This window comes from Rhamphochromis longiceps, linkage group LG6 (assembly GCF_057381845.1).
Source record: "Rhamphochromis longiceps isolate RC_006_pf linkage group LG6, R_longiceps_female_GT1.1, whole genome shotgun sequence".
Taxonomy (NCBI): Eukaryota; Metazoa; Chordata; class Actinopteri; order Cichliformes; family Cichlidae; genus Rhamphochromis; species Rhamphochromis longiceps.
This window is the reverse complement of record NC_140562.1, coordinates 15,769,642-15,840,906: the sequence shown is the minus strand read 5'-3', so window position 1 is coordinate 15,840,906 and position 71,265 is coordinate 15,769,642. Positions and strand designations below refer to the sequence as shown.

General features: G+C 41.2%; 4 protein-coding genes across 7 annotated transcripts in view; 2 read left to right on the top strand and 2 right to left on the bottom strand.

Annotated features, from left to right (window-relative positions):
- The window catches only part of LOC146667721 (uncharacterized), a 3,239-nt gene extending 937 nt beyond the window's left edge, over positions 1–2,302 (top strand). The window contains exon 2 of one of the 2 annotated variants that reach the window (XR_014912091.1): positions 1–2,302. This exon is cut by the window's left edge and continues 306 nt beyond it. Coding sequence is in view for 1 of the 2 variants with exons in the window: in XM_085409394.1 (XP_085265520.1) it covers positions 1–86 (86 nt within the window). In the remaining variant the exon portion in view is untranslated. The other variant, XM_085409394.1, reaches the window with a different exon arrangement.
- Positions 2,303–14,434: 12,132 nt separating this feature from the next.
- On the top strand, positions 14,435–32,231 carry sh2d3a (SH2 domain containing 3A). Of its 2 annotated transcripts, XM_085409389.1 has the most exons (20): positions 14,437–14,641; positions 14,854–14,945; positions 15,068–15,185; positions 16,388–16,417; positions 16,507–16,568; positions 16,687–16,835; positions 23,393–23,432; positions 23,579–23,695; positions 24,320–24,463; positions 24,846–25,135; positions 25,224–25,309; positions 26,004–26,123; positions 26,201–26,358; positions 26,492–26,692; positions 27,586–27,747; positions 27,909–28,024; positions 28,357–28,528; positions 28,642–28,753; positions 31,294–31,479; positions 31,987–32,231. In XM_085409389.1, exons 2-20 carry the CDS (start codon positions 14,856–14,858, stop codon positions 32,160–32,162), a joined length of 2,529 nt encoding a protein of 842 aa, XP_085265515.1. In that variant the 5' UTR covers positions 14,437–14,641; positions 14,854–14,855; the 3' UTR covers positions 32,163–32,231. The 2 variants fall into 2 exon arrangements, with proteins under 2 accessions (XP_085265517.1, XP_085265515.1); XM_085409391.1 differs by lacking the exons at positions 31,294–31,479; positions 31,987–32,231 and adding an exon at positions 30,613–30,964 and having other exon boundaries at positions 14,435–14,641.
- Positions 32,232–32,720: 489 nt separating this feature from the next.
- On the bottom strand, positions 32,721–53,023 carry trip10b (thyroid hormone receptor interactor 10b). Of its 2 annotated transcripts, XM_085409392.1 has the most exons (15): positions 52,734–53,023; positions 46,473–46,588; positions 46,299–46,352; positions 45,283–45,430; positions 45,056–45,118; positions 44,593–44,697; positions 44,189–44,317; positions 43,864–44,010; positions 42,950–43,111; positions 41,573–41,596; positions 36,263–36,372; positions 35,662–35,794; positions 35,499–35,566; positions 34,867–34,988; positions 32,721–34,778 (listed from the first exon to the last, which is right to left on the bottom strand). In XM_085409392.1, exons 1-15 carry the CDS (start codon positions 52,755–52,757, stop codon positions 34,633–34,635), a joined length of 1,551 nt encoding a protein of 516 aa, XP_085265518.1. In that variant the 5' UTR covers positions 52,758–53,023; the 3' UTR covers positions 32,721–34,632. The 2 variants fall into 2 exon arrangements, with proteins under 2 accessions (XP_085265518.1, XP_085265519.1); XM_085409393.1 differs by lacking the exon at positions 41,573–41,596.
- Positions 53,024–55,896: 2,873 nt separating this feature from the next.
- Positions 55,897–60,555, bottom strand: LOC146667718 (microfibril-associated glycoprotein 4-like). The gene is made up of 5 exons (XM_085409388.1): positions 58,908–60,555; positions 57,913–58,110; positions 57,483–57,579; positions 57,145–57,312; positions 55,897–56,670 (listed from the first exon to the last, which is right to left on the bottom strand). Exons 1-5 carry the CDS (start codon positions 58,914–58,916, stop codon positions 56,399–56,401), a joined length of 744 nt encoding a protein of 247 aa, XP_085265514.1. The 5' UTR covers positions 58,917–60,555; the 3' UTR covers positions 55,897–56,398.
- Between the last annotated feature and the right edge of the window lie 10,710 nt (positions 60,556–71,265).

The following is a 71,265-nucleotide window of genomic DNA, read 5'->3' as shown; positions in this document are numbered from 1 at the left end:
GCTCCCGTGCTGTCATCGCCGTGGACCGGCTCTACGTGGACGGACAGCTTTACCGCGACCTCGGCACCACACCGTGGTTATATTAACTGCACTCCAGATAAGAACCCGCTACACTCTTCTCTTATTCATTCACACTCTCTCCTTTAACATGAGTTTAAGCTAGTAATATCAATATGATGTCATAGCAGATATAACACCGTCACCCTCCGTCATTGCTTTAATTGGAATGTTTCCGTTTCGTTTCTTTTTTTTTTTTGTTGTCGCTCACAGTTCATGTGGTTTCTTTCTTTCTCTTGTCTTTCACTGCTGTGGTCACCTACTTCCCCACTCACCTACAAACAACACCCTCTATTTCTCCATATTTTCACAACACGATCACGCAAACACATCAGCTCAACGGCAGCACATTCACAACAGCCTCACAGCACGCACAGACTTGCAGGACACATAAGCAAGCCACGCTTGTTCATATTAGTGAATATTCACACACATAGTCAGACTTATGGAGTCTCTCACCACACTTCTTTTTCTCTTTCTATTTACAAACAAGGGATGTTTCCATATTCTCTCCACCTGTCTAAACGAAACACCCAGCATACATCATTAGACATACACGCACAATTAAGGGCATGCTGAGGTTTGTCACATGGAATGTAAATGGAGCTGGCACCAGAGGAAAGAGGTTAAAAATATTTAACCAGCTTAAAAAACTACAGGCAGATCTTGTTTTATTACAAGAAACTCACAAACCTGTCACAGGTTTAAATGAACTTAAAACACCTGAGTTTCCTAACGTGTTTGCAGCCTGTTATAATTCTAGACAACGGGGAGTAGCAATTTTAATACATAAAAATGTTAATTTTACAGTACTCGATACAGTTATAGATCCAGAGGGTAGATTTCTAATTATTAAACTATCAATACTGAACAAAAAACTATGTATTGTTAGTATATATGGTCCAAATGTTGATGAACCCTCATTCTTCCACGGTTTTTTTAGTGCACTCTCTGAACACCTTGATTGCACACTCATTCTTGGCGGTGACCTCAACCTTGGACTAAATGAAGAAATGGATAGGCTCAACACAACAGGAACTCAGCGTAATTGGCAGTCCACAAATATAATCAAACAGTATATGAACGACTTTGGTCTTTGCGATGCATGGCGCTCTCTTCACCCCACCAGTAAGGAATATACTTTTTTCTCGCATGTTCATCACTCTTACTCTCGTCTGGATTATTTTTTGGTCAGCAGCTCACTGCTGTGTGACATTTCAGGCACTGAGATTCATCCTATAGCTGTCAGCGATCATGCTCCTGTATCTTTAACACTAATGCACAAGAATAATACTACGCCAAGTAAAAACTGGAGATTTAATATATCACTACTTAAAGATGAAGACTTTATTAAATACTTTAAAAAGGAATGGACTTCATATTTAGACTTTAATGACACTCCCGGAATATCTGCTTCTGTTCTATGGGAAGCAGGGAAAGCTGTGATGAGAGGTAAAATAATTTCTTTCTCATCACACAAAAAGAAAGAAGAAAACAAAAATATTCAGGAATTAGAAAAAAACATCAAATCACTAGAAGAAGCCTACGCGTCCCACCAAGATCAGGAAACATTGAACAAAATATGCAAAACAAAACTAGAATTAAATGAAACTATTAATAAAAAAACACAATTCCTTATACAAAGACTTCGCTTGCAGAATTTTGAACACAGTAACAAATCAGGTCGATTTCTAGCTAACCAGCTAAAAATAAATAAAGAAAAAATAACTATATGTGCTGCTAAAGATTTATCGGGGAACACAATATATGATCCTGGAAGAATAAACAACATTTTTAGGGATTTCTATGAAACTTTATACTCACCACAAATAAACCCATCTAAAAATGAAATTGATCTGTTTCTTGACAACGTAACTCTTCCAAAATTACTAGACAGTCAAGCAATGGAACTGGATTCGCCACTGACGCCAAGTGAACTCCAGGAAGCCCTGATAAGTATGCCCAATAATAAGGCTCCAGGTCCAGACGGCTTCCCTGCAGAATTCTACAAAGAATTCTGGACAATTTTGGCACCAGTATTCCACAGCATGTTGCAGGAAATCGAGGAAAAGGGCAGACTACCACCAAATATGAATTCTGCCAACATTAGTCTCCTGCTAAAACCAGGCAAAGACCCTTTATTTCCCTCAAGCTATCGTCCAATTTCTCTTTTAAATGTAGACCTTAAAATAATCTGCAAAGCTCTCTCAAAGAGATTAGAGAAAATGACCCCCCTCTTAATTCATCCTGACCAAACTGGTTTCATAAAAGGTCGGCACTCCTCAACAAACACTCGTAGATTACTTAATTTAATAGACTACTCATACGATAAAAACATCGAAACCATAATATTATCTCTAGATGCAGAAAAAGCATTTGACAGTGTTAACTGGAAATTTTTATTCGCAACTTTACACAAATTTGGTTTTGGAAACTCTTTCATAAACTGGATAAGAATATTATACAATTCCCCAACGGCTCGTATCAGAACAAATGACCAGACATCCTCCAGCTTCTGTCTCCTGAGGGGCACCAGACAGGGATGCCCACTCTCCCCTTCACTTTTTGCAATTTTTATCGAACCTCTAGCAGCAGCATTTAGACAGGCTACAACAATTAAGGGCATAAAATGTAAGAACATAGAACATAAAATCAGTCTCTATGCGGATGATGTGTTGCTTTTTCTGCAAAACACACAAACCAACCTCTCTGAGGTAATTACTTTAATAAACTGGTTTTCAAGAGTTTCAGATTATTCAATTAACTGGCCAAAATCTACAGTTCTCCCCATTAACTGCTCCTTCCATAATTCTTCCTCTGCCCCACTGCAATCCGGAAATATTAAATATTTAGGTATTAATGTCTCTCCTAAGCTTTCAGACTTAACTAAACTAAACCACATCCCACTTCTAAAGAAAGTAGAAGGCGATCAGACTAGATGGAAATCTTTACCCATATCACTCATGGGAAGGGTCGCCACTATAAAAATGATGATCTTGCCAAAAATAAATTACTTATTTTTGATGATCCCTAACAAACCATCACAAGATTGGTTCAGATCTCTGGATTCATATATTTCCAAATTCCTTTGGAAAGATAAACCCCCGTGTATTAGCTTAAAAACGCTACAAAGAACCAAGGATAGAGGAGGATTAGATCTGCCTAATTTTCACCAATACTTCTTAGCCAACAGGCTTCAGTTCATCTCAGAATGGTTAAAACATACCTTCTTAGTTGAGCCCTGGCTAGATGTTGAACAGGCACTATGCAAGGATCTAGAGATTTCAGACCTACCATTTATTAGCTCAAACATCAAAAGACATGAATGCTTTAAAAGTATCAACATCAGCTTTTCTCTAACAGCATGGTGGGAGTTTCTAAAAATAACGGAGTCTTCATTAATCCCATGCAAACGTACACCTATCTGGAATAACCCTGACATATTACAAAATAATAATATGATTAATTTTCCAGAATGGAGTTGTAAAGGAATTAAATACTTAGAACATATATTAGAGGGAACAGAATTTATTCCATTTGACAGACTAGTTGAACAATATGGGATCAACAAGACAAGGTTTTTAGAATATCAACAAATTAAATCCATAGTAAAAAAGAAATTTAACCTCAGTCAAGTTGAATTACAAACACCACTAAGTGCGGCACATTTTCTTACTCTTAAATCCCCCAAATTATTATCTAAAATATACAGAACACTTTCTAAATTAGATGAATCAATATCCCTTCCTACTGCAAAGTGGGAAGCAGATTTATCAGTCAACCTAGACCAAAACTTCTGGTCTCAGATTTGCTTAAAAACTTTTAAATTAATTAAAAATCCCAGTCTGCAATTAATACAATACAAAATACTTCATAGAGTGCACTATACAGGTCATCGGATGTTCAAGATGGGCTTTACATCTTCCAACAACTGCTCACACTGTCAAGGCAATACACCAGACAATTACATCCACGCTCTTTGGTTCTGTCCACCAGTGCAAAAGTTTTGGCGCGAGATATGTGAAGATTTATCAAAGTGTCTGAAATGTAACATTCCAACTTCCCCCTTAGTGTGTCTACTGGGCAGCTTAGATAATGTCACTTCAGAAAAGAATATAGCCCATATGATCTTCACTGCCCTATGCATAGCCAAGAAAACAGTCCTCATGAACTGGAAAAATAAAAATAATCTTAATTCTAACCAATATAGAAATTATCTATTAGATTACATTAGTCTTGACACAGCCTCTGCCACCACATTAGATCAATTGCTCTGGGCCCCTTTTATCAGCTCCATCACCTAGTGGGGGTGGGGGGTCATAGTTTGGTCCCGCCTTCACTGTTGTGATTGGTGAGGGGGTAGGGACAGGCTTAGGGCGTCGGGGGGGTTCCCCGGAGGCATCTTCCTTGGGGGGCTCAACCCGGGGTAGCGGTCACGTCCGGTTGGGGGCTCTGTTGGCTCTCAGGTGACTGTTTCCTCGCGGCTGCGTGCAGCGGGGCTAGGGGAGGGTCTGTGCTGACGGACGTGGGTTACTGACCTGGAAACCTGGCTGCCCCTGGGTGGGTCCGGGATGGGCGTGGGGTTCTGGGGGCGCTCCGTCTCTGGGCTGGGGCCCGGGCCGGGCCTCGGGGGCCTGGGTCCTGGTTGGTGTGTTGCCGGGGTTGTGGGCGGGTGGGTGCATGGGGGCCCGGCCCTGGAGCAGGGTGCCGCCGGTGCGTCGAGCCGCCTGGGGGGCTCTTCAACTGGTGGGGGGGATGGTCACATCTTGCAGGAGCTTTCTTCTCTTCAGGAACTCTCTGCAGGAGGGGGAGATACAGGAGAGGTGGAGGAAGATCTCAGCCTGGGCGTTTACCGTCTTATGTAGTCTGGAAGATGTGTGGATGGTGGGGTGGGTGCAGTTTTCTCTGTGGTGGGGTTGGGTGGACTGTCCAGGGCTCTGTGGAGCCGGGGGGCGCTACTGCACTGGGCCCCGGTCTGATGGGCCTGGGCCCCCCTTCCCTGGCGGGTCGCGGAGGGTGGGGGTGCCTACTGGGGTCAGCGGGGGAGCTGGCCCCAGGGAGGGGTTACCTGCCCCTCCCTTCCTTCCCTCCCCATCTCCAGCTGCCTCCCTCTTCCCACTCCTCCACAACCACCCACACATGCAGGGCCTTGGAGTGGGGGTATGTCACCAGGGTGCAGAGGAGGCTACCCCCCCCCCCCCGTCCCCTTCTGGCTGCCTCTGCCTCAATTTTATCCCACAACTTAGACATTCACATTATTCACACTCTCATTACACATACATATAGGATCTTGGGGGTGGGCACAATCACGGAGTCCAAATCACCATCAGGGTGTATACCTCACCCCTGACGTCGTTGCCCACCTCTCAATTTTAAATACACTTAGTCATTGAGGGCTAGCAGGAGGTACTATGCGCTTACCTGCTGCTCCTTGGCAGGTAGCTCCATGCCCTCCTGGGTTTTAATTGCACCTTAGAACACATATGCATCAACACTACAATGAGCGGGTGGAGGGAGGTTTGGAGTCTTCTCCCACCCCCATTCTCTGCGGCCTGCTGGAGCGGGAGGGCTAGTAGGAGGAGTTGGCCGTCCGACTGCGGTCTGGGGTGTGGGGCCTCCCTGCTGCTGCGGAGTCGGGGTGGTCTGCCTCTCCCCACCGCAGGGAAAAGGGTAACACCACCTGGGTCTGGGTGCAATTCCCCCCTCCAGGGGCAAGGGTACCTAGACCCGGTTTGTAGAGTACGCTTGGGGAGTGTGATTGTGTGTACAGCGTCTCTTTATGTCTGTCTCCACGTTGGTTGAGTGTGGAGTGAGTGCATATGAGAGCATGAGGGTGGGAATGGATGTTTGTGTCTGTGTGTGCCTGTATGTCTGTGTCTATATGTCAGGTTGGGTATCAGACGCCACCTCTCTGGGGACACCTCAGGCCCTCCAAGGTTTGGAGGCCTATTTCCACCCACCACCACTTCCCCTGCCGGTGGCGGACTCCCTCAGGTGTCGGTGTGTTGGTGGTTCTTTGTGTCTGGGGGTGGGCGTCCGGGTACACACCGGCTCACTCCTTGGCGGCCGCTTGTCGGGGCCTGGGGCCTGGGGCTCGCTCGGGCCCCTTTGGAGGTGGGGTGCCCCCGGCCTCTCGGCCTGGGGCTCGGTCACTCAGGCACAGCTGGGGGCCGGCGGAGCTCACGGGCGCGTCACTGCAACTCCCCCTGACTTCTGCTCCGCGGCTGCTGGGCGAGCCCTCATCTGGGACTCTCCTCAGCTCTTACTGGAACAGTGGCGCGGCTGCCCCTCTGTTGGTCTTCCATGGTCTCTTGTGTTCTGGGGGCCTCTGGATGTCTGGAGTTTTGATCTCCTCCATACCCACTTCACACCCTGGAGGACGGGGCTGTGGCCCCCCCACACTCCCTAGCAGATCATTACATGGAGAAACCTTTGGAATGCAAGCATGCTGATCCACACAGGTATGCACACATGGGTATTCACAGACGCGGACTAAAGCTTTCTTGGCTACTGCCTCAAAGCACACTGTGCGCTGTCTATCTTGCGTGCTGCACAATATCGTTTATTATTTAGTAAATATTGATATCTATGACTAGCTAGTTTATTGTGATGGTGCTTTGTTTTCTCTATTATTATGTTGCTCTTTGTTGTTTGCTGTCTCCTCTGTTTGTTTTTTTTGGTTTGTTTTTTTTTTTTTTCTCCATACAGGTGACCCAGGAGTTCTTTTTTTTTTTTTTTCCCTCTCTCTTCCCCCCCCTTCTCACCGTCTCTTCTCCCCTTTGGTTTTCTTTCTTTCTCTCCCCCTCTTTCTCTCATTCATTCCCCCTGTCCTATTTATTAAAAAAAACAAAAAAAACAAAAAAAAAAAACAGAATATAAGATCATGTCTGTAACAGAGCAGGAAAAGTGAGCTTACAGTGCCACCATCTGGACAGACAGGCTCATTTCAGCTCTAACTGTAGCTGAGTGTTGATGTTCAAACTGCAGCATTTCTGTGAGATTCTTTGAATGTTACTTTGTACATTAGGTGAAGCTGTTGCTGCTGTGATGCTCCTCCTCTATAACACTCATAAATCAGCATATTACTGTGATATATACACTGTTTGTACCTGTTCTATTTATTTCCTGTATTTAACTTATTTAAATCTGTTCTGAGGTCAGATAACCGGTGGAAAACAGATGTGACGACAGAGCTCATATAAGATGCTAAAATACAACAGAAACATTCATGCCACTGTTTTACATCTCAGATGAGTAGACTAGGACATAGATGAGTCAGTAAAAATATAAAATACAAATAAAAGGTTCAGTTCTCTTACAAAGAAATGAACTGGAAGTGATTTTCAAAACTGATAAAGAAGTGCTGCCATGTTTCGCAACAATAACTAACGTTACCTGTCATAATGTTTTTAACCAGCTGTTGTTGTTGACTCAGCTGTCTGGAGACACCAGGGTCACATGTTTAATCTGCTTATTGCCACAATAAATAATTGTGATAATACTGAAACCTTTGTTAGAGAACTTACACTCACACATTTCTAAAAAAAAAAAAAAAAAAAAAAAAAAAATTAAACCTCTCAACAAGTCCATCAGTTTGTGGATGATAAGGGCTCGTTTTGATTCCGGTAATTCCCAGAAGTTTGTAGACTTCTTTCAACAGGTTGGAAGTGAAGTTTGAGCCTTGGTCTGTCAAGATTTCTTTGGGAATACCCACCCTTGAAAACATCTGTATCAGACAATTAGCTATTTGGCGGGCTTTGACCCTTCTCAATGGGAAAGCTTCAGGATACCTTGTTGCATAGTCACAAATCACTAGAATGTACCTATGCCCTGAACCACTTCTCTCCAATGGGCCGACAATATCCATGGCAACACGAGAAAAGGGGACGTCTATTACAGGCATAGGAATGAGTGGGGCTCTGTCTCCTTTCCTACTTGGGGCTGTCAACTGACACTGTGGACATGATTTGCAAAACTGGGCAGTGTCTGAAAATTGCTGTGGCCAAAAAAAACGAGTTACCATTCTGGAAAAGGTTTTAAGATGTCCTAAGTGGCCTGCCCAAGGAACTGAATGAGCCAACTGCAAGACTACAGGCCTTAAGCTTTTGGGAACAACCAACTGGTCACCAACTTTGCTACGACGATATAGTCGTTCATTCTTAACAATGAATACTTCCCGTACTCTGTCTGTAATCTGTGCTGATTCTTGGGTGCTCTTAGCAAACAGAGGTGCTAAAGAGGGGTCCTCCCTTTGGAGTTGGACAATATTGCTCGGGACAACCAGGAGCTCATCGATCTCTGGTTCAGGAAGTGACTCAGCAATTTCTGTCCCCCTCACTTTTTCCTGTCTTCTCTGCATTTTACTTTTCTTTATATGCGGCCTACTTGGTCTGTCAATATCTGGAATTTCACTGTCTGCATAGGGCAACTCACTCAAACCTGGCTCTGACTGAGAAGCTTTATTACCAGACCTAGTGACTACTAGCAGACCTTCACATGCAACATGCAGATTCTTCTCTTCTCTGTCCTTCTCTGTCTTTGCTAATAACTCCCCAAGAATTGGCATGTCCCGGCCCAACACAATCTGGTAGGGAAGTTTATCCATTACTCCAACTGTAAGTACGTACTCCTTTTCATTAACTTGAAGGCAAACCTTGGCAATAGGCTAATCAACATTATCACCATGAACACACCAGACTTTAACTTTACCACAAAATGTGGTGTCGCTAGGGAGGCAATCTTGCCTGACAAGTGTGCGGCTACTGCCTGAATCCAAGAGGGCAACACACGGTTTTCCCTCAATGAAAACACAGATGGTGTGCTCCTGATCACTGGAGGGTACTAGAGACTGTTTCTTCCTCTAGCAAGTCAAAACACTGTGGTGAAAGACACATGTAAGTCTTACTGACTTGCTGACCTGGGCAATCTGCCTTAAAGTGACCTGCTTGACCACAGGCATGACACACCAACGGGCCTCTCTGCTTTACTTCTCTAGCGCGGCTACTGCTAGTGATTGGGGAACTTTGTTTAGGGCTTTTAGCTTTGTACCCATTCCCACCCCCGGACCTACCCACAAAAACATTGGCTGAACTGGGTTTTCCTACCATGTACCCTTTTTGTGGGCGTCGGGCTGCAAGAAAAGCCTCTGCCATCTCTGCAGCTTCTTTTGAAGTGGTGGGGTTGCGCTCTTTCACCCAGGTCCTCAGCTCTGGGTTAAGAACTCTGAGAAACTGTTCCATCACTATGACATCTCCTATTTGGTCCTTTGTCTTCTCCTTTGGAAGCATCCACTTTTCATATAGGTCTTTAAGGCGGGTTCGCAGCTCTTTGGGTGTCTCATCGTCCTTCACCGTCATGTTGCGAAATCTGGTTCGGTAAGTCTCAGCACTTATTTCAAATTTTTCAAGAACGGCGGTTTTTACCTTATCATAGTCCATTGTTTCTTCAGTGTCCATAGCAACATATGCCGCACGTGCTTTACCACTAAGAAGTGGAGCCAGATGCAGTGCCCATTCTTCTTGTGGCCACTGACATCCTGTTGCAATCCTCTCAAAAGTGGTTAAATAATGTTCAATATCTTCATCCTCACCATAGGGCTGCATCTTCGGGCCTTTCCAACCGCTTACTCTGCCCAGATTGGATGAATGTGGTGCTGCGGAAGATTCAGGGGGGTTTCCTCGCTGTTGAACAGGTTGCTGCACCTTTTGCCGCACTGAGGAACTCAGAGGCACTCCGGAATCAGCTACTGCACCTTCCCACAGCATCTGATGCTCCCGGCGCTCCGACTGGACCTCCTGCTGCAGTTGGCTGAACTGGTGTTGCATTCTATGCCACCGTTCATCCTGGCGTTGTCTGTCCTGCTCCCATTTTGCCTCACGGTCAGCCTGCTGTTGCATCAGGCCTTTTAATAAAGTTGAGAGCTCTGAGAGACTTTGTGCTTCCGTGCTGTGCTCACCCGTAGCTTCTGGCAGGTTGCCATCATCTTAGGCCTCCTCTGGGGGAAAATCTGTTGGCCCTTGAGGTTTCCTTGACTTGGCTGATTTCTGCATTGCTATAACCTATTGGCCTGGAGCCACTGCTGCCACCATTTGTGATGTAGCATAACTTAAGCAGCAAGGAAGGTGATAAGTAAATAGCATTAGCAGACAATTGAAGTTCTTTTTAAGCATACTTTATTGCTAGCATCTCCCTTTTACCATAAAACAATCAATCAGGCATGCAAAAATCCCACTGGCTTTATACAAGACTTTGCCCACACCTGACCTCGTTAGTCCCTACCATTGAACAAAATAGGTCAAACCAAATAATACAATTCTAAACAAAGAACAGGAATAAAGTCATGCATGAAACTGACAAACTCATTTACTCAACTAAATGGTTTGTAAAGTAAAACACTGCATACAATATAACTCAAAAGGCTACTTTAAAGAAAACAAACAATACTATACAAAATGAAAACCCTCCATTTGGTTACACCCAGTGATCCAATCATTGACCTCATGACCCTATATAAACAGGAAGTAGTGGGCGGCCCTTCCCATACACCCGTCTCACATACAGGACCTGAATGCACAACATGGACACCATGGTAAGTATAACCAAAGCAACATAAAGAAACATAATTTACTAGACATGTGCCTGTAAACAGAAGAAAATTCAGATGATCTGATGGTTAGTAGTGTTTGCTTTAAAACACATGCATGGATGTAAAGAATGTAACTACTGCTACCACAAACAAAACCCGGGATATTGTGTGTTAAGAGAAGTTACACCAGCACTGTCTAAATTAAAGCATTATGGCTGACTGTAAAATAACAGAACACAGAATAACAATATACGCAAGTGACAAATGGCAAATGAATTCTGTCCTAGCCACTTTGTCACAGGTATGACGCACCTCCCTCATGTTTTAGTCAAGGCTATTACATATCTTAAATTTCAAACGGGTGCTAATGATGTGATTATGATGGAACCCTAAAGCCCTGGGTTGAGAGCTAGATAAAAAAAAAGGCAGCAGATCTTCTGGAGGTTTGTAAGGCTGTTTCACAGCTCGTCCAAGAGGCTTCTTCAGCTCTAAAAAGCAATATGGAGAGTCCCAGGTATTTAACCCCTAGTGGGCGTTGTCCCCTTTGGAGGTGAACCAGGTCGTTGAGCCACTATTGATCATGTTAGTCATAACATGAGCTAAGGTGTGGAAAAAAAAGACATGGGCCATTACCATCACTAGTGGTTAAGGGCGAACCTACTGTGAGACCTTGTCCCCAAGCCATCATGAGACTTATTGAGGTCACCTGACACAAGGTGTGAGTGGGGGTGAAGCATCTGGGAAGACTGCATCATCGGGGGCTGATAGCTGGTGTCATAAATTACCACCTGTATTCAACGCTGGTTGTTCACAGTGGACATAGATCAGGGGTGTCAAACATAAGGCCCGATCCAGCCCACTGGATAGCTCTGGAAAATGTGAAGGACAGCATAAATTTTGGATTTTTAACTCTACTTTTTTAATGTTTTACAGTTTTTCCTACAGGTAAAGACTCTCCCATGGCCATTCATACTGCACCAAAGTAATCAAGTAACAGATAAACAGTTAAATTCAGAAATTTAAATGACAGAAAAGGTCTCGTTGTACAATAATTTTTGCTTGTTTTTTGTCAGTTAACAAAGACTTTCTCTTTTATAACTAAATGAATTGAGTGCATTGAGCTACCAGAGCTTTTTCTCTAGTTTTACACATTTATTTTATACAGCTGACAGATTTATTTCATTCACTGCAGCAGCATTTCTTTGTTGTGTAGAAAGACTGATGTGCATTCTTGAAATTGCTCTTCTTTATTTTTAATCTCACTGATTTAATGTATATTTAAAATTCTTTACACTGACAGAAAATAGACTACCACTGGTCCGGCTAACTTAAGTGGGCTGTATGTGGCATCCTCAAAAGTATCCTTTGTCCTTTAGGTGCGTTTGTACAGCGGAGTCCTCTCCTGTTGATGAGGCTATTCTATGTTGAACCTTGTGTTTATAGAGCAGGTGTTTCATCTGCATAGAGGTCCGAGCACTCCTCACTGCCCTGCACAGCAAACACTATGTTGTTTAGCTTGTGTTTTACCCTCGGGACAAACCAGTTTGTATCTGGTTGTGATGTCATTTTTGGAGAAAATACTTCATTCATTCAGGGCTTCTTCAGTCCTCAAAACAAAAAGTGGATTTCTCATCACCCACTGGAACTCAAAGTAGCTGTGATCAGGACCTCTACACCATGGGAGAAGAACATTATCTCTAAGGGAGGACAAAAAGAAGAGGAGTACACACATGTTGGCCTAAATCAAATCAGCAAAGATGCACAGGAAAAAATGTCAGAAACCAAAATGAATACCAAATGGAACAACTGTCGTCCTTTATGTAGCAAGTTTGTCAGAGAAACTACAGTTGCCTTTTTTAAGCTCTCAAGACTACTATGACCTGGATGACTGAAACTATGGTAAATGATAACCTTTACTCCACTGAAGATTAGGAAGTTTACCACCTAAACAGAATTTAATGCTGTCGAGTCACAAGACTACAACTTTTTCCTGATCCCTGGGGTGTAACCGTATCAGTAATACAATATCGTTAAAACTGAGTTTTTCCTTCCTACTGTCACCATGTGCTTGCTCAAAGGGGCTCATCTGATTGTGGAGGTTTTCTCTGTATTATTGTAGGGTGTTTACCTTAAAATCTCAAAAAGCACTTTGAGATAAATAATTGAACTAAATTCTCACAGGATGTTAAAAGTAAAAAACAACTCACAATCCACATTCAATCAAAACGGACATCAAACTCATATCTTGCTGGAGAGACTGGTCCAAATGTGGAGTGAAGCCTTGAAACCAGACTATGCAAATAAATGATGGCACCCAAAATGTAAGCAGCAGCGTCTGACTATTCACACTCTGTCCACAGACCTGCTGCTGCTTCTCATAATGTTAAATTCATTATGCTTTTATCATGCTTCATAGCATCCTCTGTGCTCCACTCCCCCCCAAAATTAAGATTCATGTTAATTATATAGCACTAGGTTGTAAAACAAGACGCAAGATAATGTTGGAATAAATAATTCATCCAGAAGAAAAAAGCTTTTATTCATGGTGAAACACGCAGGATGATTTCAGCCTGAGGAAATGAACTACTGTGAAGTCTGGTGGTACAGTGGCAGATTGTGGCTCTTGGTATTCTTTGGGCTCACCTCACTAAAAGTCATCCATACTTAAAAGACAGATGTGTTCAATGTAACCCTTTCAGTCTTGGTTCGTACACACGCAACAATAGAGGGGGATGTTTCCTGTCAAGAACCTGGCACTGTACCACCATCATGGAAGATGTTGAAATCCCTTAAGTTCCCCTTTATGAATCAAAAAGCGAGGAGGGTTCTCGATCAAACACTGATACAGCCTCCCTTACATATGCGCCTTTAAACATCCTCGCTGGGAGGAGCTACGGTGAGAGAAAGAGATGAGAGGGAGGGAAACAGGAAGACATGCTGGTTTAATGAAAAGCACCCGGCTCAGCAGGGATTTCAAACCTTTATGTTGAGAGGCCAAACAGCTTCAAAAGTCTTGTTCTAATAAGACATTAATCCTGCACTGTTTACTTTCCCCCTTTGCAGGTAGCCTTTCACTTTCCAACAACTATTCTGGCTCTGTATTGGCCAGCATTGGCCTTGCTGAATGCAATCAGCCTTATCAGCAAACAAGAACACACTCAGTGGTGCCAGTTGCCAAGATAATTATCTGTGCCAAATCAATATTGCACCATATGATGATATAACACGATCACATCAAAGTCCTATCAAAAACAAAACAGCATTTTGTATGAAACTTCAAAAATACTTAATGCTCCATAGTCTCTGTAGAAAAAGTAAACACCCAAACTGTCCCCATTTAATTTCCTTAGTTACTGACACTCTTTACTGTCAGATTAACATACTGCGGCTTTACATATGCTGAGCACTTGCCATCAAGTTGAGTAAATTGCCTTTTGTTGTATAAAACTGGCAGGTCTGTGTCACTTTTCACTTCAACACTGGGTGTCACCCTCATGCAAAGCACCAGTATTCCTGCAGGGACTGTATCTCACAACATGCTACCTTAACAGACAGTCAGACAGGTTGGAAGACATACCGCTGGGCCTGCATGCCTATCTCTGACTTGACATGCTGACAGCTGCCTAACATTTAATATCCCCCTTCTTGTTTTTTGGAACTCTGTATCTATCTCACGGCATGTCTCTACCTGCGCTCTCCACCTACCGAGAACTCAAGAGGATTCCTGTGATGTGATTTGCCGTTTTGGGCAGGGTGCTGTGTTCCCAGTGTAAAATCTGATTGGCTTTCTGTTGACCCCGCAGGTTTGAGGGGGAGCGGGCTTCCACTGTTACCACAAACAGAAAGTGAGAGGCAGACTTAATGATATAAGAAACTTTGACAAGGACTACTCAAAGAAGGGAGGAAAAGTAAGGAAAGAAAAAAGCAGAATGAAAGAGAGATATTAAAAAGAGAAGAGAGAGAAGACTCCCAGAGTGAGACGGGGGACCCAGTAAACAGGTAGGCGTTGCATACTGTAGCTGCTGCAAGGCAAACTGGACTGTCTGCTTGTGTTTCTAGCTGGCTGCTTTCTGGAAGTAAGCTGATAATCAGGCTGATCCTTCATTTGTGTTTCTTCTAAAACTCTTATGCACAGAAACATGTGCAAGCATGTGCGTGTTTGCATATGTGCTGGTATGTAATCCGTATCTTCCCCCCAACTTGCTGTTCAGACATGAATAATCGCTCCATCGCCTGGTGGCTGAGACAGATTGGCCTGCCCCAGTACACCAAGATACTTGAAAATGAATATTATGGTCTGGAGGTATGAACAGTAAATATTCAAAATGCATATTTTTTCTTTTTTTTTCCTTGTACCCTAATCATTGCCTTTTTTTAAATGATGTTCCCCGGCCTGACTTTGTTTGTTTGTTTACTTGTTTACAGGGTTTGCTGAATGTGACGGACGGAGAGTTGAAGGATGCAGGGATAGAAGATGCAACACACAGAGAAACCATCCTCAACCAGCTTTCAAAACAGAGAGAGCGAATGGACCCACACTACGGTGACATGCATTCGCTAGATGCATTTGCACGTACACACAAGGGCTGGGAAGTTTGGAGATTATGTATAAATATGCTGATTAAATATTGAAACGTACTGGACGACAGCATATAAAGTGGAGCATTATCACATCACAGATTACAGTTTTGTCAGGCTTTCTTTTGGTAAATCATGTATTTCAATAGTTTATCCCACTCCACTTATATCCTGGAAGATTTTGGTTCATACTGACATGACAAAAGTAAATGTGGTCATGGATGTGCAGCCAATAAACATGCAGCACATCCATGACCACATTTCCCGTTTCATCACATCCTACAACATGCTCTATTGGATGCATCCATGCTTGCATCCATGTCTTTTTATGCCAAATTCTGACCTTGCATCCAAGCAAAAATCAAGACTCATCAGACCAGGCAATGTTTTTTCTAATCTCCTACTATCCAATTTTGGTGAATTCAAGCGCACTGTAGGCCTCAGTTTCCTGTTCCTAGCTAAATAGAGTAGCACCCTGTGTGGTCTTGTGCTCTGAAGGGATTTAAGGTTTGACATGTGTGGTCAGAGATGCTCTTCTGAGTACCTCGCCTCTAATGTCTGGTTATTTGAGTTACTGCTGCCTTCCTATCAGCTCAAAGCTGTTTGGCCATTCGCTCGTGACCTCTGACATCAACAAGTCGTTTTCACCCAGAGAACTGCCACTTGTAAATTCTTGAGATAATTGTGTGGAAAAATCCCAGGAAATCAGCAGTTTCTGAAATAATCAGACCAGCCTGGGAGGCAGCGACCACGCCGTGCTATATATGCATCAACATGTGTACCTAACAAAGTGGCCAGTGAGTGTATGTCTCTGTTACGAAAGAACACAGACAGAAAGATAACATCTTATCTTGGGTTGATTCATCCTTAACTTTCAGAGAGCAGAATCTGTTAGAATAATTAACGCAGTGCGTGACGAGTCGGTTTATGAAGTCAAATGTTATCTTTTTGGGGTTTTTTCTGGCTCTTGGTGCTTAGTATAAATGAAAGTAGGTGAAGATCTCTGAACGAATGATGAACTCACAACTTATTTAATATCTGGCACAGTGCATGCTTGGAAATAAACAAATATGCTGAACAGTTCTGTGGATGAAAAGACAAAAACTAACAGACTTTAATCACCAATTAATTTAAATTAACATTGACTATGTTTTTTTTAAATTCCAGCTTCAATTCTAACGGACAGTCAAGACAGCGGTACGGATCTTGTCTTCTTCAACTCTTCTTTAACTCTGTTTTCCAGCATGTCAACCTGTGCCATTAAAAATGTCCTTCTGTCCTCTGAGGTGGGCAAGTCATAAAGCGCAGAGTGAGCCGAAAATATTCGCTGGGATCGTCCATGGATCTGGTGAGCTCGCAAAGTTTGCACTGCAAGCTGTGAACATCACAAAACAGCTGAAGTCCTAACGCAATGCAGACAGCTGCTCCAGAGGCAACACTAACTGGGGATTTGCCTTTGCGTGCAGGAGAGGCCGAAGGATCTGTTTCGTCAGAGTGTTCTGCCCCGCCTCCAGCGCGCTGACAAGAAACATCGCCTGTCGGCCTCCTGCTCGCAGCTCCGCCCCCTGGACGAGGACAACATCAGTAACAACACCTGTCAGGACAGCAAACACAGGTAAAGTGACTCCCGCCTCCACCTTCTGGCTAATGATTACATTTGACCTCACAAAGTCTAACTCAGAGTTTGTAAGGCGGGGCAAACAATCAGTTATCCATAAATGGGCCTGAAAAGACATTACGAATGAAAAGCCTTTATGAATATTAAATGACAGGATGTTACGCTGCACTGAGTCCCACCTCCCACTGACGAAGGTCAAGAACTCAGTGACAAAGTGAAAGTACGCGTCTGCAAGTGTTCAATCCTTACAGTCCAAACAATTACAAAGAAGAAGATTTAGCTCCAGACTATCTCCAGCAACAAAATCCAGTTCATTCAAATTACAAAAAGCATGTATTTTCACTCTATTCCTGGTAAGTGGCAACCTTGACCAAGTCATGTCCTTCCTAAACCCATTGTTCCAGTTTGTTTGAATCATCCAGAGACCTTATGAAGAAGATCTCCATAAAAGAATCAGTTAACTGTTATTTTCTCTCAAAACAGGCAGCGATGGAGTTTTTCAGCAGATCTGAGATGGACAAACAATAGTTTAGCATCCTATGTCTGAGGGCAGCTGTAGATGTGGATATTTGAACATTTGAGCATGTAAAACCAAACCCACCTGCACGGCTAAATACAGCTTCAAGTGTGTGTGAAAAGATAGTTTTATAATGTGTGAAGTGACCGTTTACATATTAGCATATCACCTCCTTTCTATAGGTCTGCTCATCACCTCACCTGTAATCAGTTTTACTGATCCAAAGGCTATTTATATCCAATATATAACATCCAGTCATGCACTTACTTTTTAAGTTTTGAGATGCCTGTGTGTAAGGTTTCTGTTGCTCCTCCTCAGTGGATGTGACAGGTCAGGAGCAATTTATCTTTCTATTATCAACATCTGTTAAAGTATAAAGAGGCATAAAACAAACAGCATTTGTTGTGCTGAAGAAAGACTTAGTAAAATCTGTTGATGAGGAAAGCATGTGCAGGAGTGCTACAATAGCAGGGTGATCGGTTTCCAATAAACTGAATGTGGGGCAAACACTGTGTCTGTGTGGGACAAAGTGGGACATGTCAACAATGCTGAGAGACAGACAGGTACATAGACAAGGTATGCTACTCTATCTATCCATAGACTAGCATACCTTGTTTTGAGCAATATCTGACAGTTTTAACCATTTTCATCCAAGAATGAACACATATACTACGTTTACGTTATTTTTTTCCCATCATATTCAACAAAAAAGCTTTTTGGTGACTTGTAGCGTTCCCTGATGGTACTAGACAGGATAAGCTTCTTCTGACTAGAAAAGTGCATGACCTGCAAAAACAAGTCAAAATGAGGGACAATGCTTCATGATGTTCCTAGGACTAGGGACAAACATGTTGTCCACTCCCACATAAAGAGGCAAATCTAGTTACTCCACGTAACACTGATTACTAAATACTGCTTAGATTATTCATATAAAATATAAACTCAGTAATCATGCCAGATTGTAAAAGGTACCAGCTACTCAGCAGTATATAAAGTAAATAAAACAAACAGCAGCTGCAACATTGTGAACTGCTCTGTTCTTTATACTAACTATGTTTAGGCCATATTTGGATGCTATTGCTTTTCTATGCAGGGACTTTTACTTGTGCAAATATTATAGACTGTAGTGCAGTAATGTGTATGTTTTGGTAAACTGTCTTAACACTTCTTTCACCCCAATTCCAAATTATTGCTTAGGTCATTTTTCATGCAATACTATTAGCAAATTTCCATTTGTTTCTTCTTCTTCTTCTAACAATAATAATAATAATAATAATAATAATAATAATGATAATAACAATAATATCTATTTTCTACTTTAATTTTTTTTAAATTTCTATTCATGGTAACCCCCCAGCCTTCAACTGCTTCTTTTGTTTTTAAATCCTATGCTCGCCCTTGACCGTGTTTTGCCCAATACCGACCTTCAGTTTGTGTGATAAAATAAAATGTTGGCCAAGTTGACATCTAAACCAGCTCCACATGTAGGATATACCCCCATACAGCTCCCCACCTTCCTGTCGTCCCAGGTGCTGCTGTGTCAGCTCACCTTGCGTCGGTATCCGAGGAATGCCAGACAGATAGCGGCGTTTCAGCACCGGGGCCAGGGGCGGGGAGGAGGAGAGCTGAGGGCAACTTGTGGGAACTCGTACTGAGCACGACTCAGGCAGGAGGGAGAAGAGAGGAGGGGGGAGCTGGGAGGGACCGCAGCACAGACGGACACAACGTTAAACTTCCCAGCTGTTGTTTGTTGGTGTGAACTCGGACCGCAAACAGTAAAACATGTCCGCGGAGAGTGAGCTGTGAGTCGGGCTGACAGGTAGGACGGACCGCTGACCGCCGTCAGTGCCGTTTTTTTTAAACAACGAACAACTTTAACTAACGCGAGATGTTGGAGGTTAAGACGGGTGTTTTCTCAACAGTTAATTTACCTTTTATTGCGGATTGTGCAAGGCTTTCTGGACATTTTCTGAACATGCAGTACTCAGAACTCAGCACACGAAGTGGTAAAGCTAGAACCAAAAAGTCGAGAGTGGTTACTTTTGGGTTGTTGTTACCTGTACCTCTGCCAGCGAACTAACGACCTGTTGCACAATTTTAAGGCACTGGCAAGTTTAGACGCTGTCGAAGAATGTTCAGGTTGACAACAAGAGCTGTTAGAGGATATAATGGCAGCTGTCTCCTCTGGTGTGCCAAATTTCCAGAGAACTTTAATAAAATTGTATCAAACATAGAAATATGTGGTGTCAGGTTACATTTCTCAATAGCTGGCTGTCCAGCGCGTTGTACAGGTGTTTCTGCCCAGACCAACGCCCCTCAGACCGGATGTTGAACTAAGAACCACACAGAAAATCTTACAACTGTGATTTATTCGGATGTCCTTCAATTTTAGTTTTTTACCCCCCGGTTTTATTTATATAGCGCCAAATCGCAATAGCAGTCATCTCAAAGCACTTTATATTGTGAGGTAAGGACCTTGCAATAACAAAGAGAAAACCCCAGCAAGTAAACGACCCCCTATGAACAAGCACTTGGCGACAGTGGAAAGGAAAAACTCCCTTATAACAGGAAGAAACCTCCTTCACTCTGTTCAAAATGTCCATTATTATTATTATTATTGTTGCTGTTGTTGTTTTTATTATCAACATGGGACACCCCTCAACATAACTCGTATATTACACTAAACCTGCTACCTGTACGAAGGCTGTGATGGTGTTACGGTTCTGATGCTTCCCTGACCTGAATCCATTTGAAAGCCTCTGGGATGTCATGTATCGGTGACTCCACCGAATAGACCCACACACCGAGGTTGTTGTGGGTTTGCACAGCCAATACACACTACCGTGACACATTACGACAATACAGGGAGTGCAGAATTATTAGGCAAGTTGTATTTTTGAGGAATAATTTTATTATTGAACAACAACCATGTTCTCAATGAACCCAAAAAACTCATTAATATCAAAGCTGAATGTTTTTGGAAGTAGTTTTTAGTTTGTTTTTAGTTTCAGCTATTTTAGGGGGATATCTGTGTGTGCAGGTGACTATTATTGTGCATAATTATTAGGCAACTTAACAAAAAACAAATATATACCCATTTCAATTATTTTTACCAGTGAAATCAATATAACATCTCCACATTCACAAATATACATTTCTGACATTCAAAAACAAAACAAAAACAAATCAGCGACCAATATAGCCTCCTTTCTTTGCAAGGACGCTCAAAAGCCTGCCATCCATGGATTCTGTCAGTGTTTTGATCTGTTCACCATCAACATTGCGTGCAGCAGCAACCACAGCCTCCCAGACACTGTTCAGAGAGGTGTACTGTTTTCCCTCCTTGTAAATTTCACATTTGATGATGGACCACAGGTTCTCAATGGGGTTCAGATCAGGTGAACAAGGTGGCCATGTCATTAGTTTTTCTTCTTTTATACCCTTTCTTGCCAGCCACGCTGTGGAGTACTTGGACGCGTGTGATGGAGCATTGTCCTGCATGAAAATCATGTTTTCCTTGAAGGATGCAGACTTCTTCCTGTACCACTGCTTGAAGAAGGTGTCTTCCAGAAACTGGCAGTAGGACTGGGAGTTGAGCTTGACTCCATCCTCAACCCGAAAAGGCCCCACAAGCTCATCTTTGATGATACCAGCCCAAACCAGTACTCCACCTCCACCTTGCTGGCGTCTGAGTTGGACTGGAGCTCTCTGCCCTTTACCAATCCAGCCACGGGCCCATCCATTTGGCCCATCAAGACTCACTCTCATTTCATCAGTCCATAAAACCTTAGAAAAACCAGTCTTGAGATATTTCTTGGCCCAGTCTTGACGTTTCAGCTTGTGTGTCTTGTTCAGTGGTGGTCGTCTTTCAGCCTTTCTTACCTTGGCCATGTCTCTGAGTATTGCACACCTTGTGCTTTTGGGCACTCCAGTGATGTTGCAGCTCTGAAATATGGCCAAACTGGTGGCAAGTGGAATCTTGGCAGCTGCACGCTTGACTTTTCTCAGTTCATGGGCAGTTATTTTGCGCCTCGGTTTTTCCACACGCTTCTTGCGACCCTGTTGACTATTTTGAATGAAACGCTTGATTGTTCGATGATCACGCTTCAGAAGCTTTGCAATTTTGAGACTGCTGCATCCCTCTGCAAGATATCTCACTATTTTTGACTTTTCTGAGCCTGTCAAGTCCTTCTTTTGACCCATTTTGCCAAAAGAAAGGACGTTGCCTAATAATTATGCACACCTGATATAGGGTGTTGATGTCATTAGACCACACCCCTTCTCATTACAGAGATGCACATCACCTAATATGCTTAATTGGTAGTAGGCTTTTGAGCCTATACAGCTTGGAGTAAGACAACATGCACGAAGAGGATGATGTGGACAAAATACTCATTTGCCTAATAATTCTGCACTCCCTGTAGTGTGTCAGCCTGTGGTTTCAGTTTTTATCTCAGATTTTTGGTTTGATTGTGGTTCCAACCTTCAAGGGGTTAATGATTAATCGTCCCAACTGACCACTGTGACATCATTTTGTTCTCTTTGAATTACTCAGTGTATGTCAGTAAAGATTTTCAGTTTGAGTATTTCCTTCATCAAACGCTGATGTGTGATTTACAATAGAGAACAGAATGCTTTTATTGTCACCATCCAGATGTGCAATGAGATACAGAGCGTCTCCTCCTCAGTGCAAACATGTGGGAGATTTAAGTGTTTCCTTTCATTTTTTTTTTAAAGTGTACTTATCCACTGCCACAGGGTTTAGACACAGACTGAAACTACCTCTTAGCACAATTAAAGGCTATTTCTCTGGCCTGTGTTTTGGATTGAGCTTCATACCCAGTTAATTAATTGTTTTTAGATCTTTGCAGCTTCTCAGTTTGGGGGATTTGCTGTTTTGCTTTGTGTTATGTGGAAGTTGGATTTTTGGCTTTAGGAAAGTGTGATTACTATTATTATTATTTTGCCATTTTGTAAAATTTATAGATCAAATGACAGGTGGATTAGTTAATAAGAAGAAAACTCCTGAGTGGAATATTTAAAAGGCATACAGGATGAAGATTTCTGATGTTACAAAATTGTTTAGGGAGCAAGTTTTCAAGGGCTGCTGTCAGTCTGGTGGACGCCTGCTCTTGAATTCAGTGAGGACAAACATGGAAGAGAAAGCTGCTGTCAGGCTTCATTGCTAGTGAAAGCAGGTAGGATGAGCGGCACTGAGGACTCTGAGGTCATGGAGGTCATATGATTTTTTTTTCTGGAAGGTTGGTGGACTTTTTTTTAACAACCGTTGAATAACTCTCGTGTTAAAGACTTAGTTGTCATTTAAAAATATGCATATTCTAGTTTTTTAGATTATATGTCTGAAAAGAACATTTTTGGTGATTTGGGGATATAAAATTATGACTTGTTTGCAAAGGTTTTTGCAAAGGTATAGATCTGAAAATAAAGACTCAGTTTGATGAGGTTAATTTAACAGTAAACTGAACAAACAATTAAAAGACACAAAACAGGACTCATCAGGACAATTGCACTCGTATGATTTGAGGATCCTAAATTTGTTTTTGTAATCAGAATATACTTCTCTGCATAAACCAAAGAAAACCATAAAAAATGTGGCGGGTTTTGTTTAGATGTTGATAGTGGTGATGTCGAGGCTCAAATCACCTTCCATCACTGTTTGTGCACAAGCAATCCCTAAACAGATCATTTGTTCCAGTGACACAGATGGACCTTTTATGGAATAGTTAATATAATCTGTGGGAGGTATCTTTTTCCAGCCCTGTTATAAGTTGTCTGACCTCTTCATCTGCAAGCCTTGTGTATACAGAGGCAGGAAGGTGGAAGCTTGGGGAGGAAGGAAGGAAGAAAATGAAGGCAGGCTGTTAAAAGTTGTTCAGATTTTCTGGTGTTAATCGCACACCCAGACCTTGGACCTTCCATCCTCGTGCTGCTTTTGTTCAGAGGAAAAACATGGCACCATCATCTGTGGCTCTCTGGGGTTCAGACGAGTAACTCCGAATCACTTCTTGTTTTTCAGCAAGAGGAGAAGTGTCGCTGCATACTTCAGCCAGCTGAAGGTAAGAGCTTAAGCAAATGGCCTTTCTGGCTGTTTTCTTTTTCATTCTATAAATTTCCCTTTAAATCCTCGTTCATGCAGAATATGAGCACGAAATCAGCAGTGTATCTCTGGCCTCTGCGGGGGCTGCTGTGTTTTGTGCTGTAGGTGTTTGGAGGTCGAAAAGAGATGGACTCACTGAAGAAGGAGCTGGAAGAAGAGCTGAAGCTTAGCACTGACGACCCAAGGAGCCACGCGTGGTACCACGGACCGCTGAACCGAGAGGTGCACATCAGATCTACACGTTTAAGCAACAGATTTACTTCCCCTCTGGAAATATGGTTATTTGCTGTACTGTGAAAAGTTAGACTTTCATGTTTGTACAAAATAAATATCAAGTTACACCTAGTAGCTCGTTATTGTGTGTCAGCCTAGCATGAAGACTGTAAACAGACAGTGCAGAAATAGACACAAAAAACCAACTTCCTGCAGTTGTGACTTCATCTGGGGTTGTCAGGCATTCAGTGAAACCTCAAGGAAGTTGTTTCTTGTTCTCGCAGTTTTTGGATTTTGCAGATCAAACAAGCAAACAGGATATAATGAGTGTAGCTGCTACTGTTATTACATTTGGATAAAGGTAGCATTGACGTTTTCTTCAGTATACAGACTTATTGCCAGTTTTCATTCAAGTGCCACTTCCTGTTTAAAAACAGGTGAATAAGTAAATGAAGGCTAAGTTTAATAGCATAGCTCACCATAAATATCCTTTACAGTAATCATACATCATTCTTGAACATCTAAAACACTTATCTTTAGCTGACTGGCAACTCATTGTATCTATCACACAGACATGAGAGTGTGTGTGGTAATTGTCTGGCTGTCAAAGCTAACCTGCTGACTCTTCTCCAGGCTGCCGAGTCTCTGCTGGAGAGGGATGGGGACTTTCTGGTCCGAGAATCGAGCTCCTCCGCGGGCGACTATGTTTTGACCTGCTTTTGGAAGAACAGCCCCATGCACTTTAAAGTCATACGAGTGGTCCTCCGACCAAAAAAGGTGTGTCTGTGCTACGTGTGCTCATGCTAACCTGACAACAATCCATGTCTCAAACAACACACACAGCACATACCATATGTCTGGCCGTAGATCAATAGAAAAAACAAATATAAATAAAAATAATTCATAAAAATATTAATGCTGCTAAAGAAGTTTGAGATCTTGTGTGATGTTTGTATATATATACACATATAAATTGTAATTATTATTATTATTTTTTAATCAATACCAACTTAAAAGTAACAGTAATGATTCTGGGTCACCACAGCTGCAAGCTACACTAGCCATTTTTTGTTGTTGTTAACAATACGTCTTTACTGCCTTTGCTTGACACGTTGTGTGTAAGTTTGTGTGTGTGACTGCGCCTCCATCTGTGTGACAGGGCTACTCTCGGGAGCTGTTCCAGTTTGAGGAGGATCGCTTTGACAGCGTTCCTGCTCTCGTTCGTTTCCACGTGGGCGGGCGCCGGCCCATCTCCCAGGGTTCGGGCGCTGTCATCTTTCACCCAATCACACGGACCCTTCCTCTGCGTGTCATCACCGAGCGACAGGCCACGTCCAAAAGCAGCTGTAATAAAGTTGCAGGTGGAGAAAAACAGACCGAGCACGGCAAAAGACGCAGCCTCAGCTCCACACATGCCGACACACTGGAAGTTGCCAATCCGCTGCTGAGGTGCGAGAACGTAATTGGTGTGGTGCACATTCATACACAGAACTGAGATTTAAAGCAAAGTTACTGAGCGTTGTTTGATGTGTGGCAGAAGTGGAAGTCATCCTGCTAACTTGGAGAACGTGGGACGGAGGCCTTCACTTCAGACTGCACAGTCTGACAGCAACCTACGAACTGGTACAGTATTGCAAACATGCAGCGTATTTGCAGAACAGCAACATTAATGTCAGCTGCTTGATGTACCACTCGTGCTGCCAAACCAGTTCTGACCCCCTCAGAAAAAAGGAATATATTTAAATTCTTTTTTGGAATTTAAACATTTGATATGTTTTTGTTTTTCTGTGTTGGATTGTGATAAGGGTTTCAAAGATCATTATACACATACAGTGGTGGGGAAATGATTATTTAATCCCCTGCTGAAGCTGTAAGTGTGCTCGCTTCCAAAGAAATGAACAGTCTCTCGTATTTATGGTAGTTTTATGGAGAGAGGGGGATTTTATCCACAAATCCAGAAAGAACACATTATATAAAAGTTATGAATTGATTTGATGAATTTACGTTAAGTGAAATAAGTATTTGATCCCCGACATGACTTAGTATTTGGTGGCAAGCTCAAAGGTAAGAGGTTCCATGTAGTTGGTCACCATACATTTGGACACACCTCAGGAGGGATCTTGACCCCCTCCTCTGTACAGAAACACTCTAAATCCTTTAGGCCAACTCGAAGCTTCAGCCCCTCCATCACTCCATGGCCTTAATGTGCTTCTTCTTTAGCCACTTCTTTGTTGCCTTGGATATGTTTTGGGTCACTGTCATGCTTGGAGACTCATCCACGCTCCATCTTCAGTGCTCTGTCACCTTCTTCATACAGGTGTTTCACAGAACCTTCAGTCTGAGGACACTAGCCCTGCCCAAATCTCCCCAGTGTTTCGGACAGGCAGCGAGCCCCTTCTGAGCCCACAGCCACGACACGCACGACCTTCCCATCCAGGTAACGTGGAGAGCCACGCGCATGGAGAACTTCTTTATCTAACAAACAAAGCTCATGCTTCCCTCTCTCTGATGCAGGTGGTGGTGCAACTTTAAGAGGTTCAGATGGGCAGCTACACCCCAGAGCTCCTCCTAAGCCTCTCAGGGTTTCTACTGTTTTCTCCAATACTGTACCTCCCCCACCCAGAGACCAGGATGAAGACCCTTCTTCTTTCTACAATGAGCTGGTCATCCGGGTAAAAGAAAAAAATTTCACAGCTGATGTCATCTTTCTGTTGTAACTGTTTATGTTTGCAGAAATGAGGAAGGCCTTTCAAGCTACAACTAAATCCTCCGTGGAGACTTAAGCCCTCCTCTTGTTCTGTTTAGGTGCCACAGAGCCGGCGGAAAGGTCATGTGGATCAGCTGCGTGCGGAAGAAAAGTGGCAGAGCCGTGCCCGCCTCACAGAGACTTCCTTTGGCTTTTTGGAGGCTGAGAAAAGAAAAGCCTCCTCACAGCTGCTGTTTGACAAACAGTTCCAGAAAAAGGCAGAGAAGGAAGTGGAGGACTGGTGCTTTGAACGACCACATGTTTGTATACATAATAATTACCTTCCAGTTTGTAGTTTTCACATTTCCCATTGGTTCTGAGGCTTCTGGAACTATTAAGTTCTTATCTGTACATAAATCTATTTTATGCTCCCCTGGGAGGCTGTTGATTTCCAATTATTTGATTATGATTTATGAAAAGAGTACTCTTTAAATTGTTGGAGCTGTGTAATCCATCACAGTGCTATCAAATCTGCTTTACCTTAGATATAGTTGCATACGTCTACAGGCACAGCAGCTCCAACTTCCACATCAGTGTTTGGTCAGCTACACAGAGCTGACAGTGTCAGAAACTGTATCTGTACCAGTCTTGCCAGTTAAAAGTAATAGGGAACTCCAGGCCTCGAGGGCCGGTGTCCTGCAGGTTTTAGATCGCACCCTGGGTCAACACGCCTGAATCAAATGATTAGTTCATTACCAGGCCTCTGGAGAACTTGAAGACATGTTGAGGGGGAAATTTAGCCATTTGAATCAGCTGTGTTGGATCAAGGACACATCTAAAACCTGCAGGACATCGGCCCTTGAGGCCTGGAGATCCCCACCCCAGACGTAAGAGGAAGTTTTCCATTGTTCCTAAGATCATGTCAACATTGACCTTGACTGTTATTAAAGGTGACACTTTTTTTGCACTATTGCATGCATATTTCCTGTTGTTTCTCTACTGCAGTTTTAATTACTGACTTACTACCTTTTTGCCACCAGGTGTCAGAATCATATTGTATTTGCCAGTTTGTAAAGCCTGACTCTGCCGTCTTAACTTCATATTCACAATAAATTCAATCCATGCACATTAGTGTGCAGTTATATAGAACTGCACACTAATGTGCATGATGTGTATCATGCGTGTATATGATATTCTTCTGCCTTCATTACAGATGGAGTCACAGTCGTGTTTTCAGTTGGATCAGTTTAAGTCGCTGCTCCTACCTGAGAATAACCGACCTCTGGAGAACAGCGTCCTGGTGACGCTGAAAGAGCTCTTTACCCGATCAGACCCTAAAACCATGGCTTTGCACATGCTCAGCATTGACTGCCAGGTGTCCCTGGTTTTTACTCTTTTCTCATTTAAAACTTTAGCTGTGTTGAATTTAACAGTAGTTTCTAATCTTGAGTAGTTTGATAAACACTTTATGTACACATGAGCTGTTGAAATTCTTGGATCAGGAATCTGACTGGCCATTTATCGCTCATTGTGCAGGTTGCACGCATCATCGGGGTGACCGATGAGCAGAAGAGGCTAATGGGAGTTGGCTCAGGGCTGGAGCTTGTCACTCTGCCACATGGACACCAGTTAAGACAGGATTTATTAGAGAGGTACACGCAGCCTGCACACTATTTTAAAAATCAATCCAATGTTACACTTTGTCAGTCATCCTTGGAGGTGTTGGTTTATCTCGTGGCTGTACACAGAAACTGTAAAAGGATCAGTTTTTATTTGTTTGTTTCTTTGTTTGGGGTTTTTTGCACATCTTTTTTTTTTTTAATTCTCTGGGTACCACAAAATTCGTTTCACCTCAACTGTATTTGCTTGGACTCTGGTTGGGTGAAAGCCAGTGTTCAGAAATGAAAAATGTCCCTTACCAGTTACTGCATTCAATCTTCTGTCCACTCAGACGCCTCTAATCCACTCAATGTGAATTTTTTAGGCATCATCTAATAGCACTGGGAGTCGCAGTGGATATCCTGGGCTGCACAGGGAGGGTGGAACAGAGAGCATCTGTTTTACACAAAGTAATCTTATTGGCTAAGGCCCTGAAAGAGCACACCCACAACTTGTACTCTTTCTCAGCTGTGATGAAGGCTCTGGAGATGCCTCAGGTGGAGTATTTATGACAGAGGACTGTGATTGCTGGATGTAAAATTATTCAAAGTAAAATGCGGTTCAAGTTTTCTTGCATATATTGAATATTTGTTTACATACAAATGTGCAGATAACGCGACTGGAGGCGACATGGAAAGAGCTGAGGAGGGAGTACACAGAGAGCGCAGTTTTATTTGAGAAGAATCTCAAACCGTTCATGAAGTCGCTGAATGAGGGAGATGGTGAGTGGCTGTGTTTACATCGTCTATGCAAGTTACTTTTGTTCAGCGCGGTTAGAAATATTTGTTTCTTGTGGTTTGATCAGGCGTTACAAAGATACAGTACTGTGCAAAAGTCTCGAGCACCCTTCATTTCTTTAGATTTGGCTTGTAAAATGGGGAAATAGGTGCAGCAATTTATTGAAACCTGTGCAAACATGCACGGAAATACAGTATGTAAGGCAAAAACAGAATTTGTACATTTCTAATGAGCGTATTCTTCAACCTGGCCTAGACTCTCTTAGGCAGGTTTTCTTGTAACTTCTTTAAGTAGTCTTCAGGAACAGTTCTCCAGGCTTCTTGAAGAACAATCAAAGCTCTTCTTTGGAAGCTTTTTGGTCCCTCTTTTCTTCTCTCTGTCATGATTTTGCTGCAGTATCCCTTCTCCTTATACTAGCAGTTGGCAGTGATTTTCAGTCTACCTCTAGTGTAATTTGGCACACCTCAGCCCTTTCTCCTCATTTCCCTTGCGTAAGAATGGCTTCTTGACAGCTAACTTATTTCTGATGAGGCTTCAGCAAACAGTAAATGGATCAATTCATCACTCAGGTCCTGTCTCAGTCCTCTGCTGTATTTTTTCTGTTTCTTAAGGACATGAATATCAGACTGTTTATCTGCTGTAGACAGTTTTTTTATGCCTCCCACTTCTTCTTTTGTCCTCCACTTGCATAGTTTTCCTTCTTTCCTTCCTCCTTTCTTTTTTAAGGAGAGACTGCAGAAAATGCTGAGATATGGCAAGTTTACATCTAACAGCTCTTTGGGAAAAAACTTGCTGGTGCAAAAATACTACTCTGTGCCTGTCAAACTGTTATCTTTGGCATTTTTCATAGATTCGGCTAAAGAAATAGGAACAATTATCTACTTTCCCCCCACAAGCTGTACAAAGTGCCTAAAGATACAATTTTAAAGTGCATCTTTGCTAAGTTGTCTGTTACATGCAGATACAACACTGATTCATCACATGAGTTAGGTGATGAATCTTAACATTGACAAACAAACAAAAACTCCCATTCATCTGAAAGTGGTCAGGTACAAGGCCTGGACCGAAAATGAGTGAAAAAGCTACCAACGCCCGAAACTTTGAAAGAGCATCAGAAAAACCTGGAGAACGATTAATGATGTCTGGCTCCTTAGAGGCAAAATATAAAGAAATGAGTGGTGGCTCAAGACTTTTGCACAGCACTGTAAATTCACAACACAAGGATTTCTGTGTAATATTCAAATTCATTTAAGGTCCAGTTATGCTTGTTATGCTCATATATAACTCTAAGGAGGTTCTGCTTGGTGAGGTCCAGCTAATTAGAAGAAAGTCTCTCAGAGAGAGAAAGAGACTGGAGCTGAGGGCTTTTCTCTGCCTGAACCAGCATGGGATTTTTCCCCCATTTAAAGCTTTTCTAATTTAGTAATAATATTTTTTTTTAATTATTCAAAGAAAGTATAATATGTCCTCTTGAATGTATAGGTTTATTAATAACAAGACTTTCTCATTATTGTTGCTAAGCATGTATAGGTTAGAAAAAGAAATGAAATAACTTCATGCAGCTGGATAATGAAGACCTGTCTAGAAGCCCTGCAGCATCATTCATTCTCTTCTCTGGACAGTCTTAAGTTTGAAAGCCTACCAAGAAAATGAACTTTATGTAACTCTGCTCAGTACTGTGCACATTTGGTTAAACTTTAATATAATTGGAAATAGTTTATCTGGATTTCAGGAGCAGGACCACGCCTCCATACACTTCCTGTTCTCTGTCTATGACCCTGTGTGAAAGCTGTGCATTCTCATTTTCAGGCCCCACTCACTCTCCCTCCCTTTCTCAATGCAGCCACTCCTCATTACTACATGAGGATCTGCCCGGCCTTCCCCAAACCGCAGCCTCAATTCATGGTCAAGCCGTCTGCCATCATCTACTGGACAAGCTGTCAAACCTAAATGACAATGTGGTCCCAACTAGTGAAATTACATATAGAGCACAATCAAATCAACAATCACAATCAAGACCAATACTAATATTTGGCGATTTGATGTATTTTGGCAAACACACAAAACATAACTTTCACTAAAATTTGACATATGTAATCATTTATCAGTCCTTTCTTAGATAATGTGACAATGCAGTTTTTCCTTTATTGTCGCAACAATTTGTGAATTAGTCATTTACAATCTGCACAGTTCTCCTTGCATCAGCTGGCTGTTTGTGGTGTCCCAAAAACATCAAGTTGCAGAATGCCGTCTCACAGACAAACTATGCAACATCAACATGAATAGCATGGTCAATCGCTTTCCTTTTTTTTCCCCTTTACTAAATTTTCAGTTGCCAGCTAATACAAATATTGGCAAATATCTAATATTGGCTGATACATCAGTCAGGCTTTAATTATATATGTTAAGCTCTTATGAATATGCAGTTGATGTAGTATTCCCTGAAATGTGTAAGCAAACACTGATGTGTAAAATCTTTGCATTACCCCTGTGAGATTAATGGGTGCAGTGCTTTTGTTTGCAGGCTCTGTGGTCCAGGGCCCCATAGCCTTGCCACATCTGGTTCCACTGCTGATGCTAATGGAGGGTGAGGACCCAGTAGAGGACAGTGAAAGAGGCTGTCAGCTACTCTATGATGTCCTCCAATCTGCTCGCAGCGCTGCGTTGCATGCCCATGATTATCAGGAGCACGCACACGCTCTGCTCTCAGGTATGCACGTTCATCCACACAATACAGTACAACATTATCATTAGTGTTATTAAGGAAACAAAAATGTCAGTGCACGTGAGTCCAAATGAGGGGGGAAATAATATTCAGTAAAACGTTTAAGGCAAATACAGCTTGTGTAAAGATGCTGGGAGGCAGCTGTGTTACTGAGCTGAAATTCAAGTCGAGAAAATGTTGAAGCCAAAACTGGCAACCTGGTGATATGGTGAGCAGAATATTCACTGTGCATCAATTTCCTTCAGCTTTATTAAGTAAGTCGAGAGAGTGTTTTGTGAAATATGGAAATGAAGTGGATTGCTCCCACAGGCTACAGATAATTGGTTCATCTGAGTAGCTTTTGCACCGAGCCCATTGTAATATAAAATAAACACTGGCTGAGACAGGAAGTGGAAAAGTAAAAAGCATTATGCTCAAAAACTGTGTACATTGTGAAACTTGTATCTTGGTGGTATCTGATCTGACTAAGTGTCCAACGCACTGTTCCAACAGGAGGCTGGGAGCCGATCCCCGAACTGCTCGAGGCTTTCCGCACAGAGTTCGCCCTGCGGCTGTTCTGGGGTCAGCTGGGCGCAAGAGCAGAGAGGAAGGAGCGATATGAGAAGTTTGATAAGGTTCTTTGTGTCCTCTCAAAAAAACTGGAATCTAAAGACAACCCGAACCTTTAACCTGAGCCTCAGCCCTCCGTTTCTCTGAGCAGAGAGCGAAATCGGCACTTTCTTCACTTGAGGAAAACGAGAAAAGGTTTCAGCCGAGCCTCTGCGTGCTGTGGAGGTAAAGGAAGAGACATTTCTACTGGGAGATAAAATAGAGAAAAAAATGTTTTGTTTTTTTCTTCCTGTACTTGCTGAGAAAAGACTGTATGTCGAGCTCGTCAAACAACAGCTTAACAACTTTCTTTTTCTTTTATTTTTTTTTTTAAACAGGAATGTGTGCACACACCTTTATTGTGAAATAGGCCTGCGCCAGATTTCAAAATTGCTTTTCCAAAAACTGGAATGTGTTTACAAAATGTACATTTCTGATCCTTTTTTTAAAAATCATTGTTTAAAGAAGCCTGACTGGATACTCTATTTTTCACTTCAGTGTTTCGAAGCATAAATAAAAGTTTTCCTTTGTCATTTGTTTCTTATGAGTAACACTGCAATAAAACGAGACAAATGTTTTTCCTTTTTTATGATACAAGTAAATACAAACATTTTCTTTTAAAAAATGACAATGATTCCTTTTGAATGTTGAGAAAACATTTACTCGTGCGGGTCAGAGTGCTGGAGAAGACGTGCGTAAACCTTATGTGGCTCATCTTTAAACGTTTCAGATTTGATCTTAGAAATATTTGATAGCTGTTGGGAGGGATTCCAGTGAGGAGGTGAATCATAAAACTCATTTCCTTTCCACTGATGCCGTGATTCTTCATAATATTGGCTGAACAGGGCCATCGGCATTTCAAGTTTAAAGAAAAAAAGAAAAGGAAAGAGTTTTGCTTTTTAAAGGACCTCATTTTAGACAATCTGACCAGGCAAACATTCAGGAAACATGCAGTTTAAACAATTTGAGAATATGAGAAACAGAAAGCAAACAGCTGACCATGAGAGCTGTAACCCTTCCAGCGTGAGTCCGACCACCGCCAAAAACTGCCTGTAGACCACATTTGTATTAACAGATATGATAAAGCCAGTGAAGCTGCACCCTCAAACACAAGCAATTCACAGGGATCAAAAATTAATAAACTCTGCATTTTTTTTTCACAACTTTGATCTTTCATTGCCAGCACTTTTCCTTTCGCTTCGGACAAACCTTTAATTCACAAAAAGCACCGCAAAGCAAGTTCCCTTCCAACCCTCTGTCACAGAGAAACTACAATGTCTGGTGTGAAGACAAAGGATAGGTTCACATGGTTTAAAAAGTCTGTCTTCACAGTACTCAGATCCTGCATAAGCCCCCTTTCAGCCACCTTCCTTTATTCTGACAGCTTCATGGACACTTCTGTAAACGTCACTATGTTAGAATGTGTAACATCACTTTTTACGCGACACGAGCCTGAACGCATGCCACGGGTTAACCGAGGAGCGTGCGCCGAATTAGACCGCGCACAGGCTCTTTGTGAGTTGCTTGACTCACCAGAAAATGCCCCAGACAGCAACAACCATTGTGCTTTCGTTATCTGGCCAAGTCAGTTATTAATTTCCAATAAGATTAAGACAGACCTCTGCAGTTTCCCCATTCCCAATCTAGAAGAGAAATCTCGCTCGCTGTCAGGGCCTGCGTGTGACGGGCAAGCTACAGGTCTCTGAGAGGCACCGTGCAGACAGAGACGCTGTGCTCTGCATGACAATCGCTGCGAGATCTAAATGTTCAAAAGTATAGTTACACTTCCATAGCGTGACTGTCTCCATCATTGTCGCGGCATGTCTGAATCAGGTCAGGAGGAGTCAGCAACAAAGTGAAAGTGTTTGAATAACCGGTTGGTGAAGCCATGGAGAAAAATGACTAATCTTCACATGGAGCCCGAGTTCTGTTCCAAACAGACCATAAACACACGTAAACCTATCCTTTCCTCTCACCGTCTACTGGGAGGGTCATTGTGCACTCCCTACTGAGTAGTGGTTTTCAGTTAAAATAATTAAACATCACATTTCTAAATAATAATAATAACAATAATAATAAAAAACCCTCACATTATCCTCTCACATGAAGGAATTGGGTAAATAGTTGGTGTTAAAACAAGAAAAGGTTCAGCAGGTTAATTCAAATCATTAGTGGGAAAGTCAAGTGGATGGATACAAACATTGCCATAAACATATCAAAGTATGTTACAGGAGTGGTCACTTCACACGTGACAAAATGTTCAGGCATACATTCAAAAGTTTTGGGGTTTTTTGTTTTAAAAGAGCTGAGATCTATAAAAGTCAAAGTTTCGTCCGTCTGCGTTTAGAGGCAACGTCTGCCACGGCGAGCAGAGATGGAGTGTATGATATTGCGATCAGCCTCGATAACAAGCTTTATAATCACTCACTTTCATCTCTCCATACACATCACTAGCTGAGATAAAAGATGTAGAGAGCAGCTCCAATTATCTGGAATGACTTTGTGTTCACCTTTGGCTGTTAACTTCCATCACAAGCTCTGTGATGGAAGTTAGGATGCGAGTTTGACATAGGATGAAGGTATATAGCCCTCGTCTCCACTGGCTCTAAGGACTCTCATCCATCCGTCGCCTTTATCCTCTTCCATTATGCTCAATAGCTCTCCCTCTTTAATGGAAACGGTGCCCTCGCTGTTGCCTGCACATAAACACCCAAGTAAGAGATGTATAATAGGCTAAATGGAGACCTATTTATTAACAAGTTTCATGTCAGTCATAAAATTCACCTTCAAAGCTGTACAGAGCCGTGCACTGGCCAATAGGACTTTCTATTTCATCAAACTCTTCATCGAACTCTGCGTAGATGTTCGCATCAGGATCATGTGTTACCCTGCTGGACATGCTCGTCCTCAGATGGAAAAAAAAAGATTACTCATTCTGTTTCACTTTAAATGTTCACACGCTAAGGTAACTGGTATCAGTGTCTAAAAGGCAGACATCAAGCTACAGCCAGCAGTCAGTTGACTCAGGACACAAGGCACCCCTGATTCAGACAACTGTCATGTGATGGCCATGTGACTTTTTAAAATTACATCAAGCAATAGCTCCTAAGGAGGTGCCTTGCTTTTTTGAGAGGGGAAAAAAGTCACATAAACGTCAGACCACCACAGCCAAGTTTAAAATGTGAACATCTTCAGTGGCCCAGCCAAACTTTTTTGTCACAAATCTGATCACCGAACTAGAAAATTATGATTTTCTATAAGCATAAATATGTGATTTCAGTTTTAAACGTGTTTTGGACAGTTTCTTCTCTTTTTATGACAGGTGGTCTACATTTCTTTAGTACTGTGCTATTTACATCAAGCTAAGCTAAGCTAAGCAAACTGAAAGTCTCCTCGTACGTTTCCTTTAAACTTACCCATACTCTGTGTTGTTGTTGACAGGAAATGGAGATTCCTCTCCTCCCAGAGCTTCTGAGAGCCACGTCTGTCAAGAACATGAAGATTTGAAATGTTTATGAAAATTGCCCCAAAATACAGTACGGTATTAGCTTGCGTGTGCATATGTATGTGCGCGATAACCTCGTATTTGGCGAGCTCTCCCCTCAGGCGGCCCATGTCCTTGGTCATTTCCAGGATCCGAGGTTCCAGACTGGAGGGGTCTCCCATCTGTGGATTCTGCTCATACACACCCTTCATCTTCTCCAGGGCTTCACTGACAAAAGTGATGAAACAAGAAGAGAGAGGTGTTAATGTTTGGGGAATGTGATGTTTAAGGAAGTCTTTTTGAGAACACTTGTTGAGCTGCTGTTTTAAATCACTGCAAAGCTGTTGAATGGGGTCGGGGTCAGAGCTTGGTGAAGTTATTTTGTTATCTATTAATGGAGCTGACATGAGCTCTAGGTACTATTACGTTCAAACAGAAAATAACCTTTTTAAGCTTCCACAAAGTTAGAAGTACACATTTATTTAAGATATGAAATGATGACTTTGCATTTCTATCTCTCTTATATATTTGCTGCCGTTTTGGTTTAAACAAGAAGCATGTGTGGGAGATATAGCCTCGGGCAGCCGCGTTTCATTTCAAAGTTAGTTCATGCACAAAGGAGCTCGCACTCGGCTGTCTGTCACAGTCAAAAGCATTTTTCAGAGACGTCTGTCATAGTGTTGCCGACGCTTTCACCTTTGGTCCTGTGCCTTCTGCAGATCTTTGTGGATATCGTCAATCTTCGTCTGCAGCCTCTTCTTCCTCTGCTCCGGAGGAAGGTGAGAGTAATCTTCTGCAGGAGTTTGCTACACAAACACGACACCAACAACAACGGAAACGCACACGCAAACAGTTAAATCTCCTGAGCATCACGTATACAACAATCATATGAATTCTGACCACCGGCTGTCTTCATCTTTCCCACCTCTAGACAGACATCTTCACACACACACACACACACACAGGTTAATGCAGCAAATGCAGGTTGTTAGTTAAGGAAACAGAAACGAGGGAGAGACATTTATAGTAAAAACCCAGTAAGTAATAATGCATTTACAGTTTATACTGGATGAACAGTTTACAGACAGAACAAGGCCGACTCTCTCTCCTGTGATGGTATACAAGTACGCATTTAAGTAGCAGAAAAGATTCAATTCATTACACATAGTAAATTTTAAAAGACAATATAACAAAGAGGCACAGCAAACAAGTAAAATATGACACACAATGCAAATGCAAACTACAGAATACTGTTTTATATTATACGTTTTTAGGAATGTGCCTAATTGGGAAAAATATGACCCTGTATGATTTATGATACTGGGACTTTCTTGCTGGTTTTGGTTCTTAGTTTACGAACCAAAAAGTGTTTTACACGAAGAGCGAGGACTTCTGTGAAGGTAGCAGGTGTTGTGTTAAGCTACACTGGAAGGTAAAGTGCCAGCACTACTGATTCTACAGTAAGACAATAATAATAATAATAATAATAATATTGGCACACCAGTTTAAAAGAAATGTTTTAAACTACTAAAAAGTAGGAGAAGGAGCGTAGTTAGAAAAGGTAAGGAGCTCCTTATGCCTACATGCACAAGCATTTAACATTAAACAAATGTTAATCTGGACTTTGGACTCAATAAGCTAGTCCAATCTATTTTTGGAAACAGCTGGAGCAGCAACAATCAATGTTGGGTCTTTACTGCTTTATGCGCACTCGTTATACATGATAGTTAATAAAAACCACTTTGGCTGTCTTCACTGTTGTTTTTAATATATTTGTGAAGTGAACCTCCAGGTTAAAATGTCATATTTTGTAACTTTTTATTAAGCTTTTTCCTGGATTGGATAGTCAAGCTATAATATACATATACTGTAAATAGTATGTAAAATAAATCTTTAAATTAAATTGATCTGAATTTACTTCAATGTTTCACCTTAAATGTTACATACCTGTATGTCATCACAGAGAGAGAAAATTCAGAGGACGTCCTCAATAGAACAAAAACAAAAACAGTCGATTTTCCCATGAGATAACAGCATTTGATCGGGGGAATTAAAGAGTAACTGCAACCACACTGAGAACCCTGCGTGCACTGCCCACTAGGCCTTTTTCCACACACCACACCCGACTGTGATTACAGGTGTAATGCCATATCACTTATTTCCTTTCAGATCTCTTATCTAGCATAACCCACGCTGGTGCCACCAGTACTAATGCTGATAACAGCGACTGTGTTTCAAAACTTTCCATGTCCAGAAACAGTAAATGGACAGTAAACGCAGCGAGCTGCTGCTCTTGGAGAATCGCCTACAAAAGCTAAATCTCATTTAGGGTGGAGCATCTAGAAATGCACCAGCAGGTGTAGAAGACGACTGGGATCTGCAGGTTACACAGCATTTTCTGGTTTATATAAAATTATGACATGATGTGCTGTTCAAATGTGCATCCGTCAGCGCTGGGTGGAAGCAAATGACACATGAATACATTTACAATATTGGCAATAAAACAGCCATTCCACCATCAGAGGCGTTCTAATAAAACTGAGAAATATTTTATTGAACTGATGAGACGGGAGCCCAGAAACAAGCTTCACTACCAGCCCAACTCCCACAATGCAGCCCGACCTTTACAGAGCTCTTTATTGTGGCAATTAGTTATTTCATCACTTCCTTACTTGCGCTTTCATTTTAAAACAAGTGTGCTTATTAATTATATAATAAGAACATCTTTATAATAGCGTAAATTAAATGGCATGTGGCTTTAGGAGCGCGGGGAACTGGTGTTGTTTGAAAATTACCCCACAAAACGAGGCCTTGACGAAAGCGAAGCTTCCTTTCCCACGGTCAGTGATAAATGAAAGCTGCACTCGCGCTGTCTCGCCCTCTCTGTACCTGGATACTGCCTGGAGCTACCAAAGGATTCAAAAGACACGTTTCTATTATGCTAACAGCACCTTTCTTCTCTTCTTCAAACAGGCTACATGCTCACACAATTATAAAGGTACGGCCGTTCCAAGCATCTGGACAATGACAACATTTGTAATTTCTCCTCTGCACGCCACCACAGTGGATTTTACAATCAAACAATCAAGATGTGATTGAAGTGCAGGCTTTCAGTTTTAATTCAAAGGGGTTTAACAAATGTATTCTATTAGATGTTTAGAAATTTTAGTCATATAGTGTTTTTCCATGTAGTTATTTTTGCAGTCAATGATTGCCTGGAGTCTGAAACCCTGTTTCCTCCCTTGAGATGCTCTTTAGTGCAGCCACACTCAGTTGCTGTTTGTTTGTGGGTCTTTGTGCATTCAGTTTTGTCTTCCGTAACTCAAATGCGTTCTCTGTTGCTTTGAGATCACGTACCTGACTTGTGTATTTAGAAATATCCAATTTTTTTGTCTTGAGAAATTCTTGGTTTGCTTTTGCAGTGTGTTGTTGGTTATTAGCTATCTGCTCAGTGAACCTGCTGAATCTGAGCAAAGTATGGCTCTGTATACTTCAGAATTCATGCTGCCACTTCTGTCGGCAGGCACAACATCAATAAACACTAGTTTCCCAGTTCCCCTGGCAGCCTTGCATGCCCATACCATAACACTGCCCCCAACATGTTTGAGAGATAATGTGTATGCTTCAGATCATGAGCAATTTCTCTCCGTTAATCTTGGTTTTATCTGTCTAATGATTTTTAAGTTAAATCTTGCCTTTCTGTTGTTGAATGTAACTAGTAGTTTGCGCTATGTTGTAAATGCCCCGTATTTTATTCACGAAGGCGTCTCTTGTTCTTGACTTAGATAAGGCTACTCTGAAGCATATCTAACACATTTGAGAACACCTGGGATTCTGAATGTTCGTGACTTGGTTAGATATCGTAAGATAAAGAGGAAACTGCCCTCCTGTGGCTATGCTTGTCACTCAACAATTGCTTTTGAGCTTTGGGAAAAAAGAAATGTCTGTAATTCGAAAACACTTAATGCCATACTTTTGTTAAAGTAGGGGATTAATTAAGTCTGCATTTCAATCACATCTTGATTTTTTTTTTTTAAATTTAAATCCTCAGCTGCGATGTATCAAGAAAAATGACAACAATTTAGTCACTGTGCAAATAGTTATGGACCTAACTGTAGTTTATATACACATATGACTGGAGGAAATAGTTCCCATCTGTGGAAGGAGCTCTAGTTTACATCTATACTGGTCAAAATATTTAAGGAACACTTTTTAAATGAGAGAAAAGCATCAAGTCATTTAAATTTCTTGGCTAATGACGTGCTCAGTTAACTAGCGGGGGGTGGTGGTGGTGGTGGTGGTGGTGGTGGGGGGGGGGGGGGGTTTAATCAGTTTCAGCTGTTCTGTTTTTAAAGAAGGTAACAACAGGTGCACTAGAGGGGCAACGATGAGATACTACAAAAACAGGAATTGTTTCACAGGTGGAGGACACTGATATTTTCCCCTCATCTTTTCTGACTGCTTTTTTAACTAGTTTTGCATTTGGCTAAGGTCAGTGTCACTACTGGTACCACGAGGTGATACCTGGACGCTACAGAGGTTGCTCAAGTAGTCTCACGATAGCTCATCGGTATGTGCCATTGCGTGAAGGTTTGCTGTGTTTCCAACCACTGTCTCACAAGCATGAAGGAGATTTCGGCAGACAGGCAGTTACTCTAGGAGAGCTGGACAGGGCTGTAGAAGGTCCTTAACCCATCAGCAGGACCAGTGTCTGCTCCTTTTTGCAAGGAGGAACAGGAGGAGGAGGCCATTGGACTGGAAAGGCCATGACAGTGTTATGCTGCCCATAATATTGTTAAGGATGACCGATTTGGTGGTCTGGACAGGCATATCCATGGAGGGACACAAAGACCCATACAGGCTAAGCAACAACACCCTGACTGCTATTAGATATCCTTGGATCACCTGGCAGACCCTACATCAGTGCAGTGGGTGCTGGGGTCCTCCTGGTGCGAGACCATGCCCGGCTTCATGTGTGAGAGCATGCAGGCAGTTCCTAGAAGTTGAAAGACTTCATACCATTAACTGACTTCCAAGCTCACCTGACCTAAATCCAACAGAACTGGGACATTATGTTTCAGTCCATCCAGTGGTGCTGGGTTGCATCTCAGACTGTCCAGGAGCTCAGCGATGCCTTGGACCAGATCGTGGAGGAGATCCCCCAGGTAATAACCCATCATTAGGATGTTGTCAGGCATACAAACGAACTACTGAGTGCCATTCTGAGCTCTTGCAATTAAATGAAATTGCAATTAAAATGGACTCGCCTGCCACCTCATTTTTTCAGCCCACTGTAGATTGATAATTTTTTATTTCCATCACACAATGTGGCCACCTTTCAGTCCTAACACATTACCTAGTCCATTACAGTATAGATATCCAGTATGACTTTTTCCCCCATTGAGATATGATGTATTTTCAAAGTGTTCCTTAATTATGAGCAGTGTAATGTGTTGCAGCATCCCCCTGCAAGCAGTGACTGGAAGAGTTGGAGGAAGTACAACATCAACCAGCTATCCGGTGACATTTATTTCCTGAATGACATGACTTGGAGCAGATGCCTCCCTGTGTCAGGAATCTAAAGTCAAGCAGGAAGTAAATTCCTTGCTTTGTAGGGGTCAAAGGTACTGAAAGCCAACTGAACTGTAGCTAAGCGCAAGAAAGTGGGGTCAGTCACGAACAGAAGCTGTCAAACGGAAACAGATATGCCCCTCAGCTGCGATGAGCGATCAAAATAGTAAAAACTAAACTTCTTTGCAATTGATTATGTCCTCTTAACAGTTCTCTGTCTCTTTTATTATTGTGGTGGTCTATAGGGGACATTTTTTACTGAGTGGCTACTGGGATAACTTGACAGCAAGGGTGTCTGTGCTTTCTACCCACAAAGGTCAGTGCAGCATTAATTAGTGTGGAGTTACTCCTTATATATCACTTCCCCTTGAAAAGAATCCAGCACCAGATCAAGTTCTACCGGTATACCCTCTATGTAGTGATCATAATTGTTACCATTTGCTTTTGAGCTTGCATTATCTAGACAGAAAGAAACAAAGACTATGAGGCAGGTACACATCAAACACATGGCATGGAACGCACAGATACAATATCAACAAAAGCTTGTGTACATGAAACAGATTAGGACAGCAAAACAAGGGCGTGAACACGACAGCAAGCGAGGGGATGGAGGTCAGACGTGAACCAAGACGGGGGCGTCACTCACCAAGCAACATTTGTTTAATGTCTTTAAGGTGGAAATCCTGAGTTTGACAGAGGCTGAGGGTTGGGGTGGAATAAAGAAGGAGGGGAAGATGGAGAACAGAACAAGACAAGGTGGAGGAGCAAGGGAGCGGAGAATAGGAGGGATAAAATAACAATGGTAATGAGAAAAGAAGAAAGGGGAGAGAGCGGGTGAAAGAGGTGCACAGCTTGAAATAATGTGTGTAAAGAGGGACAGTGAGAAATATGTTTGGGGCATGTCTGTGCAGCAGCCTGGAATCAGAATCGGCCCCCTAGGCAATGGGGTAGTGGGGTACGACATGAGTGGAATGTGAGCTGAGTCTGATGTATGCGTGTGTGCGTTTGTTCGAAACTGCTGTTATAAGACTATGACAGGACCGTATTTGCAATTCTCGATAAGGTTGACAGGAGCCAGAGTCCCACACTGCATCGAGCACCTGCAGGTTTTCTGTTTCTAGAGTTTGGAGATTAACTCTGTAAAAGTGTTGAGAGACTGACTAACACTGTATTGTAAATGGACTTTGAATGGGACCTGCTGATGAAAAGAAAATACAGAATGAAGCTCTTCCTGCAGTCTGCTGGATAATAGACCTTTTTCATAACTTGACACGTCACAGCAGGGAAAACACAGATGCCTTAATGATGGCTGCATTCCACTTAAGGGAGGTCCTGCTTTTGTTCCATGCAGTGGCTTAATGGGACACTGAAAGGAAATGGGCTGTGCTTTCTGTATTACAGTATAAAAGGTCATAAAGGTCTGTAGAGAAAAAAAAAGGTCTTTCATCACAATTTCAGAGACTTGCAACACAAAAACAAACTGCCTGTCAGGTTAAAATTCTCTCTATAATACTAACAACAAGGTTTATGTTACATCCTGATGAGATTTGTAATTTCAAGCTCCATATTTAAATAACTCAAGGCAAAAGAAAAAGAGTGTCTTTGTAAGTTGATTAGCATGCCCAATCGTGAAATCAACTCTGTGTCTTCATTTCAAAATAATGTAAAAACATGTACTATTTTAGGAAAGACTAACAAAACTAACTAAGTTAGCTACACATCTTTTTAAAAATGTTGGGATCATCTTAGCCCAGATTAGAAATGATATTCAGGTTTTTACATGCAGAAGAGGAGAGTGCGGTACAAGTTCACCTTGTGTTTCTTGCTGAACGGCCAGATCAGGCCGCGCACTTTTGGCGGGTTGAGGCTGGACTCTGAGGTTGCCGATTTAATGCCCTGGGAGTAGTCTTCAAAGTCCACATCTGCAGGTGGCTCGAAACCAGATTTGTGCTGCTCGATGACCAGAATAGAGTCCTCCAGAGAACAAAACAAAGAAATAGACTCAGTCACATCAAAGCAACAAACGGAGACCTTAAAAGGGTTGGCAGTGACACTGGATTTTTAAGTGCAGCAATTAGAGGCGTTTAATCTTTTTATTTAATTATTTATTTTATTTTACAAATTTTACAGCTAAAAAGCAACATCAAAGTCAAAAACCACCATTCCTTCCACTAGATGCTGTCTACATACGCTGGTCAGAAGTAAATGCATTTAGGTACATTTTTACCCCTCTGTAAAAACAGTGAAGAGGTGAATTTCTGTATAAGTGACTCATTTCCAATTTGTAGCCTGAGAGTTTTTGTTTTTTTTTCACTTAACGTTTTACATGACAGATCTGGATTTTCCAGACGTTAAGAGAAATTCTGTAGCTTAATAATTAGCCGTTATCTGTGTGACAGTCAGACAGTATAAAAGATGGCTGCAGCCTTGATGTCATGACCCCAAACACACTCAGTGGCTAATGGCTTGCGATTGGCCAATCCACTAACCAATATCGATGCAGTTTCATACCACAGATAATCCTGTATTTTGGAATACAGTATGAGAAAAACTAATAAAACTGTTTAATTTTTTAATCAAAATCACCCAAAAACAAGTGACTGAGCCCATAAACTCTGCAGGAAAATGTTAACAGTGACATCTCCAAGTTTTGCTTAAAGTTGTGTTTTCGTGGAGATGACTCTAAACCTGACAGAAAAAAAATATGACAAACATTTCACACTTGCCTGTTTCTCATTAACTTTTGTCCCAGCAGCAGAAATTCCTTCTAGACACTTCGAGATGATGGGCAGCACCTTCTTCTCAATATCTGAAAACTTGCAGTAGCCATCCGCAAGGCTCCGGATCCTCCGCTCATCCATGCCTTGCAATTTCTGTTCACAGCACAAATTAAAGGGCCTCCTTTCACAATCAGACTTGCTGATTTCTACAATGGCCACTCATCAATGTATGAACTCACTGAATTGTTTTGTTTATATTGACATATGTCATATTAGCTTTGTCCACTTGTGCTACATCATCACAGTGTTTTTATGAATACGTTTGCCTTACATTGAGGAGCTGCGGTATGTCGGTGTAATAGTGGTTGTTCTGTTCCTTGTTGTATTTCTGGAGTTCTGCTGCATAGTCGTTCCTGCACTCCTCTGCCGTGTGAGTGCGAGCATGGGCATGCTGCTTGGCCTTTCAGAGTGAAGGGCAGATGGAACAACAGAAACAAGAGATGGGAGGATAAAAGGGTTCAGCAAGAAAAAGAAATGAAGAGAGACAAAACAAAATGCAAAGTGGAATGCAGGAATAGATGCACGGAGGTGATGGGAGGATACACAAGGAGGTGAGCGGGAGACAGAAAGTAAAAGTTCATGGAGGGAAAATATCACAAAATCCAAAAGTGGTAAAAACAAACTAAAAACGAAACACTGCTCAAGTAAAGCTAGCGCGTGCATGTGTGTGTTTACTTTTTCGACATCGACTTTGGTGGCATAGACCTCGCACTCCGCTTTCTCTGCTTGTTGTGAGGCTTTTTCCGCCTCCGCCCACTCCTTGGCATAGCGCTTCTTCGTCTGTAGGCATAAACACACACATATTAAACTTAAACACAAACTTTATTTTTAATAATTTCAGCCCTAGTAGTATTAACAATTTAAAAATGAAAGAACTGAGTTCCACTTGAGATACTAAGAGTAAAGTCATGGCCATATTTTACTGCCCCTCGGGTAATCTGTCACCTGAAGAGTTACCAATAAATTATTAACAGTATGACAGCAAAAATCATAATAACGTAAACTCCAATGATGTCATTGAGATATTGCTGTAACATCTGTAGAATAAGAATTACTACCAAGAATATCTTCATCTTGAGGTACCACTTGAGTGATCTGCTCAGTAACAAACTAAAACCGCGAACAACACAAGACTCACATTTTCTAGGTGCTTAAAGCTGCTCTCTAAATTCTGCTGGGCCTTCTTGACATCAGCCAGGTGCTGAGGAAGGAAGAGGATGCAATAAATGTCAGGCGGTTCAGGATGATGATGGCAAAGTGTGCAAATCAGTCTTTAACCTGCCAAACTTTCCCGTCAGTTCTTCCTTTCTTTTTCTCCCCCTCCCTCCCTATCTCCCTCTCACACTCGCTTCCTCCTTCTCTCACCGTTTTCCGTTCTTGTTTAAAATCCTGAAGTTTCTTCAAGAGATCAACACAGATGCCAGTTATCAAGTTTTCAGCAATGAGCTCACGTTGCCCGGCGTAATCGTTGAGCTCGTTGAGGATCTCCTGGAATGAAGCATGGTTGCTGAACCTGCGAGAAGATGGCAAAGGGATAAAGTGTTGGCTCCAAAGGTCAAGATTTAACGTACTATTTGGTAAAAAAACAAAACAAACCCTACTCTGAACAGCAGTTGTAAAAAAAAAAGTAATAAACAAACTATTAAAAAATGGACATAGTGATCATAGCATCACATGTCACATACTGGTTACTGAAGTCCTGTTGGAGTGTTTTTGCATTGCCGTCTGTGTGTTTTTAAACCAGACGTGGCGAGCAGCACGTCTGACTGAGAAACTGAGTTGCGCTACATGCTAATGAGTGAGGTTATAATGGACATCATAGTTTCAGGTATAAGGCACTTCTTCATTTGCTTTGTTTTTCAGACTCAGAATGATATAGTTTCGTATATGGTTTGCATATTCTCTATGTTTGACATGCAGCCTTTATTACTTCAAGCTAACTACCATGCTACCAAGCTATAGCTATCTACTGATTAGCATAGTTTTGGACCATCTGTTCAAAATCTTTTAAGCCTCCAAACCACAGTTAGCACAATTTTTAGTATCATATATAATTATGTGCCATGCTACTCCACTAGCTCAAGCTTTTTATCCGAATGTGTGAATGCAAAGAAGAAAAAAAGATGCTAAACGTGAAACTTGAAAATGTTAGCCCACATGATCACAGCATTCTCTTACATACAATCTTCAGTCATTTCTGCAAAAACTTTGCACCATTTGCAACTTATCTGCAGTCATTAAAGTATATAGTTAAAGGTTATATCAGAAAAACCTCAAAAACCAAGAAAATGTTATATACAAATAAAAAAATAAGAGCTGAAATGGAGAAATGTAACAATGCAACTCAAACTGGAGCTGGAAACGAGTTTTTGTTTTCTTACTTGCAGTCTTGATCTTCCCTGTTTCCTCGTTTGGCATATTTCTTTGTGAGATTTCTGTTGGAAAAGTGTAAAAACATCCACTTGACTAGCATGCATAGGGTAAGAGCACACACAAAAAATAAATTCAAGATCCCATTTCATATAAAAATGAATAAACATTCAGAAGGACCACACCTGAGCTGCTTGGCGTAATTTTGTTCTATCTCCGACCGCTCCTTCACAAATTTGATGTAGCGGTCCAGCAGGTCAAGGCCCGACTGTGTATGCTTGTCGATGACATCATACTGATCCTGAAAGAAGAACAGCACAGAGAAACATGTTTTATATCAAAATATCACCTTTGGTTTCTGGACAATTTCAATGGAAACTTCTCCTTCCATTGAAATTGTCCTTCCTTCCTCATCCTGTTACTTCCCTAACTATACAAATGCCATAGCATGTCAGTAGGTCAGATTGCCTTTTAAAACTCTGTAAGCTGACCATGCACAAGCAAAAACACGGCTTCAGCAAACTATGACACAGGACTTAAAAGAGTTTTTCACCAACAGCCACTCTGATAAAGCAAACATCCACAGCGCCGTGTGCTGCAGGGCTGCAAAAAATTATTGTTTTTATCATTGCTGCTGAGTATTTTCTCAGTGAGACGACTTGGTCTTGAAAATGTCAGGAAATACTTTTAAATGCCCACGAGAATTTTCCGAAGCCATAACAGATGTTATGAAATTGTTTCTTTTGTCTGACACAAGGTCACGAAAGCCCAGAATACACAGTTTGCAATCACAAAAGGAAGCAAAAGTTCTCACAGCGCAGACAATGGAGAATATTTGGCCTTTTTGCTTGACTTACACAATTAGTTCACAAAATGAGACTCATTGCTCAACCCGGGATGTATTTCACAAGGCGCATATTCTGCATTTAATTTAGGGTTGCAGTTAACTTAATATTCTCATTATTGATTGTTCTTCTTAATTTTTCTTCTTCTATCAAGCTAATATTAGGTCTTTTTCTCAATGTAAGTTGGGCTGTAAGTTCCCACAGTCCAACATGCCTTCATGTAACTCATTTTTTGCCCATTAAAATTTTTAAAAACAACAAAATTATTTCCTTCATAAAACAATAAGCAGAAAACATTCACTTGTGCCATTTTGCATTAAAAAAATAATTAAAACAACAAAAATTGATCCCTTATTAAGACGAACACTGATTAATTTCCTGTGGCTCAGCTAATCGTTTGAGCTTTAATTAAATTGCCTTTCGCAACTCATTTAATCAGGCTGTCGATCTGCCACAAATAGAAAATGGAGGCCTAAGAATAACTCACTGCACACGGATACACACAAGTATGAAGGTGTAGTAGAGAATAAAAGCGCTCCAACAGTACTCTCCTGTCAGCATTCCTCCCTCACTTTAGACACATCTGTGCAAATCAATCCACACACACACAAAAACCTGTTGGACCGGTAAGGGAGCCCTGCTGGCTTTTATTTACACTGTTTAATGACATACAGTGAGAAGCACCTCGGAGGAGAAAACAATCTGATTACATGGAAACATGAGAGTCTGGGACACGTAATAAAGCCCCACGGGTGGGTCCCTTGTTGTGTCTCTTGTGAAGCACAAAGGAGGGCTCCACCTTTTTCTTTGTTGTGGTGTGTGTGTGTGTGGTTAAGTGCATGCGTTGGTGCTGGAGGGCCTTCTGGGACCAGAGACACAGATACAGAGTCCTCAGAGGAGGGGGAATCTAAATGGAGATCACACAGTAACACAGTTTGATATGAGAGGCCATGAAGGAGGCGAACGGGATAAGAAAATAGGAAAGTATGATAAAGCAACATAGTTTATGCCAGGAAGTAAAATGACCGTGGAAATCAGATTGAATTATTTAATGCAGGTTTCGATGCAAGAGATTAAAGAGTGTATGACGAGTTCTTGACACAGATTAATGCGTGCATTTCCCACTTCTGTTGCACTACCTCACTTTTACTGGAATACATGTGCATGCTTGTGTGACAAAAGGAAACTGATTGTAAGACAAAGAGCGTTCAAGAATGAGATAATGATTAGCTCAGCGTGAACCTCCGCCCTGTGACTGACGCTCCCAGGGGCCTATCTAAACCCTGGAACCAGTCTGACTGGTCCTGCCCTCACAGTACTGCCAGCAGCAGCCGTGCTTCCTGACTGCAGCTGATCTGGTGTCAGGTTTTTACCTCATCTACTCATAAAAGCCACCCAACAACATTTACTGTAATAACTACTTGTAAGTCAGCTTCTAAGTTATTAATAGCTTTTGTCAGAGTGGTAATTTACTCAAATGGGTTGTACGACTCGTGTTTAAAGACCACGTCCAGGCAGGTTTACTACGCATTACTATGAATTCTATTACTTACTTTGCAATTATTTTTTTTTTAAATCATACAACTTTTGAATGTGAATTTCATGTTAAATTGTCCGTGCAAATAAAGCTAATTATCTAAATGTTATACCCATTTTCAGAAAACTGAATACACTGTCACTGAAATATTAGATACATGTTGAATTTAATTGACATATTGGAGTCAAAGATTTTCAAAGAGGCTCTTTTAGAATTGTTTTTGTTGTTATTTTTACAAAATACGATAAATGTAAATTTAGAATATGGACAGCAAAGAATTAAAGAAAAAGCTGAAAGCTTAGTGGATGTCAATTTTGCCAAAGTGGAAATCTGTCACTTAAAGCATGACTTATAGAAATCACCCTTTAAAGATATGCAGTGTGGGATTCTGTGTATTTACTGGAAAACGTAATGCACAGTTAAATAAGTTAAGTTAAATATTTTAGCAAATTGCAGTCAATGTAACTGAGCATTTGCAGAGGAATCTTTTTCGTTTGTTAAGCCACTTAAATACTGTTCTCTAAATCATTCAAAGATTAAAAAAAAGGCCCCTAACTCAAAAGATGAACCAGTGCTGTGTTTACATATAACAGGCAACTCAACCAAAGAAACCATTTAAAACTTAGACTTTGCTTTGCAACGAATTTGTTCCCATTTCGTTAGTTGAAAGATAACCTACTTTGACAGGTGTAAAATTGGTCAAGCATGTCATGGTTCGGGGCTGCATTTCAGCCAGTGGTGTTGGGCATCTTCCAAAACTCCAAAAGTGATGGAATTATGAACACAAAAAAGTATAATGAGATTTTGATTGACCATGCAATACCATCTGGAAAGCATCTTATTGCCAAATGCTTAATTTGTCAAATCTCAAACACACGGCCAAGGCACTAAAATCATATCAGGATAGAGAAAACACACAATGAAACACTATCAGTGATGGATTGGCCTCGCCAGAGACCTCAACCAGCAGTGTGGGCTCATCCTGACAGAGAGCAGAATAAAAGAGAGCCAGAATACCAAAGAACAGCTTTGAAAGTCCTTTAAGAAGCCTGGAGAACTATTCCTGAAAACTGCTGAAAGAAATGACAAGAAAGCTGCCTGCAATACCTTCTCTACTACGCCTTCATACTTGTGTGTATCCGTTCAGGCGGTGTTAAAAAAAATGTAGTCAAACCACATATTGACTTTCAAGCTTGTTAGAATTGTACAAACTCTGCTTTTGCTTTATATACTGTATTTCCATTCATGTTTGCACATTAATAAATCGCTGCACCCATTTGCAACTTTCATAGTAGAATATAAAGAAATGAGTGGTGTCCTAAAACACTGTACTACACTGCTCTGTGTGCAAAATAGGCGTTACATCAATAAACATTCCGTAATTTCCAGAAATGCATAACATACAATTAATATTTCTTATACAACCACCATTGCTTTACATGCCAATACAACTTGGGATCAAGATAAAGGAGAAATTGGGCACAATGGAGGAAGCAGTGATGTAGCTGATTTATATCTAGGTCCCTGAATTACATATCAGCAGGATGCAGGCAGGTCAACAAAGAGAGACCATTCCACAGCAACATCATTCTTTAAGTTTGATTACCTGCTCTGTGCAAACATGTACAATATTTGTTATCAAAATGACCTAAATGAACGAGTCAGTTTCCACTATTTTCCACAGCTAGCTTGTTTTAGTGTCATCATGTGATCAGGGAGATTTCTTCCAACTGAACTGGCAAAAAGCAAAACGCACGTACACGGACACACAATCATCCTGATTGCGAAGTAGATGGTTTTCAATGTGACAGAGCTGCATGTCCTCAAGCAAGAGTTTAAATCCACATGACCTGAGATGTTTCACTTCTATTAATGGGATAACTCATGCTTTAAATAATCAAAATCTTTGATAGGACAATAGAAATGCTGAACCTTCTGCACAAAGTACGCTGCTTACATCATGCGTTCTTGTTACAAATTGCAAGATTTTTTTCTCTTTTGAACAACATGCGATTGACTTGGCTCCGCGGTGATTCGACACCTTCTGGACTGCGTCATATTTAATAAGAACTGGTGGTGGTTTTAACTAAGCAGCCAGTAAGTCGGTCATTACAAAGCTATGCCGTGCAACAAAATATTGTCTAAACCCACAGGACTTTATTTTGACATCAAGCACAGAGTCGAACGCTCACCAAAGACAATTAATATGTCTGAGCGTATTTTAGAGGGCATGTGTCTGAAATCAGGCCCAATAAATCTTTTATGATTTAATTTGATGAGATGGTGACGATGCACAACCAAGAAGCCGGAACAGCTGAAGGTTCTTCCAGAATTAAAACAGCACTATTAAATCAGCTGAAAAAGAAATGCATGACGTGTTTCCAGGGTTTGTCTCTCCTCATCCCCAAGATATTCAGTTTACACAAACAGAGAGAGAGCATGTTAACCTAAAACTGGATCAATCCATCTATCTTCTCTTGTTCATCCAAATCAGGGGGAGGGCTTCAACCTCTCCAAGCTATCATAGGGCAAGAGGTGAGGTACACCATGGAAAAGTCCCCAGTCTATTGCAGAGATAACACACAGAGACAGATATCTACTGATGCTCACATTCACACCAAGAGCCAATTTAGAATCACCAGCATGTCTTTGGACTGTGGGAGGAAGCTGGGACACCTGGACAGAAAGCATACTGCTACAGGGAGAGCATGCAAACTCCACCCAGAAAGGCTCAGGACACTTCTTGCTATGAGTCAGCAGTGCTAACCACTGCACTGTGCAGGCTCAATTTCATATTTCAGTACCGCTTATCTCAATTTTAATGCAAAAAAGCTATGGTTTCAAATCCTCGAACGTGAGAATCATACCTGTTTCTATGTTCCATGACAAACCAAATATCTTCTGATTTTGGAAAGAATTCTCAAATGTCACATCATGCTTTTGTCTACAAGACATTTACTCACTAAACTAATAAATAAATAACGCTTTTCTCATCGTTTCAGGTCTAGGCCTCTAACTCTTGCTCCAGTATCAATGAAGCCTCATACACCCAAGTTTATGGTATGCAGCCAAACCCACTGCAAGCAATTGAATGCAGTTGAATGACTTTCAACTCTTTTGGAACAGACACACATTAGATTCAGGCCATCAGCCTCACTAAGTCTAACTCTATCTGTGCAATCATTTCAGATCGCTGTGCCCAAATGTTTTCATTTTCTTTGACCTAAAATACAACAATGTGTAGTCAAAGGCACATGCAGCCACCTTCACTCATCTGATTAACTAGGAACTACTCTGATAATCAATGAACTGTTCAAGAAGCAGAGATGGTGAACGATCTCTATCTGGAGCTTTCCAGATGGGAGGATTTCCTGTCGTTCTGTGACACCGGGCAGGACAGAACTTTGCTTTAGGATTTTGGGGAAGAGGATTTCTGATCTTTAGAGCCAAACGCTGAGAGAGATCTTTATCAGTCAGTGCCTTAGATCTTGTGGCTTGTAGCCACAGTCCCTTAAATGCCCTGTCACCCAACTGAAGGCGCTGGTGTTGGTGTGCCGTGACTGATGAGGGAGCTGACTGTACTGATGATTCAACAACTGAGACACGGGCAAGAGCAAGGAGGTTATACTTTCCTAAACATTGCACTGTTTGTATCTGCAGCCAGGACACTTCCTGTCACAAAGGAAAATTTCAGGTTTGAGCTCATATGAAAGAAGAGGATAAAACAAACAGTGTGTGTGGTGGAGCACACCCTAAGCTCACTGTGTGTACACAAAAGTGCACCAGAAAAGAGTAATAAACCTCTCCTTTCCCCTCTGCTTATGATAAGGTATGCAGCAGGAGTTGCGAAATCCTGTCGCTGCAGGCTTTACAGATAGACTCCTGCTGTTGTCTTGCTTAGCCAAGGCCAGCTACTGAAAAACAACCGTGTGCTACGGTGAATGTCGACGAAAACAATTAAGAGGGCACCGCACTTAAAGAAACAGTGAAAAGGCGGAACGCTGTCCTCTAAGGACTTATCCCAGAAGGCTCCTCCGCTTCTTCTGAGCCAGCTGTCAACTTACCCAGAGCTGTGTTCCCCAGTCCATGTCGCCAAAAAAGTTCAGATGCGAGAAGATTCGCAGAGCAGGACTCTTCGGTGTGTTAAAGCAAAGGCAAAAGGCGATCAGGCAGAGATTGTTTTTTAATTATTAGTATGTTCTTTAAAGTAAAACTCTTCTCGGAACAAAACTTTGAGGCACGAAAGCGGAGATGGTAGAGGAAATGTTTGAAGGAAGTCTACGCCTTCTCCTTGGCACGGACGCGACTGTCCTGTTTCTTCCAGCAGGCAGCGAGCGCAAAAAAAAAAGTGTTCCTGAAACAACTCTGGGTCCGAGAGAGGGAGGAGGAGGAGGAAGCGGCCTTTCTGTTTGTTTTATCTTAAAGAAGCAGCTTGAGGTTGTTGTTTTTTTCATAATAAAAGCTGGTGTTGGGCTCCAAACTTTAACCCAATGATGTATCCAGTGCTCGTCAGATAACTCACAACATTACACATAAGATTAAACCAAATAAACTAATTAACTTTTCCCCCCACAGCACTGATAGAGGAAGTAAGAACATTCTTTAAGCTACTTAAAACTTTTTTTTTTTTACCCTCGTTGTAACATAAAACAGCACCTTCCTTGTGGGGCCCTTTTTTGTGTTTAAAAAGTATAAAAGTTTTTTAATGGCCAGCAGGGGGCGACCTCAAGGAGCGCCCTTGTATAGCCCATTTTGGGGAAAAAAATTCTCCAGCTGTGTTGTTCTATGACATCAGTGCACACGTTCCAGATGTGTTTATGATCTCACTAGTTTCTGATAATGTAACGTGGTGTTAATTTTGTAAATTATAGTCAAATTTAAAGAAAAACAGATGATATAGCAGTCTAAACCTGTGACTTCTGGGGGTTTTTTTAAAAATAAGAGTCACTTCACTAACTAGTGGGCAGTGTCACTCGGGCTCTTCTTTTTATACCACTGCAAAAGTCTTTAGACATTCCTCTATGTTTTGCTATGAAAACGCAAAATAGGTGCAGTGATTTACCGAAATATGTAAATGAACATGGAAATACACCATATAAGGCACAAACAGAGTTTGTGCAATTCTAATGAGCTTCAGAGTCAAATCTAGTATGACCACCTTTATTCTTCAACACAGCCTGAACTCTTCCTGACATACATGACTGATAGTGTTACATCCAGGTATGCTTTCACTGCATTGGCAGTCAGTTTGGGATCATTTTCATGATGAAAGTGAAGCATTTGCCATTCAGATGCTTTCTAAATAATATTGCTTAATGGACCAAAACCTGACGGTACTTTTCTGAGTTCATAATTCCATCAATTTTGGAGATCTCTCTAATACCACAGGCTGAAATTTCGCCCTAAACCATGACAGAGCGTCCACCATGTTTAACAGATGTCTACCTCTCTCCCAAACTTCCCCGTTTGTCCCCAAAATTTTTAACTTTGATTTGTAAGCTCTGTCACAATGCAAACTGAGCGATCTATTATTTTGTAATGATTTTAACGGAATTAAGGCCCTTTGTACAAATCCTGTAACAATCAACACCCTAAAAGCGTGGCGAATTGTCCGCCGTCTTGAGGGAAGATCGATAATAACATCAACCTTTACCCCTATAATGAATAACCCTGCTTTCCCTCCAGGTTCTTTGGACCCCGGCTTTCAACGATGGTCTGATAAGAATATTAAGTCTCTTGGTGACCTTTTCTCGGGTGGTGAACTCATGTCGTTTGAACAGCTTACCAACAGTTACGGCTTGCCTAGACAGGATTTCTTTCGTTTTTTGCAAATACGACACTATATCACTCACAATACAACCCTTGCTGAGCACCCTGAAGTATCTGATGTTGAGAGGGTTTTGTTTGGGCAACAGCTGACGGTGTCTCTGAGTTCATTTTACCATGTGCTTAATGCTTTGACTACCACTGATGCGCAGGGGATTAGAGGTGTGTGGGAGAGGGAACTGTCGGTAACCATAGATGAAGATAAGTGGGATACCGTTTGGTCTCTCGCAAAAAGGATTTCAATTTGTACTCGGACAAGAGCAATCCAATTTAAGATTTTACACAGATTACACGTATCCCCTCACCGCAGACACCTCTTCAGCCGCTCTCTTTCCCCTGTGTGTCTTAAGTGCAAAACTGATGTAGGGACTTTAACTCACTGTTTTTGGTCCTGTTATAAGCTTCAAGAATACTGGGCTGACATTACAGGTGAACTGGGGAAAATCTTCCACGTTGATATAGAGATGGACCCTTTGTCCCTGATTCTAGGTCTTCCAAGTGACCGCCTAAAAGCGGCGGCCAACAAAAGATTGTATAACACTCTAACATTTGCAGCCAGGAAAAATATCCTCTTACAATGGATCAACGATAGGACTCCCACTGTCTGTGGCTGGCGCAAAATAGTTTTTGAACTGATTCCTCTGGAATACCTCACACACGTTATACACCACAGTGTGGGTCAGTTCTATGGGATGTGGCACCCCTTTTTGGACTATATTGGACCGGACCTTTCCGCTATCTTATTCAAAGGACTACTACACACGTGATCACCACCCGGGCGCTGTAAGACTGACTCACCACCTCTTGTATGTTATATTTTGTATTTTGTATCTTGTATTATGCCTTATTTAAGAGCTGTTGTGTACGTTTTGTGTTTGTACTGTTTTGTTGTTCTGTGTCTACTGTCGAGACACTGTCGTGTTAAAGGAAAATCTGCAATAAAAACAATGATGAGAAAAAAAAAACAACAACTTTGATTTGTAACTCCATAGGGCAATTTACACTTGGGAATATTAATAAATATTGCTAATATAATATTTAATACCTGTCTAACTGGGTTATCTTTGGCAGATTCAACTAAAAATTGGGAACATATAATGTGCTTTGTGAGAGGCCGCTACTAATAGTAAGTAAATGAAAATGGTGAAGTACAAGGTATGGACTTTAAATGAGTGTGAAAACAGCGAATATCAAAATAAGAATTAAAAAACCATCAGAAAGCCATCGACGAACATGCTAGCATTATCCCTGTTAGCTAGTTAGCCAGATGAAATTAGCTTTAAGCTCAAAGCTCTGCTGCCCCTGATGTTAGTCTCCTGGCAAGCATGTAGACTCTTTGAAAAATGACAGAAGTCAAGAACAGAGATAGCTAAAAAAAAAAACACCATTTATTATATTTATGAAAGAGCTAGCACAATGAAAATGCCTTTCACCTTTTCCAGTAGCATATCATTGGGTTTCTAATAGGAGCTGAATGGCACCTCCTTCTCCTCCTCCTACTAACTGCAACTTTTAAACTTAGTCTACTCTATCTTAGAGGATAGAGAGAAAGCACCAGTCCTGTAGCGCTAGTATCGATCAGATGCCATTACCAGCGTTAGTATCAATACTACTGATATTTGGGTCGATATGTTATTAAATAACATAATATTGTAATAAGAAATTTCAAAAGTAGATGTATGCAGATTTAAACTATTATTACAGTTTGTATTTTTGAAACAAGGCACTAAACTAAAAAAAAAAAGGAAATAAATGGGTGTTTTAACTGTTTCTTTATTGCTTGTAAATTAATTTCAGCAAGAACAACTTGGGTGTTAGAGATGGTGTCCCCACACATCCCAGCTCTTCTCGTGCAATGGAGGGTGGGTACTATCATAATCTTGTTTATCTTTAGAAAATCAGGTTAATTTCTGCATGAACACTTAGGTCTTAATCGAATTTTCATGGCAATGGTCTTGAGGGAGTAGTTCCAGCCCTTCCATGTATGCCAAATCACGTGGACGTTATCATACCCAATGGCACCATGAGGCGCATACATGCCGTTTGGGTTAGTGATGTGACACTGATTGTACCAGAACCCACCCAAATAATGCTGAGCGCAGTTTTTATCCCACAGATCCTGATCTTTGTCGTACGTGGTGAACTTCATGGAGTTGTGTTCAGATAAACTGTCCCCTAGAAGAAGAAAACAGGGAAAATGTGAGTGCAGTCAAGACTAAGAAGGTTCTATGGTCTTTTTTACTTTTCTCACACGGGTTTGTATTTGTTATTTGGCTTTTTGTGTTTGACAGAAGTAGTTAATTTACTTGGAGATAATATGTAGAGGAAAATAGTTTGGAACTTTTCCTCAGCCTTTATTTTCAGCAGTTAATTCCTAATTATTATCTTAACAATTGTCTCTTTAGCTGTTTTTCCTTTCAAAGGAAGAGAATGACTCTGTACAGACCAAATACTGCACTTTGCAAACCATTAAGATAAAAAAAAAAAAACATTATTCAAATTAATAAGCTACACTGGCATATCTCTTTAATAGGATTTTTCCACTTAAACAAAATTTTAAAAATCAATATGTTCTTTCATTATTATAATTTTATTTTTGGCCAGGTTTAAAAATGATCCACAGTCTCTTGTGCTCGACACACTCCTCACCTGCTGCACCGCCAGTGAAGCTGCCCAGGTGAAGCTGATACCCAACAGTCTCAGACTCAATTGAGAAAGAAGAGTACTGTGCGGACCTCCTTTCTCCGTTCCAGTCCTCCATGTCGACCCGCAGCTCGTTCTCCTTCCTCATAGTCAGCAGGAAGATGTTTTCCAGACCTGGAAAGACACACACACACAGCTCTGTTTCACTTTGCATCGTGCACCAGCATCCTATTTCTGACACTGTTTCTTTCCCAGGCTCCATCATTTCATCTCGCCACACCAAGTTTAGATTAAAAGCAGCACAAGCGCCTTGTATTTAATGCACTTCTCCTTCCTGCACTCACCCAGCCAATATTCTCCAGCCACATTCCCAAACCCTGTCTTATAGTGCCTCCAGGGCCTGAAGAAGCTTTCTGTCCCATCGATCCTCCTCTGAAATACCTGAGAGGGAGAATACGAAACAAACTGAGACCTTTAATGTTTACTAACATTAAATGCTATATATTTATCTAACATTATTACTTGGTCACATCTGCATTCTCCACTGATGCCAAAAACATATATCATAATTAAAGATGTAATTTTTCATTTTTGCCCAGGTGCCACCACTCCAGAGGGTTTCGTGAAATTCAGCTTGGTATTTTTGTGCTGACAAACAGACATGTTTGTCAGCACAAAAATACATGTTTTATTCTGCAGCACGGTGACACCCCCCCACCCCCCAAAAAACTTTGACATTTATTTGAAAATATGATGATAGGATTTGATACTGACAGTCCATCTCCCTCCATCAGTGTCCATGTCGCAGTAGACATGCAGGGGAGTAGTGGGACCTCCTGGGTAGATTTTGTAGACTCCACTGGAGCTTGTGTTGTCATTGCGATATATGTCATCACAGTCAATGGGAAGGTAAAACTGGGAGCTGGAGTGGACTGAGGCCACAAGAACGAGCAGAGCTACGAGGAATGTCTCCTAGAGGAGAGGAAAGAGATTATAGCACCTCCAGTATCTACACTGGTTTCCTGTACCCTAGAAAAATGTTTGTCTTATTTATCACGGAAAATCATGCAGATATTTTGTTCTTTTGATCGCCTCTTAAAAATACTTATATTTCAGAGTCTGTACTTTTTCACTTGTACCTGAGAAAAGAAGATCCTTCAGTACTTACCAGCTTTTACTGGTATATTTTTTAACACATGTTCCTGTACTTCTACTTCAGTAAGCAATGTGTGTAATTTTGCCACCTCTGCTATGATACCACCAGTATCCAGCAGTGATGACATTTGGGGTTTCCCTGCAGGATGACTCTGATGTTTGCCATAAAGTTTTGCAATTATTTGTGTAACTTCTCTGGAGAACAGGGTGTTACACGGGCTCAGTGAAGCAAAATCTGTTTTATTCCCCCACATTTGTTCTGTGCATGCGTCACAGAGAGTGAGGTCACAGGTCAGGCGTCTGTAAACTGATGACACGTTGTCAGCGGAACTGGGAGTGCCTGCTAATGGTTAACTAAAAATATCAGGTAACAGGATAAAGTCAACAGTAGAAAGAGATTACAGGCAGCACACGTAGGTTGTCTGTTAGGACGAGGTAGTCTGGCATTTTTGTTGATGTCTGCAGCCTTCAACCCCAATATTGAAGTATATATGGTATATTCTGTCAGATGCAGAATATACCATACCCTATCATCATATCATTTTAAATTTAACATTTTTTTTGGGGGGGAGGGGGGGGGGGTGTCGTTAATGTGTAGCTTGCATTATTCTTACCTGCATCATCGTAATGTGGAGGTGGGTCTCCTGTTCAGGTCAGTCTATGGTAAAGGATCTCAGAGGAGGGACAGTTTTAAATAGTCCAAGCAGGGTCTGTCTGTGGAGTCATGTGACATGGGCGTTTGTCTGTAGACACCCACAGTCTGATAAAATATACTGGTCAATTTTTGTTACATACATATCTAACTCTGATTTATTTTTTTAATGAGACAAACCAAAACATTCTGGGTAGCACTTTTTTTTCAGCACAGCACAATTGTTAAAAAGTGGTAATAGCACGGTAACAAGTTAGAATCAAGAAGGAAATAATGTGGAAATTTCTAAATTATTAATTAATTATCAGTAATAACATGGTAGGAACAGTGATTACAGTTGACTCCACTGAAATGTGGCCAGAAACTGGGGGTGATAATGTGAAAATAAAGATTTGGTAACAAGGCAAAACCAGTTAGTAATAGTAGCAACAATGCTGATGTTTTAGCATACTTGGATAGTATTACTATACTATAGTGCTTAAATTATACCTTTGGCTCCCAGCATTCTGCTTTAGTTTAAAGAAAATATGTAAATATTATGTTTAATACTCTGAATTATTAAACAGATATTTGACATTATCAAATCAATATTCTGAAATGTGTCCCTTATACTATGAAGACGTTACTAAGACCATTTGAAAATGTAGGAAGAAAAAGATCCAAGGATTTTTACTGAATTTTGACTCTTTGCCCTGAAGATGCCCAGAGAGCTTTCTCTTTTACTCGCTGAAGGAAAAAACTCTTTTTATAGTGTAATTTGAAAAACTCGAATCAAACAGGCATCCAATCAGCCTTGTGTGAAGTCTTTTAGCCATCAAAGCTAGAAAGGAAGAAGGTTATTTGTAAGTGAAAAATGACAAACCTTCACTGTGCAGGCAAACAAAGGCAGAGGAATACGTTACAATTAGTGCTGTCAATAGATTAAAAAAAATTAACTAACTAATCTCACAATTTTCTGTTATTAATTGCGATTAATCTCAATTACTTTATTAATAGCCTGGCTCCAATTACATTTTTTTATTCTTTATATTTTAAGTAATTATCGTTGTTCACCGAAGTCCAGTGGTCTCCGGTGAGAGCGACATTCCTTACTTGCACAAGCTTGCTGGACTGCTGAGCCCTCTGGTCCCCATACAAAGTGTGCAGTCTCGACACAATGGTTCCTCTCGAGGGCAGATTGTAACACTCATCTCCTGATGCAGCACGAATGACTTCTCTCAGTCCATCATCTTCTACTATGCTAACTGGTCGGCAGTTTTTAGCTATCCAAACAACCAAGGAATTGGTTACCTTTTCTCTCACATTTTTTGTTATTCGTCCACAAGCACCATACTCCTGAAGCGTAGACTGGCGAGGTCCCGTAGAGGTGGATTCAGTTGGGTGTTTTGCTCTCAGGTGATACGCCAGTGATGAACTGCTTCTGTGGTACTTGAATTCAGCGTTGCAAATTGTGCATCTTACTCTCGTTTTGTCCAACAAGCCATCAGGCAACTTCTTAAAGAGAAACTTTCCACCCAAAAGTCCGCCCTCGTCCATGCTTGCGTGTGTTAGCTAGTGTTAGCTAGATAGTAGCATGGTGTCACTTCTTCTTCTTCTAATCATTTCTGTCAGGCCAAACGCCAGCATAGCACACTGTTGCCCCCTCCTCCAGAGGTGCTCATGAATTTAAAGGTCTTAGATTACAGGAAATTAATAAAAAAAACAAAATCAGCGTTAAATTTTTTTAATGCATTAAACATTTCGCGTTGATCTTAACAATTAACGCGATAATTTTGACAGCACTAGTTACAATCCTAGTTTTTCTACAGGCTATACTGCTGACTATAGAAGCTTGCTTCTGCCACTGGAAAAAAATGCTGCCCTTGAAAAATTAGATTTTGCAATTTTCAGTTGCTTTTTCAGAACTGAGAGCTTGTAAGTAAAAGTTTGGGGAAACCTAACTCAAACTTTTAAGACACTAACATGAGCTTTCTTAATTGACTTCTGAATGCAAAGCAAATTTTCACCTCTGTGAAATTAAAAGTTAAGTTTTTACCAAGTGTTAATGTGAAAGTAACTAAGATTAGTGAGAAACAAAAAACAAAGTCACATTAGCTTTGTAGGAAACAGTTCCATCACTTTGGGAAAGTGCCCTGAACCGCTTTTCATTAAATTTTGAAACGGTCTGGCTACTGCCTACCTGGCACATCTTCTGCACATATCTCTCGGATCCTCTGTCCGGTCATTTCTTGTTGTGAAGACTGAAGCACCCACGGGACGAGCGTTTCCTGTTGTGGTTACAAATAATGGAATGAACTGCCTCTCTATATTAAGCTGGCTCCTACACTTGACATTTTAAAATCCCTTTTGAAAACAAACATGTTCTCCACGGGATTAGAGTTAGCTTCTACTCAGTTATTTGACACTTAATAATCTTTTTTTCAGACTTTTTTAGTTTTATTTATTCTAAATTGCTCTAAAAATGAACTTGAATTGGACTGGATGGTCTGGCTCTTCTGTTGGACTCGTATTTTCTCGGCTGTGATCTGTGCACAGCTTGACATTTGAGTCCATCATTCTCATGTTGATGTTTAGCGATGTTGTTGGATCTTGGGTATTTCATAAACAGTAGAGTGTGTCACATGTGGCTCAGCAGAGCATTGCTCATTAGTTTTATGTTTTAATTGACTAAAGGAAAAGGATCACAGACACAGGGACCTAATTTATTTTCCTTTGCAGAATTTCACGAGTAATTAAACCAATCTCAAACTGTTGAAACTTTTTCCTTCAGTTGTAAATCTGCTCCCTCGGCTTCTGTTCTCTTCGCTGGCAAGGCGTTTCACTTCTGCCAAGCTCATCAGCAGGCTTCCAGGAGGATTGGGATCTACCTGAAGGACCTGGCAGCCGTTGATTTCCTCTGCGTCTGTCTCCTTATGTATAATACCAATTTTGCCAACAGCTCTGTTGCTATCCCCATATTCGACCGTAGCTTTGGTGCCTCGGCCTTCCTCCTCATCACGCTAGCATGGTGTTCCCGGTCTGCATCCTTGCTTACAGGTAGGCAGCAGTGTCACACTGTGTAAGTGTAAATGGTTTGTACTGGTCTGGGATTTTCCCCTAATATAAATAAAAAATAAAAATTAATTAATAAATAAAATCCACATGATGAAAATGATAAAAATAAACACACTTGATCAAATTCCATGTTATTATTAAGGTTTCTCAAGATTGTCAGCCTTTTTGGAATTCACATCCTGCAGACAGTGCAGGGCGCGCACATCATCTGTACAGTAAACTTGTTTTTTCTTTCCTGCTCCAAAGAGGCAAACCTGGCAACCTTTGATCCCCAACGTCATGATCTGAAGTCAGCTCACCCAGTTCTGCAAAATCTTAACATATTACCTTCCAGCATATCCCAGTCTCCCTGATCTGCTCCCTGAAGCAGTGACTGGTCACACAGAAACACCTGGTGCTTTATATACAAAATATCTACAGAACATCTGTCTCATCTACTTCACTGTCTGCAAGGTTTTCAGGACCCAGTTCAACCTGAGAATAATTTGTACAAATATATCTTCCAATCATACAATTCAAAATATATAAATCATCCATTCGTTTTCTTCTGCTCGTCTAATTCAAGTTTGCAATGGGGCTGGAGCCTATTCCAGCTGTCATAGGGAGAAAGGCTAGTTACACCATGGTTTTAACAGCTGTTCAGTCTAATGCAAGGCTAACACACAGAGAGAAAGACAATCATTCACTCTCACATTCATACCAGTTAGCTACAAATGCATGTCTGTGGGAATATGGTAAAGAAATGTAATTTTTAAATGTATTATCAAACTTATCAACGTCATACCATACATAAACATTTATACATTATTCTTTCATTTACAATATTGTGGTTTCAAATACAGATAATGTAGTAATGCTAATAAATATCTATTTATTTATAATAGTAAAGTAAAACAAATTAACTGCTTATAAAACAAAACAGCTTAACATTACATTAACAAACATTTCTAAAATATTTGCAGGAAACAGGATGTTAAAATTTCATGGAATATATTTCATGGAATGTACAGTAGTAAATGTGAATATTATTATTCCTCACATAGTCTTGTTATAGTGACAAAAATGTAACTGTAACTGATTATATGTAAAAAATGTTGGGCATGTAATGTACCAGTGTGTCATGTTGTCACGTTTACTGACTGATTTTACAGTCCTGTTTCCCTGGCAACATTCCTAATTTTCTGACCAAAATCAACTGCAGTGGAACTGAAACTGTTACATCACTCGTAGGACGTACAGCAGCAGGTGTGGTGAATAAAGGGATCGATATTGTCTTATACTGTACAAATGCCAGTGCTTTCTGGATGTGGCTCCTTTTTATTTGATTTCCTGCACAGTTCAAACACTGGAGTTGTGATCCAGCTTTTGTGGTGCTTGGGTTACTAGACAGCTAGCTGCTCTCTCTTTTTTCCTTCCTATCTGCCTACCAGAGGAAGTCAGGTCAGCGGTGGCTTGACATTAACGACACAGTTATTGATGGCTAATCTCAAACACAGAGATGCAATCAAACCCAGAATGATGTTCCAAGAAAAGGTCAATGAAAAAGTGGATTCTTTCTGCTGTTCTCACATGTCTCTCTGTCTTTCTTTCATTTTATCTCAGTCTTGCTGCGGGGCTTCTGGTGGTGTATTGGCTCAGAGAAAAGGGGTGGGGATGATTTGACAAATAATCCATGTTAATAAATGGCCCTTGAGGATGTCAAATGCGGCTGGAGGAAAAGGGGAGATAGAAAGGAAGGAAGAAAAGGAGTGTTTGTGTTAAATTAAGAGTGTTCACATATTGTCCAAAATGTTGTATCCAGCTAGAGATATTGGTTGAAAGTGCACCTAAAAGAGCCTTTAAGTTTGAGCTCCACAAGATTTTGAGGGATTCCCATTACCTGGTTGCTCTTTGAGTAACTGTTGTAGTTTATACAGAGGCATGTTTCAGATGGAGCACATACAGTATTTCCTTGTTGCTGTTTAGTAAGCAACTTAAGTAAGCTACTGTGTCAGGGCTCTGTGTGCGGGCAGACGGAAAGGAGGATCCAAACGCAGGACTCAGACACTAACTTGAAACTCAAAAACCTCGGCTTTATTGCTGGTACGAAAACAAAACATGAAGTGAACACGGACTATGGAGAACAGAAACACACAGGCATAATCTGATGGTACGACGCGACACCGAGCATGGGAAAACACAGGGCTTAAATACACAGGGTAGTAATGAGGGAATGGGCAACAGAAGGGAGACACAGTTGGGGGAGATCAGGGCTAACGAGACGGGGGAGCTAAGCTGCACACACTAACATAAGACAAAGACTTTCACAATAAGACAGGAAACAAGAATTACTAAACCAGATGCAGACATGACACTGAGAGACAGACTAGACACTGAACAGAAACTGCAACACACATGAGAACCCAAAACCCAAGAACTGATCCCTCACCAAGAATAACAGAAACAGATCCATAATGATAATAATAAACAAAGCACCAGAACATCAGAAAACAATCCATAATGCAAAAATAAACCAAAACATAATAAACTCAAAATACTGGGTCCAACGGACCCAGAACCGTGACATACTGTGAGCAAACAAGTTCTTTATTTCCATTCTTAGTTGATAACGCAACACTTTTCCAGGTTTAACCCAGTGAGATCCGAGTCATCACCTCTGATGACCCCAACCTGTACTTTCAGAATACATAGAGTGCTTAAAAGAAATTTATCACACCACCACCTAAAGTAAGGTTTAAGCCAGCATTGGTAATTCAGTTTAATTTATGTTTATATAATGGTTAATCATCTAGTTTGTTCAAGCTATTAAATCTAATTGCTAAAACTGTTGTTGTCCAAAAGCAGAAAAAATAGTAAAGTAAATTATTATTATTTTGATTGAGATGAAAAATTATAGTTATTTACTTACTGGAGAGGAAAAATCATTTCAGTGATTGGATGTTATGCTTGATTAGTTTCTGTTAGTCCAGTGTGGCGGCTCAGATTTGAGCATAAAAATGTGAGTTCTGTGAATATTCCATAATTTTTAGTTTTAAACAAGTTTTTGACAGATTTCTAAAATATTTGTGTTTTTCGGTTTTTCAAAGTCTTGAGAGTTACCGGAACATGACCATAGTTCTCAGTTAAACACTTCAGAAAGTTATATCCATAGACAGTATTAGCCAACGCTCAGAAGTTTTGTGATGTATCTGTCCAAAATTACAGATCGTAAATCATTGTGATGGCACAAAAGACCAGTGAAAATATCAGCTTTCATCTTTAATAGTTGTTGACATATTCATGTTCAAACGTTGCCACAGATTTCAAAGTGTAAAAAATAATTTGCAAGTGGGTCAAAGGATCATTTTTCAGAAATATATATTTTGAAAACTATTTGATATATGAAGCTAAAATCTCACAGGACTCTTTGTATATGTTCAGACCTTATACCATATTGCAAATTGAAGATATTTGAGCTGAAAATGTCCTAAAAATTGGCTGCATAACATGGAATTACCCACATATCGAAAACCCTTTAAAAAACTCATCTCAAAATAGTCCAGCTTGTCCAAAAAAACCCAACAAAACAAACAAAAAACACACATGTAAGGGTTGTTATCACTCAGGATGACTTAGCTCTGTGATAAAAAGGTAAAAGGTAGTGCAAATATGGTAAGCAACCTGCCTTTTGTCACTGTTAATGTTTTAAATGTTCTATATCAATGTTAGTTATGTTTTATGTCCTATGATGATTTATGTTGATTTTGCAGACAGTATAATAAAAAAATCCTTATGTTGATCCCTTTTTCTATAACTGGGCCTCTTTTTTAGCATCAGAAAACACACTTGAGGCAGCTGCAATAGTAAAGTGTGGTTGGGGTTAATCAACAGCACACTTCCAGGTATTTCCAGGAGTTCCAGGTACCTCCAGGTAGTACCTGGACCCTGCATGTAGTCTCACCTCCTAAGCAATGCTGATATTCAGGTCTAGGAATTCATTCTCAGAGCGAATGATCTGATGATGGCTGCACTTTACATTTTAACTTTAGTGGCCAAAACCCATTACCTTATAAAACTGTCATGGTGGAATGTCGAGCAAGCAGCTGCTTAATTATGCATTCAGTAGATGTGGAGCAGCATTACAATTCATCTGGAGTTTCAAGCCTGCAGATCAATACAAATTCTCTTTTTACTTCTGTTTTTAAACTCTGTCAACTTTTAATGGTAATATCTGAATATAGACCGACTTAATGCTCCAATAGGTTCACCAGCTAGTCTTTGACTGTGTTAGCTGGGCAGGTAACATACATGTAGCTTACAACTGAAGATGCAAATGAGTGAAACTGGAGGCAGCAATGTGACTGAAATATACCATTCACACAGATAGCTCCACTCTAAGTAAACATATGCAGCACTAAGTGTTGTGTTAACAAATGTGACAAAAATGAGCAAAATTCAAAGTGAAGACACATTTCCTGTATGCTTTTTGAGTTATTTTGACACACAGTGTTGTTTCAGATATATTTTTGTGCAAGTTTTTGTGCCAGCAAACTAAATAGTTTTTTCCACAGTTAATTTCAGAAGTTATTTTAGTGTTATTTAACTGCAGTGACCTTGGTGCTTTTCCAAGTGTACACCACTGTATTGTATTATACAGTACTTTTTTATTCTTTCTAAGTCACACTCGAGTCCTCTTTTGCTTGAGTCCACCCATAACTCATCTGTGTGAAATCACGTTATATCAAGTTCCTTGACCTTGTTTAACAAGTGATCTTTAAAAAGCTGTAAAATGACAAAGTGAACTGCAGAGGCTGTCCCTCAGGTCTGCAGTGGCAAAAGTAGTGACTGATGCCAGTGTAAATGCTCGGGCTCTAAAGTACTGTATTTGTTATGGGTGCGTAATGTGGTCTCTAATGTTTGTGTGGCAGAGAGTGTGTGGGGACGTGTGTGGATGTGGGGACATCAACACTCTGGCTGAATAACTACATGTAGTCAGCCAGTCAGCGTTCTTTTGCAGAGCGGTCACTTGAACACTAACTAAGCTGCACCCCTGTGGGAAATGTAAACGCACAGGATTTGCCACGGAAGCTGTGATTTTGTCTTCGCTCAAGAAAAAAAATAAGTTAAATAATGTGCAGAAAACCAAGGAAACAAACAAGTGAGAAAGTGCATGAAAACAGTTTAAACACATTAAAACACCTGCGATATCTGACAGTATTTTACTGTGTTTAATGGGACAAATTGTGTATCTCAACGTGTATTTGTGTCTACATAATGCCACACATGTCGCCCTACATTTAAAGCATGTTGAACTCTTGTAGCTCCTTCTGTGCTGAGGGGAAAGGAGGTGATATGTTCGAGTGTTCGATCACGGCATTACGAATAGGCACCTCTCAATGTTGACGAAACATTACCACGAGCACTATCACGTGTATGATAATGACATATTAAGAAACCCTGAGTGCAGGGTTTCTCTGAACCACTGGATGGCACTGCTCCTCCTCCCACAGTTTCATTTCACCCACCACTCCCTCCCACCATGTAGTCTGTTTCTCTCTCTCTCCCTCTCTCTCTTGCCCTTTCCTTACGTCTCCTTATCTTGTGTAGGAGGAAGATTAGAATCGCCAGAGAGCACAACGAGGATTACCAGATCAATATCGGGGACAATCTTTCTCTCCCATCTCTTTTACATGGTCTATCCCTCTGTTTCCTTCTCCTCTCAGGCTCTGTCACTCACTCGCTCTCTGTGGTTAATTCCTATTTTCACCCTCTGCCCTTCAAGTCACTCATTGCTTCTGGGTGAGAGAGAGAGGCAGAGAGAAATAGAAGGAGAGAGGGATAGCAGGGGGTTGGGGGTGAGGATGGGGGGAGCACCGATAATAAAGGAGACAGATACAGCTGAGTGAGATGGGGACAGAGATGAGAGATTTAGTTTCCTTTCACTCCACGGATGCTATTGATCCACTCTAACCTGCTTGCACACACACTCATAATGGGCAGCACTCTTAATTCATTACACAATGCTAAACAGGCTGAGCTGAGGCTCGGTGAGGCAGCATATAACCCATTTTATACACAGATAGGTGAGTGGCGCTGATGAAAAACACCTAAAGGTATTTTCTGTCCTCTCAGACCGACTTGGGGCCTGAAGGAGGGGAGAGGAAAACGGAGAGGAGAGACGGAAAAGTCGGAAATAAACGCACAGGTGCACAGATCCATACAGGTTTAAAATAACAAGTGGAACGGAGGAACCTTGTTTGTCCACTTCCAGGGTACATGGAGAGGTGGTAAATGAAATCCCACGAAAAGGAGATTAGTCAATAGACTCAGGTAAACACTTATAGATATAGTGCAGCGCGTGTATGTGTGTATGTCGTGGGGAGGGCGGTGGGGTTGGGGGACTCATCTTTTATGTATGAGTGTTTGTTTAGCTGCACTTGCAGCTGTGCCTGGGTTGCTTCCCATTCTCGGTCAGACACGACTTTCTCTTGCCATAATTAAACACAGTGCTCCATTTAAAACTGTCTGACTGTCAACACGCAATGTTTACATTATAAAATGTCCCAACAACACATTCACAAACAGAGGAACATGACATTTGGTGAAATGACAGTAAAAAAAACCAACAAACAGGAAATTATCTCATTACTTTTGCTGGGGCTCAGAGTTAATCGCATGAATGGACTTGCACACTTGTCTGTTTGCTTGCGTGTTTGCACATGGGTTTGCATGTGTGAACACCGTGTGTGTGTGTGTGTGTGTGTGTGTGTGTGTGTGTGTGTGTGTGTGTGTGTGTGTGTGTGTGTGTGTGTGTGTGTGTGTGTGAGACCAGCTTGCATCTCAGTTGGGCACAGGAAATGGGTGTTTGTTTGGGAACAGTTGATGGTGAACCACTCTGTCCCAGGCAGAACTATATACCAGGAGGTGACCAGCGAGCACACACACACACACACACACACACACACACACACACACACACACACACACACACACACACACACACACACACACACACACACACACACACACACTTCCTTTCCTACTTGCATAATGAACCAAAGAAAGGTCTGTCTAAACTAATGGCCATATCAGCAAGTTCAAATAGTCAAAAAGACTGATGTGAGTCACACTCGCAGATCCACACACACAGACACAAATGAAATGTGGCTTTGCAGATGTGCATGTGTCTCTACGTGTGTGAGAAACTCATTGATATGTGTGAGCAAAGGCGTGTTATTGGTTCCTACGGGCTCGTTTGGGGCTAATTAGAGAGAGTAATGAAATAAGAGGAGTGGGAGAGGGAGGCGATGCTCTGATGGATGTGGGGAAGGGGACGGCATCTCAATGAAGAGAGACTCTGTGGGAGGGAGAGAGATCAAATTAGAGGATGAAAGGGGAACAAGAGGCAAGGTAGCGAGGATGGAATAATGCAGGGAATCAATAATGTGGGCTGAGCGGGAACCTCGCCTGTAGTGGTTCAGTGAAGGGGAGGTCCCGGACAAAGGACACAGTATATTCCAGGAGCTCAGGGTTAAAGTCCAGTACCACGTAATAAGTCAGAAAAGCAAACATTTCCTGCATCTGGTGATATACACACTGAAGTACCTCTCTGAAGACCGAGAACTGTGAAAAAATAAAAAATAAAATAAAACAAAACAAATACAGCCAAGCGTTGAGTAGCTTATAGAACAGCTTTTAGCGGCAATAATTTAAGTAATTGCTTTCTGTTATCTCTTTATCAGTTTCTGTGGAGGAATTCTGGCCCATCTTCTTTACATAAAGAAAATAAAAGAGACTGCGGTCATTTGTTTATGCACAGCTCTCTTCACATCACAGGGTTTCAGGTTGACGTCTGGACTTTGCCTGGGTCATTGCAACACCTTGATTCTTTTCTTTTTCAGCCATGCTGTTGTAGATTTGCTGCTGTATCTGGGATCGTAAACCTGCTGCATGACCCAGTTATACCCACATCTTACCTATCAGACGGATTTCATGGTCGACTCATTGACTGAAGCTTGTGCCCACGCTACAAAACAAATCACACCTCCACCACCGTGCTCTGCAGTTAGTATGAGGTGTTTGTGTTTATGAGCTGTGTTCGGTTTTCTTCTGTTACTTTCCATCCAAGTATGAACAAAGTGGATAAAATCATCTCTGCTGCAGAAATACTTTGCTTCTTCATTTTAAGTGGCTTAATATGAGGTGAGTCACTAATATGAGTACTGTGAAAAAATAAAAATAAAGAGCTTGAAGACAGCAGAGTTTGTTTATAACAGACCTTCCCAAAGTTTGGGGCCCATGGCAGGGGGGGGCGTGGCATGAAAAGGGGGGAAAAAAAACAAAACACTTGGACACTGCTAGCACGGGCGCCTACAGAAACGCAAAGCAGGAGATGAGGCATCACTGAATATGTTTCCAAACCAACTTCATTCTAAGCCAAAGACTATAAAATATGGTGAAGCATATCTGCCCTTTGGTTTCACCTGCACAAGTGCCGAGGTAGGTCTCCCTGCAGAATTGGTTTTCCCTTCATCAGGAGCAGCGCTGGGCTGTTTAAATCACGGACAAACAGTATCCCACATTCGTGATTTTTAGTTCACAAACACTTCTTGTAATGACTACTCCTGACATTTTGGAGATATACATACTATACTATACTTTGTACAGTAAAGTTACAGCGGGATACAAATGATATCAGGCTGATCCTGCCACGATTTGTTCCCCTGGTTCAAATCACGGACAAACAGTATCCCACAGCTGTTTATGTTTTTAAACCCATTTTGCACAGAGAGGCATTTTTTGAAAAATGTATTGCTAGCAATGTTGAATTTTATTACACAGGGAAAAAAAACTACACGTAAAATAATCACACCGTGACGCCTCTGCCTTTGTAAATAGAGGGACCGTAACTGCGTGTAAAAACTGCAGATAGTCAGATTAACAGTATTTTGTCTCTATCTGCCATTCTGCAATTCATCTCATGTAAACAATAACGTGGCGCACAGCGTGACATGAAAAAAGGCACATACCTTTGATGTTGTGTGACGAACTCTGTATTCCTCGTCCACATGTAAACGCAAAACAGGAGTTTTTAAAAAATCTCAGTTTTGCTGATTCCAAACGCTGTTTACGTGTAGACGAAACAGCTGCGTTTTCAAAGATACCCGTGTAGGTGCTGACGTAGCGTAAAAGAGTTAGTAGTTTATTTTATTATTACCTGTAATTTATTGCAGATTACTTGTATTTGCTTAATTGTTTACTAAATGTTTGAGGTGTGAAATAAACTG

What these genes read in the sequence shown, in the direction of transcription:
- LOC146667718 (XM_085409388.1), bottom strand. An exon ending in GGCTGGAGAATATTGGCTGG is followed by an intron (nt 57,313 to 57,482) that starts GTGAGTGCAGGA and finishes GTGTCTTTCCAG; the next exon opens with GTCTGGAAAACATCTTCCTG. An exon ending in CTTCACTGGCGGTGCAGCAG is followed by an intron (nt 56,671 to 57,144) that starts GTGAGGAGTGTG and finishes TTCTTCTTCTAG; the next exon opens with GGGACAGTTTATCTGAACAC.
- sh2d3a (XM_085409389.1), top strand. Translation starts at nt 14,856, where the DNA reads ATGAATAATCGCTCCATCGCCTGGTGGCTGAGACAGATTGGCCTGCCC. An exon ending in ATGAATATTATGGTCTGGAG is followed by an intron (nt 14,946 to 15,067) that starts GTATGAACAGTA and finishes ACTTGTTTACAG; the next exon opens with GGTTTGCTGAATGTGACGGA. An exon ending in TGGTCCTCCGACCAAAAAAG is followed by an intron (nt 24,464 to 24,845) that starts GTGTGTCTGTGC and finishes TCTGTGTGACAG; the next exon opens with GGCTACTCTCGGGAGCTGTT.
- trip10b (XM_085409392.1), bottom strand. Translation starts at nt 52,757, where the DNA reads ATGGACTGGGGAACACAGCTCTGG. An exon ending in AGGGAAGATCAAGACTGCAA is followed by an intron (nt 45,431 to 46,298) that starts GTAAGAAAACAA and finishes ATCTTCTCGCAG; the next exon opens with GTTCAGCAACCATGCTTCAT. An exon ending in CCAAAGTCGATGTCGAAAAA is followed by an intron (nt 44,318 to 44,592) that starts GTAAACACACAC and finishes TCACTCTGAAAG; the next exon opens with GCCAAGCAGCATGCCCATGC.